General features: G+C 43.3%; 4 protein-coding genes across 10 annotated transcripts in view; 1 reads left to right on the plus strand and 3 right to left on the minus strand.

The window, feature by feature from the left end:
- Positions 1–13,100: 13,100 nt before the first annotated feature.
- ss18 (SS18 subunit of BAF chromatin remodeling complex) lies at positions 13,101–24,999 on the minus strand. Of its 3 annotated transcripts, XM_035633876.2 has the most exons (11): positions 24,817–24,999; positions 24,245–24,321; positions 24,066–24,150; positions 23,005–23,161; positions 22,084–22,314; positions 21,493–21,663; positions 21,096–21,173; positions 18,577–18,699; positions 15,960–16,090; positions 15,465–15,527; positions 14,548–14,686 (listed from the first exon to the last, which is right to left on the minus strand). In XM_035633876.2, the coding sequence occupies exons 1-10, from the start codon at positions 24,883–24,885 to the stop codon at positions 15,510–15,512; spliced, it is 1,140 nt and encodes a 379-aa protein (XP_035489769.1). In that variant the 5' UTR covers positions 24,886–24,999; the 3' UTR covers positions 14,548–14,686; positions 15,465–15,509. The 3 variants fall into 3 exon arrangements, with proteins under 3 accessions (XP_035489768.1, XP_035489770.1, XP_035489769.1); XM_035633875.2 differs by lacking the exon at positions 15,465–15,527 and having other exon boundaries at positions 13,101–14,686; XM_035633877.2 differs by lacking the exons at positions 15,465–15,527; positions 21,096–21,173 and having other exon boundaries at positions 13,101–14,686; positions 24,817–24,998.
- Positions 25,000–25,459: 460 nt separating this feature from the next.
- psma8 (proteasome 20S subunit alpha 8) lies at positions 25,460–28,825 on the plus strand. The gene is made up of 7 exons (XM_035633879.2): positions 25,460–25,675; positions 26,673–26,799; positions 27,036–27,160; positions 27,295–27,417; positions 27,521–27,640; positions 28,187–28,249; positions 28,341–28,825. The coding sequence occupies exons 1-7, from the start codon at positions 25,574–25,576 to the stop codon at positions 28,434–28,436; spliced, it is 756 nt and encodes a 251-aa protein (XP_035489772.1). The 5' UTR covers positions 25,460–25,573; the 3' UTR covers positions 28,437–28,825.
- Positions 28,826–49,474: 20,649 nt separating this feature from the next.
- Positions 49,475–62,025, minus strand: kctd1 (potassium channel tetramerization domain containing 1). 4 transcript variants are annotated; one of them, XM_035635312.2, is made up of 6 exons: positions 61,964–62,025; positions 61,601–61,676; positions 55,744–55,922; positions 54,613–54,757; positions 52,905–53,210; positions 49,475–50,724 (listed from the first exon to the last, which is right to left on the minus strand). In XM_035635312.2, exons 2-6 carry the CDS (start codon positions 61,607–61,609, stop codon positions 50,563–50,565), a joined length of 801 nt encoding a protein of 266 aa, XP_035491205.1. In that variant the 5' UTR covers positions 61,610–61,676; positions 61,964–62,025; the 3' UTR covers positions 49,475–50,562. The 4 variants fall into 4 exon arrangements, with proteins under 4 accessions (XP_035491205.1, XP_035491202.2, XP_035491204.1 ...); XM_035635309.2 differs by lacking the exons at positions 61,601–61,676; positions 61,964–62,025 and adding exons at positions 56,767–57,014; positions 57,132–57,411; XM_035635311.2 differs by lacking the exon at positions 61,964–62,025 and having other exon boundaries at positions 61,601–61,942.
- Positions 62,026–67,658: 5,633 nt separating this feature from the next.
- Positions 67,659–71,135, minus strand: part of aqp4 (aquaporin 4) — a 5,254-nt gene continuing 1,777 nt past the window's right edge. For both annotated transcript variants that reach the window (XM_035635358.2, XM_047332240.1), the window contains exons 4-5: positions 70,642–70,722; positions 67,659–69,732 (exon numbers count right to left, since the gene is read on the minus strand). In XM_035635358.2, the coding sequence (XP_035491251.1) occupies positions 69,481–69,732; positions 70,642–70,722 (333 nt within the window). In that variant the 3' untranslated portion in view covers positions 67,659–69,480. The remainder of the gene's footprint in view (positions 69,733–70,641; positions 70,723–71,135) is intronic.

The following is a 71,135-nucleotide window of genomic DNA, read 5'->3' on the forward strand; positions in this document are numbered from 1 at the left end:
CCTCACGAAAATCATCCTGACACCAAGCGTCAGCTCTTGCACTTCACATCCTGTGGTGCGTATGTGGCTATGAAAATTTTCCATGTCAGGATGGCAGACTACCTCTCTCTCTCTCTCTCTCTCTCTCTGTTGCAGGTGTAAATGGTGCAAGTTTCTGTCTTGTTCAACACCCATGCTTTTTTGATGTGTTGGCAACCCCTTTGCCAGACCAATAACTCCCTCACACCAACACTACTCTTTCATGCTGCCTGCTTTATTCTCATTCTTTGGGGGAATCCTCCCGAGATGCATAGTGTGCCTCTTAATTTCCCCGGGGATGCATGCAGGAAACATACACTAGTGATTTTCCCTGGGATGAAACACAGGCAAAACATTAGAACAGGATACATCATGACATCTCCTGCTGCTGGGTCAGACTACCAGTTGAGTGGGTTCCATAACATGTCAAAAGTCCACGTTTTTGCATTTTCTCCTCTTTGTTAGTCTCCCAGTTTGGTTTGCTCTTTTGTTTCCCGGGCTTCGGTCGGAATTATTCCGAACAAGCGTATGGCAATGAGCAACATGCAGCCAGTCAGGGAGACAGCGGCGGAGTCAGCGAGAGTCCCGGGAGACGGTGTGGCCCGTTGGGTTTGGTTTGTACGCACGTCACACACACACACACACACACACACACACACACACACACACACACACACACACACACACACACACACACACACACACACACACTTCTTAGGGGTGACGTGCATCACCGCTCCACTGAGGGAGAGCCTTTGCCATGTTTACTGTCATGTTGCAAGGTATGCTGCGTGGCTTCAAACACATCAAACGCATCTACAGGAATACTGATATTGGGAATGCCATGGGGAGCCACACGAAAGGTACAGACATACTCCTGAAAAACACACACACACACACATGCCCACGACTGTGCCACATGCACAAACATAAAGAAAAAAGAAAAAAAACATTTGTTTTTTTGAGACAGGCTTTTTCATATGATATGATTCATATATTTACAATGATGAGTGGTTGCAAATGCAGGTCAGATTACTGTACGTGTAAAAAACAAACACAGAAACCACAGCATTGTATTAGATGGTGTCTCATTCATCACAACAACACAGACACAGGTCGGGTGCATGTGTCATGGCGTGAAAACAATGTAAACACAAAATGACGCTCGGCGTCGACATTAAACAATAAACTTTTTTACACGTTGAATAAAATACCTTTTTTGGGGCGGACGCTTGTCGTGGGGGGAGGTTTAAAGTCCTTGGAAAGTTCCGTGAAAGTTCTTTGAAGAGGTCTTAACACAGACTGGTTGAACTTCCGACCTGCACAACGTCAATGGATTTTTTTTTTTTAAAGTTCGCACCTTGTTGCGTTGCGTGCAGTGTCACAGTGATCTCGGCCGCAGGGAACTACGGACAGAAAACATTGGTTCCGCTCAAGAAACTCACAATATACGCAATGCGTATTTGATTACAACATTTTGAATTGATATGTCCTTGTATGCCTGTTACATGTCAGATTTTTAAGATGTCAATTTCAACCTTAGATCGAATTAATGATTTATGTGTTGAGCGAATCGGGACATTGCTTATCAATATATCATCATGAACTAAGAATGTATATAACAGCACTTACACGTGCCTTCATTGGGCCACTGTGTGTGATTCCAGCAATAGAAAGGCCCATGATTCTTAGTTCAGATCGTGAGAGACGATCAGAAACAACAATGATTAAATCAAACAACTGCTTCAAACAACACAACATCAGAAAAATACCACATAATCCCACATGTCTCACAGTAGGTTTCCTGTCAAACGCATGGAGTGGTTTATGATACAGTGGATTCAATCAACATTATGTCAGTGACCTGTTGTCTTTCTGGCACAAATCGCTTTTGGCTTTTGGAGTGTGCCGCCACGTGGGTTGTGCTTGATTTATGAAGAATGGCCAGGACTGATTTGACTATAGCAAAGTGCTCCCGTCCCGGCCCGCTGTGCGTAGTGTTGACGAGGGCTGAGTTGTTTGCTGTGCCTCTAGGCGTGAGGATGAGGGGGAGCAGCCTGGAGTTCCTGCCCGGCTCAGGGGGAGGTTGGACTGGATTAGACGGCTGACAGCTGGGCCACATCTCTGGAGGCGCAGGGCGGCGAGGCCCCCTGTCTGCCTGCCTCTGCACCAAGTGTCAATTTAAGCATGAAGGAAGGATGGAGTGAGCCAAAGAGTAAGTAAGTGAGCGAAGTGGGGCCACTGGTAGTCCTGGGTGGATTGACATCAGCAGTGCATGGGCCGTGCACACCGTTAGGCATCAGGAAACACACTGTTTATTTAGCCGGTTTTGACTTTGGGCGGGGGGGGGGGGGGGGGGGCCAAAAACATGTGCTCACTTGGACAGACAACACCGACCAAAGACAAAGCACTCTTACAAGATTGTAGCTCTTGACCTCTCCAGTTTGGGCAGTGTTGTTTTTTTAGTCAGCACTACACGGTCTCAGGGAAGCATATTAAGCAGGCTTAGCTATTCCACTTCAAAATGTAAGCCCTGCTATTAATTGCATTTGTTTCATAATCAAAGCACAATCTTTTCTTCACAAAAATCAAAGCTTTTTAATAATGCAGAAAAAGGCGGTGGAACTAGCTCGCCTCAGGTGGTATCCTGTACAATTACGTGCAATCAAGATTACAAACTACTTCAGAATCAAACACACTATTTTACTCCTATTTTCAGTGAGAGGATATGTAATTAATTCTGACTTTTCTGAGTGGCTGCATTATTTGATGGGCTGACTTTCAACATTCGCTACAACTTCCAGAGGAGATTCCTTCATAGATTATTTGATTGTAGCATGCACAACAACTGGCATAATTTTCTTTCAGCAGCACGGTGTTAATATGAATAATGTTCCGGTGCCATATGAGAATTTTCTTTAATAGGTTTTCTCTAATCCAGAGGGACTGCTCTGTGTATTTCCTGCACTGAGACTTTGCCATCAGTGGGATGTGGGATGTGGGCCGGAGTCGAGTTTATTAGCTGGTGATATTCTAATGTGATTTATTTTTATAAATGAGAGTGGGGTGGGAATGAAAGTGGGGGTGGAGGCCAGTATGCAAATGTGGACCCTCATTAAACACCACCACCACACAATATTATCCGCTGCTCCTCACATTGTTTGTGCGCATTAACGAGGTGCAGCCAAACTAATGACAATGTAATGATCAGAGCATTCATGATAAAGTCATCAGAAGGCTTGACATTTACACATTCAATGTATTAGAGGGATTTCCACCACCCATACACTCAGGTGACTACCAAGTTCCTCCTCATGAATTCATCCATTTGAGAAACCCACAAGTCATTAAAAGATATAGATTTAGAGTTTATAACGGTAACCCGCAGTGACAACAAACAACTTATGGTAGTTTTACTTCTGAGGTGAAAACTTCTTTAGGTTTACTGAGCCTTATGCTAGGATCACAAGATCCCCTGGAGGTGATAAATAGTTCGATGACGTCTTGCACTGACGAAGCCGTTTGAAGACATACTAAAAAAAAAGGACTAAAAAAACCTCAATTATAAATAGAAAGACTTCTTTTCATAGCTCTATTGTGATATAATGCAAATGCTACTCTGTAAACATCAAACAACAGCGGATTTGCGGTTAATCTTTAATAACATCAGTAGAACCACCCTATAGTTTGACTGCATTCAGAAGACTAATACTGTATGTTTACACACTATAAATATGAATCACTTTACATTTGTATTGTTTGTGATGTAAACGTACAATGTTAAAGAATCTAAGATTCAATTACTTATTTATTTTTGCTTCGGTTGCTCAGATTTGTTCAAGAATTGTGCAAAAATGACCACGTTAGTGTGCACAGCAGTTTTATTTTTGGCCCGACAAACTTTCTTGTGAAGTTGGGATGCAGTTCTCTGGGGAATCTCATGAGCCCATTTCTGTGTATAGATGTTTATCTGTGCGGCCTTTGTGAGAACGAAGAGATTAACCCCCATAACTAGCACACATCTTATAGTTGATCTGAGCATCATTAGTCCACATTAATAACCCATGGAAGTGCAAATGGGTTTTTTTATCATCTTAATTACGTGACATCTGAGCTCTCTATCTAAAGATGACTCTCTTTAGAGATGAGACGGGCGCAGTGACTTCGAGGTACATGTTTTTGTGTGCACATCTGACAAAAAAAGAATCCTGGTGCTAAAGAATGTGCCTACACACACACACACACACACGCACACACACACACACACGTCCGCGCCATCTAAACTAAAAAGGATGCCATTGCCCATTAGAGAGATGGATTGACAGGAGTGCAGAATAAATCTTTGTGGCAGTGAGTCAGAAATATAAATAGAGCACCTAAGATAGATTTGTCTCTGGTGTTGATGAAGTTACCTTTGGGGGTAGAGCTCTACCTTTTTAGTAATGAGGACAACCGCAAACAGTTTGGTCTCCTAATGAGAAATGATAGTTTTGGAGGTGCCATACAAAAATGCCATACGAAACACTTCACTTATGCATTTTCCAGTGCGATCCTCAACAGAAGAACCAAAAGTGGGAGTCATTTGTGAAAGAATCAGCCCCACCTGGTGGCTTTGATGTACACTATACCGTATGCTGCTATATATGAGGAGGAAAAACTGCTCTGCGTTAATGTCAGTAACACGCAGCAGTTATGTATTATTGCTGTGTCTTCAATTACATTTTTAAAGCCGCCTTGGGTGGTTAGAACATGTTACATGAGCTCAGGAGTGGCTGCAGAGGACATTTATTTTCATCATCATCTACACGTTTAACTGATGAAACGGATACAAGTAGTCCTTTGAATCAAATGTCTTCTGAGCGTGTGTTGTCAGTACCTGTAGACACTCACACGCGCCATCTTATGAAGTCATTTTACATCAAAACCTCCTCTCCATGGCAAAAACTGCCACGATTATCTGAATTATTAATGGTGAATAAAGCTAAATTATTTTAATTAGATCAATAAACGGCGTTAAAATCAGGTAGGCAGGCGAGGGAAGGGATGCTCTATTAGACATTTTATCATCAAAGTGAGTGCTGTGCTAATTACGCTAGCAGCACCCAGTCGGAGCAGCCCACCGGAGACTGATAAGAGGACTGCCCAGGGTTACAGTGATTGCACCAACTCCCCCCTACAATCCCCATTGGACAGGTTGCCTTGCTGATTTCCACGTAAAAAAAAACAGGATGCATAGCGATACACAACAGCTCCTCAAAGGTGCGGTATGTTTTTTTCCTCTGTAACCCGAGTTTGAGAGCTGGCATCCCATCCCATTAGAGCTCTATTGCTAATCAATGTGCGGCATTATAGGATGTATAAATCAGACGCTGACACCAGCTCTTTGGGTTGTTAACAGAGAACTCACCAGGGAGGAATAGAACAGAACAAACATGTCGTAACGCAGTGCATAAAATGTCTGAAGCATTGATACCAGTTTGATATTATGGTGATCAGGGAGCTGATCAATGGAACGATCTGGAACAACTTTGCTGGGCGGCGCACGCCGGTAGACGTTTCTCATTTAGCAGAGCAAATGTTAGTTTGGCCTCGCTACAAAGACGCACTCGCAGTCCTCACAGCTTTCTAATAATGCTATATGTAATCTAGGATCAAATGATTATCTGCCATTTGCGGTTACCAAACAACCACAGACCACCGGAGGTGTTTCTCAAATATTCGGGGGCAGGAGGAGAGAAGGTTCCTGTGAATATTTTTTAATTGAGGATGTAGTTATTCTGCCTGAAAAGGCGTGCAGGAAAGTGCACACGCAGGCATTTGTAACCTGAGTGCGGTACAGAGGGGGACCATCTGAAGACTTGCAGGCCCTTTGATGTCTTCTGAATACGGGCATAATGCATGTGTAATTAATAAGTCATTTGCATATGATGAACTAGGGCACTTAGTCAATGTTCTCGGGATACAAATACCTGAGGAAAACAATAACAACAGAGAACATTAAAAATGGGAGTCTACGCAAAAAAAGACAAATCTATGGCCCGCTTCGGATTAGAAATACATTAGCAGCTAATTATGTCCTAATTGCCAATATTTTAGCAGGTGTTTGTACTTAACCAGTGGTAATGCCCTCCTGGAACAAGCTCATCAGGGTTATTCTCAGGTGACTCTCTGCAGTCCTGGGTGATTATGATGCGACAAGATGGAGTCCTGGACAAAATAACACGTGTGATAATGACGCCGCTGAGCAGGACAAAAGAACAGCAACATCGAACAAAATGAACAATAAGAATAAGCTCAGGAAAGGAAGAAAAAAAGAGGAAGGCGTCTATAACGGGATACAAATGTAACTGTGACAATTGTAAACTGTTACCCGTGCTGAGACGTTAGTGCTGAGAACTCAGTTCAAAGAGGAGTATTAATTTTTTCGGCCAAATATTTTCAAAGCAATCACAGACTCCGGGAGGTGGAAGTCTCTCACCTAATCAAACAGCAAATGTAACCCAGCGCCTGATTAAATATTGAGCTTAGGAGTTTCAGATATCTCTTCTCATTGGCCTGCTGGCATTTGGCAGCAAGGGAGCATCAAACTCCCATAAGTCTCTGGAGTTGGTCCACTCTGGAAAAAGTGCTGAGCCAGCAGATGAAACTGCAGAAATGTCATGGAGCGAAAGGGAAGTGGGCCATAAGCGCACATCAGCTCGCACGTCTTCTTCTTCACGTCTGACGTCGTCGTTTTTGATGAGGGCCAGATGAGGGATGCTGTGGAAAGTAAACTTGGCCTGTTGTGTCTTTTGTTGATTTGTTAAGTGTTGCACTGCGAAGTTCTGCCAGTGATGGAAAGATTCGAGACTTTGGGGCTGCGATAGCTATTTTTTCCCTGCCACACTGTCGAGGCCTGATGGGAAAGTTGTAGCCTCATAATAATAAGGGTTTTTTTTCCTGGAGTCAAAGCCAATTTTTTAAAAATGCTTATGTTAGGCATTTTTAGCAACAACATTCTATAATTACCTGTCATTAAACTACTTTTCCTTTTTTTTCAGTGATGCATTCCTGCGCTGGATTCAAATTACCGCACAAGGGATTCACAGCAAACTGTGTCACATGTAATCCCGTGTTACTGTTTGTAATTGTATCATATCAGCTTTACTGTTGCTGCTCACTTTCCTGCAGCTGCATCAGCCTTGTTAAGTTACTGACCATCCAATTAGTACATTTCCTACTGCTGCTCCTTCACAATAAAAGCATTCAGGCAGTGAACATGGGGTGGCTTTTATTGTGAAACAATCCCAGGAAACCCAATGCATTTGTCACTGATATTTATGTTAAAAATGTGACTACAGAGCAAGTCATTTTTTGTAATGTCTCAACAGTTGCCCTCCTGCTGTTGCGTAAAAGTGTACTTCTGAAAAATATCAATTTAAGGACTGATTTCTTTGTTGAAACAATTGGTTGCTCTTTACAAAGTAGCTTCTCATGGGCCGTTTGCTGTGGGATTAGAATCCATTTGCTGTTACCACCAGTAACCATAGATGTCGCCAAATCAACCACTTAAATCATTTGAACATAAATGTTATCGGTTACAATAATGACAAGTCAAAATGTCTGCAGTGAAAATGGCCGGTGTTGTGTTCATACGTGTATATCGGAATCTCCATCTCTACCGCAGCCTCTTGTTGCTATAAGGTCTTTTGGGAAAGTTGTAATTCCACATACCCTTGTGTGTTATTGAAACTACTCCAAACAATCATACAGTTACTTTCATATTTGCCTCTTGCCTTCACAAGTCTGGAAAACTATTTTCCCGGTTCCCAACTCAGTACCCAGAGTTACATCAAATATCTGTTCAAGTTTTTCCTCCATCTTTCTTTTGTTTTGTTCCACTCCCCACACTTACCGTTGTATTGTTCGACCTTGAGTGAGATGCTGTCAGGCGCTTTTTAGAACATAAGCGTTGCAGTTTCCCATAATCCACTGGGAGCGTTGAGGTGAGAGCTGTGGCCCACTAGCACTCTGAGTGGCTGGCAGCGGATCAAAAGCAAACGAGGTTCCTGAGCTCATTCCAATTATAACAGCACACACTATCAACTACAAATACAAACAGCACGTAAGTGATAGCGCTGGTGGCCTGGAGGACTGCTGCCAGAGAGCAGGCAGCATGCTAATCAGGATACCTCTTGCCATGGGCTATTTAGGGAATAGCCTCTCATCCCACCAATTCCCCATGCCCTAGCCAGGGAAACGAAAGAGAAAAGGGGGAGTGAATTCCCTGAGTGCACAAACCAAGGACAAAATATTAGAAAATGGATCTTTATCTTTGCTCTTGGCCAATATCCATATTAATTCCCAAAAAAGGGGGGCAAAAGACAATGCAAATGTACTTAATAAAATATAAGAGATTAGTAAAACACAGACGGCAACAAATGATGACCCTCTTCCTTGATTGCCTTTTTTGTGATGGTCAATTCAGTCAGCTGACGACAGTAAAATAATATTTTGAAAAACAATACAATTTTCTTAGTACTTCATGCAGTACCACATACGCTTTTGTTGACTTCACCGAGTTGGCATCACATAGTCCACCCTATGGTTTAACCTTTGCAAAAGCAGAATGTGAGAAAACACGCTCCTCAGTCATTTGCACACCACTTCACACTGTTTATTGCAATTAGTCTGATTATCCATAACAGCGTCTTCCCAAGCATCCCATTGTCGTCATCCAATCCAGGAAAGTGATTCATACCCCGGATCGACCGTCACAGGGAAAGGAAGTGAGATGTTTGGAGGAGTTCTGTGGTAACATGTACGCTCCCCCACCCTCACGGACAACCCCTCGGAGCTTGGCAACTCTCCAGAGCCATGCAGGGGCAGCGGAGTACAGCGGGAGCCTGAGTGAGAAGCACACATTGTGCTCCGCGGGACCCCACCAGTCCCGGCCCGAAGGCACAACTCTCAAGGACATGGAGAACTGGGGCAAAGAACTTCCAAGCTTCCCACTGTTAGGGCAGGCTGAGAGAGAAAAAGAGGGAATGTTTCCAAAGTGTCTCTGTCTGTGTGAGCGTAGCCCGCGAAACGTGTTGTTGAGAGATATACATGGATTCTCTTGATCCGCACACACAAAATCATGTAAATCTTTCACGCACAACAGCTCTCCTGCGTCCAGGACATACACGTGGTTGAGAGGGGAAATAAAACTGGCAAATTCACACTTACATTTCATTTTCTGCCAAAAGAAAGAGTGAAGGGGTCAGACGGGGTCACACAAACCATGTTTGTGCTTGTAGATGCACATAATCGTGTTTGTGTTTTGGTCCCTGTGTATCCAGACACTGATCTATTTGTCAAACAATATTACTGAATTTCATTACACCCCAGAAAGTGAAATATTGGAATCAGCGGTGGCTCATAAACCCTCGTGTCCATAGAGTGTGTTGAGTGTGATCTTTCTGGGTTTGTCACACAAATAAAAATGTAATCTCCAATGGAAAATTGCATCTTACTGTTGCACAAAAGAGGTTTGCTACATGATATTTCAAATAAGGGAATGAATCAATGAACATTTACCATCTGCATTGTGATTTAGAGTAAATTCAAATGCATGAGAATTTGGAAAGTTCTACTGGATATATACATATATATACATATACATATATACATATATATCTGTGAAATACGATAGAAAATTCAGATTCTTGATATACAAAATTGCACAAAAGCGGCAAAGGAGGCAGCATCTTTGACACTGCTGGAACAAGCAGCCCTTTCCCTCATTGTCCTTCCAGTCAGGAGCTCAGGTTTTCTGTGGGTCAGCCCCCTCTCTCTCCACATCAGGGGGAAGGAACCACACTGATCTGAGATGGAGTACCCCCAACCAAACCTGACCACATCGACCCGTGCCACCATCCTGGGCCTCTAATGGAAGTCCTGGGCATCCAGACACCTCCCCCGCTCCAACACAGGCGTCAAGTAGCGCTCTTCTCATCATTGGAAGCAGCAGGCCTCGCAGCCCTCCTTTTCTCTCCCTGGGACTGGCTTTTTGGGAACATAGCAGGCAGATGTGTCCAGATGAGCACGTTCTAATTTGTGGGCCCAGGTTAATGCTCTGTCAGAGGCCCTGGAGGATCAATAGCTTTATTTCCCTAAAACACCGGCATGGTGAGAACCAGCTCACGGGGTGCTTTTAATACTAGCGCAGTTCCAGCGATGACTGGGCTGTATTGATTGTGCCCCCGTGGAACTACGTGCGCCTTCTGGGGAAGGATCTATTTGTGTCACCCTGGGCCGGGATGGGGGCTCCGCTGGAGGAGTAGAGAGCTCAGCCAATGGAGGATGCCAAAAACATCAAAACAGCCATGTTTACAGATTACCCAAAGGGAAAGCAAATTACAGCAATTATGCAGGCTGTGGGAATACTGATATCAGCATACCTGCTATTTCACCCAGAGACTACTTTTATTAGGCTAGAACACATACAAAACAGCACACTCAATTTGATTTGATGGCTAAACCATCAACAAACGATGGGATTTAAACAAAGCACTGTGCGTCAGAACCATGCCAAACAACAGTCTTTCTAGGGGATCGCCCTGTTCGTGTATTTGTCCCAAAATTATTTTCTGTTGTTTTGAAACTAGATGTAATGGCTTTCACAAATATCTGTGAGGCAAGTATGTATCTGGCATGAACATGTAATGTTGAACATCGGAGCTTTTCCTTCTTCTTTTTCTTCTTCTTTTCTTTCCCAAACACTGGCTGTTAATCATTCTTTGTAAACACTGCAAATTGCTCTACAGAAAACTCATTTGCCCTTATAGCAGTTATCTCATATATCAGCACAGAGACACCACACAGAATCTTATCCAAATCACAGGCCTTTGTTTGCAGCTGTCGTGACATATTCATGACTGGGGCCATAATAGTCAGATTCCTGTTATATCCCCCAGGGAGAGCAGAGAGAATGGTGTCACATCCAATTACTGCAGCACACTGTAGAGGTAAATCAAAACTCACGCCATGAACTGTGGAATCTATGGTTCGTGCACACACACACACACACACACACACACACACACACACACACACACACAAACATACTGAGCAAGTAAAGCGAGACAATAGTTATATCAACATTTATAGAATATTGGAAAACACATTCTCCCAGTAACGTGGAGGTCATGTATGGATTACACAGGAAAATGGGATTGGCTGGAGGCTGTTGGCAGGCAGGCGTCTTCTCAAAACATAAATTGACATACATGAGATGTAGGAGCAAGTGAGGCAGACAGCACTTACTCAAGATTTTTACAATTATGGATTTGTTCGCCGGCGTGCAGCAATTGAAATTGCAGATGAGGCCGGTGATATGCCCCTTCATTGGAGGAGGAACAATCGGGTCACCGAGTTCACAGACACCTTCTCCTCGGCACCAATGAGATGGTTTTCCGTGCAGTGAAATTAATGCCTTTGTCTTTTCCTCCGCAGCAGTCTTTGGAAGGCCTGGTGGTTTGGTGGTTTGAGGGTATCTCAGCAGTGCATAGCCCCGTTTCACCCTGGAGCAGTGCAAAGCTCCTGCCCAATAAAACAGGCTGCATCCCCAGGGCCCCTCCCTCAAGCCTCCAGTCAGCGCTTGTTTTTGCACCATTTATTTAGTGTGACACATCTCCAATTAAACTGTGGAGGCTGCTGCATTCCCCCCATAACTACCTCTTATACCTCCCCATAGACTTTCTGTCACACTAAGAGTGTGGGTATGAGAGAGTGAAAGGGAGAGTTAGTGAGAGAGAGAGCTAGGGCGAGAGAGAGAGAGAGGGAGAGAGAGAGAGAGAGGGAGAGAGATCACATCTTGCCTGCCAGCTATGATCACAATGTCATTTTCCCCTCAGTGCTTAGGAGCCTCCTCTGAAAGGTGCCCTGAATTATAATTATCAAAATATTGAAAAAGATAATCATCCTCTTAAATGATGATGCCACTTTTCCACACTATTTGCTTCACCCTAATACAACATGCATGGAGTAATGCTCTCCTGTAAGCTTGCTTGATAGCTCATTTAAAACTACACAGCCATAGACACCTTTTTTTTTTTGTAAGACCACACTTTGTAATATTGAGTTACTTAAATTACACATTAATTAACCACCACAGATGTATTTACACTCAGCCCAAATTCCTCCACTGCCCCACTCTAAGTTATGAGCTGATGAATTTAGATTCACGTGCGTTTAGAAGAGGTCTTGCATGGGAGGGAAGAAGTCTCCTTGCCACCTCTTCGTCCTCCCCCAACGGCCCCAGACACAGTCACAGGAGGAGTGACTTTGTCCGACCCCAATACCGTCTGCGAGAGCACAGCTGAGGGCAGCAGCTGCCAGGGAGGACTGGTGGGGGAGCGCCCAATACGCTGGCTCTGCCAAGCAGAGGGGCCGGGGGGAGCCCCAGTGGCAGCTGGGAAGGGTGGGGCGGCCAGCTGTGGAGCAGCAGGATGGAGGGGTGACCAGGAGATGCCACTAAACCTGAGCACTATATATATGCACAAATGCACACACACACACACGAGCATGCACAAATTTTACACACAGGCACACTCATAAATTCTTTTCTTTTTAGGTGTCGTGCTGCACTCACCCACATTTACACACGCAAACCCTTTCCGCTGGCATGGAGGCAACCCAAAGCAGACTGTGGCCCTCTTAACACCAGCACCGATCTCCTCATCCCATGCTTCGGCCACACATCTGGCGTACCATCTGTATCACTCCCCCCGACGTGACAGGTAGTCCCTCTCCCTCTCTGGAGGGAGCAGGAAGGGAAAGAGGGACACGGAGGGTAATTTTGGGTGTAAATGTGCTCTGGACCTCTCTGGATGCATCTGGACAAAGCCGTCATGCTGCTGGCGGGGCAGGGTCATTATCAGCTGGAAGCTTGACGATGAGATAGCAGATGAAGACAAAAACAATTATATCATACTGTCAAATTATGACAGCGCCAATGCTGCTCGTCATGTTTGTGTTGTCCTCGTGATTCTGCGCCTCGGTGTCGACCGCGTCTCAGTACAAGGTCAAATACCATAAATGAGACAAGTTGAAATGTATTAAAGATTCTTCCAATTTATTTTAAATGTACAGTTATACATTGCCATGACACAAATGTGACCACCACTTGGATGGAGTGGAAAATGCAAAATATTAAAACAGCCATATATAAACAATACCAGAGGATGTGGAATCCCTCTTCTTTATGCTGCTGTACATGTGGGATCAATAAAGTATGCACCATAATACAAGATATCAAGCCAGTGATATAAAACTGCACAACCAGTCTTTACTGTGAAATTAAGGAATCCATTTCAGAACATTATTTTCACATCTTATGTTACATATTTGACAGTAACAATCTTTATTATTCACACACAACACTATTTGAATGACATCAACTTAGACATTTATTCAAAAGAGGGAGAGGGGATTCCAGCATTGTCAAAACTAACAAAATAAACTACTTGTCAGAAATATTTATTATACCGAGTTTCATCTTCCCCATTCACAAATTTGCAGTCAGTGGACAAGACGGAGGTGCTTGTATAGAAAGAAAATGGCTCCGCAGAGAAGCAGCTTACAATTTGCAGCGGCATCTGCTACATGTCACCTCTTTGAGCACATATGTTGAATGAAGACCAATGGCTGTTATTCTGCCAGGTGATTTGATCCAAATTTCATAGATATTTTTCACTGGCTTAAAAAAAGAAAGAAGAAAAAACAACTGAACACAGAATATAGCAACGGTCACATGTTTTCAGACTAAACCTTCTCTAATTCCAGGTCTGCTGTAGGTATTTGGCCTTCAAGGATTTTCTCTCTGCATGCCGACAAATGTTTCCATTTTTACACAAAGAAGTTTGTACAGTGTCCATGTCACTGATTTTAACACATCCAATTCAATACTAATACAATTCAATACAACAAAGAAATGTGAAACATATTGTGCTGGATGGGATCATCGTTTAAGATCATAAAAAACACCGACACATACACGTGATGAAATTAACAACACAGCTTTAGTACTAGTTTCTGATGTCTTATACAAAGTTAGCTTGGTCTAAAAAGCATAAAATATATTTTACATCATCACATACATCAAGACATGTACCATGGGAAGTTTGTCTGGTGCATCACTTCATATCCAAGCCCCCACACATTTCCCTACTGCTGGCATTATTGCTTCTTATGAACAGGGCGCTGGGTGATAGAGAAACAATACACCACACTAGATTGAAACTGTACGTTTAAATCGTCTCTGATATCCCAAAATTTTCGTTAGCTCATTTCACAATCTGCAATGCTGAAGGATAAGGCAGTTCCATTTCATTTTTTTTTTTTAAGGCATTGCTGCTTCGAGACGTACTGGACCAGATGGTGAGTCGGGGACTTTGACAATATCAATGTACGTGATGAACAGAATACAGTTTACAGGCAAGAATGACAGCCTAATGAGAGGGGGAAAACCAATCTTGTATTTTTGAGTGGTGTATATTCGTGTCTGAGAGAATCTCAGTGAGCTGCAACCATCTTTAAAGTCTGCTGAGAGATTGACCAGAGGTCAAAGCTCAGACAGAGATTAGAGCAGAGCTGTGTGTGTTGCTGTGACCTTCTCTCACTGCTGGTAATTTCCATACTGGCCCTGTGGAGAGAAATGTGACAGACACATGTTACTTAAAAGCACAAAGCAAACGCTTATATTCACAAGTCTCAACAGAGTGCAAAACAAAAACAACAACAAAACATCTGTGACTTCAACCATATCCTACTGCAAACCATGATTCATGGTGCATTTGCTGGTGTTGACCAGCAGGTGGCAGTATGGCCTCAACTTGTGGGCTCTAAATTCTAACTTTATACCTCAGGTTTCAGCTGCAGCATGGCTGAGGACAACATTCCACATTAAATAGAGAAGACTAGCTTCAAGTCAGACAAATTCAGTGTAACAACTGAAGTAACTGATGCATTTCTAAACAGGGGTCGAAGTATGTATTTGGAATTTATGGAAAATACATTGGAAACAACTGGAAACAAGCTTCTCATATACATAACATTTTTATGTAAATATCAGTTATTTGAAGATTTTATCACAAGAAAAAAAAAAAAAGTAATTAAAACCAGTGTAGTAAATTGCAGAGATTAAGGACACAGCCAAAGCAGGTAAACTTTTGTCTGTCTCACTACAGATAAAGCATGCTGTGTTTCTAGACCTCATGACTTACAATTCGACCCCTGGTTAATAACAAAAACAAAAACAAAAAATTGAATTAAAATAAGACAGACGGAATTAAAAAGAAAGAAAGAAAAAGAGAAAGATGGAGAAGGGTAGAGACAAAAATAGACAGAAAAAACAAATGCAAATAAAGGCTAGGTGGTCAAACGTCTAGATCGGACGTTGAGGTCTTCACAGCAACCATTACCTTTGCTTCTTATAGAGCTAGTCAGGGGTTCAAATCCCTGGGTCTTTATTTCCTCATGTGCCCCTGAATATTCAAAGATAAAGATATCAAAGAGTAGCTGTGGTCCCCACATAAGACCACAGGAAATACAGGGCAACAAATAGGTCTCCTCTTAAACACTGGAGCAGTCGGCATCACGTTTAAGGAAGAATCCTCTTAAAGCCCTCATATTTCACTGGTATGGCAGATACCACATTAGCCAGGATACGACTCAGGTTAACAAGCGACACACACACTCTCAAGCAACGCATACACTCTTTTTGGGAAGAACAGGAATTACTCCGCCCCCAATATGATGACAGCATGCATAACATACTCCCATTCAACGTTTACCTTCTAACTACAAACAACAGAAATATACAGCTATGTCTGGCAATAGACACAATAAAAAGGGACAAACTAAGTCCGACGTATAGACGAGTCTCTGTGACCGTCCAGTATTGTGGGTGTACTCACTTGGTCATAACCGTAAGGGCGTTGCTGCTGGCCCGGTTGGGGTCCAGGTTGAGGGGGGCGATAGGCCCCATACTGCTGCCCCTGCCCCTGAGGATAGTTGGGATACTGTCCGGGGGCAGTTTGGGAAGGACCTACGACAGACACCAAGAACTCAGAGTTAATTATGTGTGCTCGACAGCCTTGAGTATACCTAAAAAAAACACATTTGAAAATGGGAACAGACAACATTGTGATTTTTCTTTATCATCTGCTTAGCAAGGGGCCAGAGCAACTTACTCAAGTTCAGGCGACAACCACAAGACTACGTTTTCGTTTTAAAAGTGAAATGATTTCCGTCCACACAAGCTCATATAAGTTTTAATCCCTGTCTATACTAACACAGCTATTAAAGTTTTGGAAGCTCAACAACTCATGAGTAGTGTGGACGGTAGGTGTAAATGTGACGGCAGTGATACGTTTTAAAACGAAAACATAGAAATGTGGACGTAGAGTTAAGAAGCAAGAGAGAGTAAGAGAGACTATTTTCATTTCTTACTTGTTACACTGGTAACTCTGGTGAATCCCAGTTAGTTTACCATCACTAATAGGCTGCAATAAAAAATAAATAAATAAGCAAATCGATGACAAAGAGGATGGTGGACATGTCAGAACCATTTCTTTATGATGCCTCAACAACGCCCGACTCCCTAATGAACGAGAATGAGCGAGTCAGGTCGGAGAGCCAGGCAGCGGTTCCGTAATGCAAGAAGACATCAAGGAGATTCTGTTGGTCTTCATTAGAAAAATTCTCTTCATCCACCTTCACACGCTGACAATGTGCAGGCGCTGTGAAGGAGCGAGCAAAGCTTGACTGGGGCTGGAGTCAAACAAGGCCCACGCTGCATTGTTGTGCGCTCATAATAACGTATACTGTGGCGCATTAGCTTGTGGGGACCAGCAGGAGAAAGCATTTGTGTGTGCCAGATGGAACTCACCTCACAGCCTCTGCCTCTCCACGAGCTCATTACTGACATGAGCTCTGGCTCAGACAGAGGGTGAACGATGGAGGAAAAAAAAGCCTTACGAGCTGTTAAGTACTGTACTGTAAATGTCAAACATTTTCTTTTCATTCAACACTTAATTAATTGTGGTTAAATGGTTGGATCGGAAACCCAAGACCAGGATTGTAATGGGTAGTGGAAAACTGTAGTGAAATAACTGTTAATCATGTAAAATTTGTTGTGTGAAAATGTTGTATCATGATACTAACCTATTAAATTGCAGAACATCTTTAGTCTACCAAGCGTTTATACATTAAACACATACCACTACACAACGGACACCACTGCAGGTGTTTGTAGATTTTATGTTGCAATATTAAGCTACATTAATGAAATTGCCCGCCACTACTCATAATAAACATCGGATAAAGCAGGAGAAAAGGTGGACATGAATAAACGACATGAATAAACAACATCGAATCCACAGCAGCAGCAGCGACAACCACCACACAAGGTGCTACGTTGCTAGGCAACGCAGTAGTTGGCGTTGCTCTCCTTTGTACATTGAGTTACGTATATTTGGATAAATGGATATTTGTTGCACACACACCTTCTGAAAGTTTCTCTGTGAGTTTTGTACAATGTGAAGCACTCCACAAAAGTTAACTATTACCAGCTTCAAAGATGAACAGAAAGGTAGTGCAAACCTCACTTAGGGTAGAAGTAAACGTAGTAGTCGCAGATGAAGGAGCCAGTGACCGTCTGTATTTTATCATTCAGCCTGACCCAGACTATACCTGTGGTCACATGGCGGGTATGTTTGATTTGCACTGTGGTCTCCAGGCTATTCATCAAATCACCAGTTTCCACAATTGCGGCAGCTGCTGATTTGGCTCTTTCTTTGTATTTGTTTCATTCTCACTCTGTTCATCACACCATCACACCATCACGTGACTTTTGTTTTTACTCTGAAACGATTTCGCCTTTATCTGTAGCTAAGTAAAATCCTCAAGATGAAAAATCCTCAGGAGTAAAATTACAGTTTTTTCAATTTTAAATGATCCTCAAAGTATAAGCCAGACCCCCCCCCACATGTAAATGCCTTAAAATTAGAAAATAAAGGTCAATTGAATTTTTTTTTTGTATATTTTCAGTCATTGATTACTAGTATTTTTAGCTTGACATTTCTGTAATAAGATCCAAAATGTGGTGATGACGGTCGTATAATGTTTTTTTTAAGTGCCAAGTCACACACATGCTAAAAATGCTCAATTGCAAGGAGTTTAGCAAATATTTGGCTCATCAGCCAGAGCTCCTCTTCAACTCCCTCAGAAGTGTCACATATCAAACTAAATCACCAAGAGAAATGCTTATGTGGTGCAAGTCACCACTTCTGATTAAATTTCCCTTCCACCAAACTCCAATCCCCTGCCCGTTCATTAAAGAGGTCCTTTAGTTCCTTTCCCTTTTAGATTTTTTGACATGCAATTGGGTTATATTTACATTTACAAGCGGCAGTAACCGCCAACTCACTTAGGAAAAATATTATTATTATTCAGCAGCTAAAAAGATAACCCTGGAGAGGTGCTAATGCCTCCTACAGGACTCCTATGTGCCCGTTTGATTTGGTAACTCACCGTAACCCTGCTGCTGTGGTGGGTAGCCCTGTTGACCTGGGTACTGCTGTTGGCCTGGGTAGCCCTGCTGCTGAGGAGGGCCTTGCTGGTATGCTTCCTGTTGTTGGCCATACTGGGCATTACCTTCAGGGGGCAACAGCAGGCAATGTGAGCAACATGTGGACGACTACAGCACAACAGTAAAACACAGACGCTTTTCTTGGGGTTGGCGATATCTCGATTTTACTCAAATCTATTGTGGCTTGTTCTAGGTGGAATGTAGTAAATTATTATATTGGGAACATCGAGAACCAAATTGCTGACATATTTTTTTTTAAGGCGCCGGCATTAGACTCGCTTTGGTGTTTCTCTCCTCTCACCGCCTCCTATGGCTCTCTCCCTCTCACAGACATAAAAAGAGAAAAGTCACATACATCTCACACACAAACACTCAGACCACCACCCAGGCAAGTGTGTGCAATGTATATAGGTGATACGTGTGTTTTTGTACCTGGAGGGAACAGGGAAAGAGCCTAGAGAGAGTGAAAGACGTGAAGCGCCAAAGCAGGTTTACACATGTTGAGTTCAGAAAGAATAAGCTGCTGCTGCAGAGGGAGGTGGATAAATTTGTTGCAAAAGGAAATAGCACTGGATCCATCATCTGGCCCTGTGTGTGCATCACAAGGAAGATATTTAACAAACAATGCTTGTCTGCAAAATATGCTGCAAAACCACGGCTACGAAAGGTAGCAGTGTCACAAATTTGTTCCACCGCAAATGCCACCCACTGCTACATGAAGAATGGCTGAATCATGTCCATGTCTCCCTTTGATGTATACAATCACACCAGTATGATGATTCCAGCAGTTCCTGCAACAGATCTGCATTAGAACAGTCTTCTTTATATTCAATAGCGGTTTCCATTGGAATTTTTAAAAAATTTGCAAGGGAAAAGGGGAAAATCACAACAAAGTTACATTTAACAATTCACACTGTAGCCTTCAGAGCTCAAGCCAGACAAAGATCCTTAACAAAAACAGAGTTCAGAGAATCCAAAAATGCATTCAACAAGAAACAGAGACATTTCCAAACAAACTAACATCACAAACAGCTGTGGTGATCACGTTTAATTCGAAAAATTTTGTGCAGTTTGTCACAGCAACTGACTGGACCGTCTGTCTCTGGTTCACGCACTATGCTATTTTCATCTTATGCCATTTCATATTTTCAGTCTTTTTTTCCAACAGAAACCACTAATGAATTTAAACAAGGAGTTTTAATGGAGGCACATTTTGTAAAGTGTTTAAACAAGCATTAATGAAGTGCTTTTGGGGAGATGTAAAAAATATCTATTATATTGTGTATCACGATATAGCAATATTTTAAATATGTCATATCACCCAGCCCTGAGTCCTTCTATGCTTTTACTTGGTTCTCTTAAAATATACCTGTAATTGCAACAAAACAAAGGTTGGTATATACAGCCATTAAAAAAGCACAATGCAATATTGTAAAAAAGATGCTAGTAGTTAAAGAATAATAGTATCACATACTATCTAACAATGATAAACAATGGAGCGTAGAAGACATTCAAGTAAAAGCATGGAAAGGAATCTTGATTTGGAATTCTCAGCAACTGCTCTAAATCAGGTAATGGACATAATACGCTGTACAAATATATTAATTGCATCGTTATGAGCACAAACTGAATATATAATTTAAGAACCCAGAGAAGTTTTTGAGACAGCTGTGTTTTTTTCCCCACGAAAGAGTTGAGTTTGTTTTATAAGAAAAAAAGGGGGGGGAAACGTTAATGTTTGAAAGGTCAAAAGGAAAATAGTGTAGTCAGTAGAGGAAAAAAACAAACAACAAAAAAGTTAATGTTAATTGGACAAAGAAAGGAAAGAAGTTGTTTAATATCAATCTTTCACTGGGGCGAATGTGAAATATTATATAATTATAAAACCCTGAAATGATCCAAGATGGGGAAAATTGGCAAAAGTCAACTGTTAAATTTAGAGGATGCTGTCGTGGCATATTTCTGAGAAAAAAAAATTTGAGAATTTATAAGTCACTTCTACAAATGTATTGTGAATTTAAAGACAATGGCAGTCTGGTTCACGTCAGTGGAAACTGGCACATTAAGATGAATAACTCATTAGCAACTTCTCCAAAAATGCACGTAGTATGCTGTGCAGTTATAGTTTTGACCATTAAGACTCACACAAGACCCTGACTATTCTTCACACGCACAGGTAGAGCACCATCCACGACCGGGGGATATCAGTCCAAGACTGGGTTCTAACTTATTCATGAGCCTTTGGATTAATGTGCATTCCTACACGTGGATGCTTCCTCAAAATGAAATACCATATTTCTTTTTTGTTCGAGCCCAAAGTCACTTTGACTCCCCAGAAAATAATGAAGAAACTGAAATTTTGCCTTTCGTCGCAGTCTCTTTGCATCATTTGTGTTTTAACACGACTCCTGGGTTCAGTTTTTGTTGTTTTTTTCTCCAAGTGACCGGAGGGTTCTCCTACCTTCTGAGGCTCCCTGTCCTGCGTGACTGTACTGGTCCCCATAGTAGTCTTCCTGCCCTGGGTACTGCTGAGGGGGTCCTACATACACATACACACAACATACATACAAGTAGATTCAAGGTGTTGTTGGATCGGTTGTGTGGGGGGAAGAGCAGAGAGGATGGAGCCCTTGCCGCTAGTTCTCGCTAGAAAGCTCTCTTTTGGTGACTTGACTACTGTTTTAATTGGAGGCTTTAGATTACATCTTTAGTCATCAAGATGTCTGTGGGCAACAGAAGTGGAAATAAAGGAAGTTGAGAGGAACAATAGTAAGAAATGCAGAAAGGAGGGTTAGGAAGAAGGAAAAAACCAACACTCACAACTTGCACACTTAACAGACACACTCTGAGGCGTATACCTTGCTGGGGAGGTCTGTATGGGGGCATTGGCCTCTGCCCCATGACATGATTGCCTTGGTTGACCTGGCCCATCATGCCCATTGGGGTCTGCTGTCCTTGGTAGTGCTGTCCACCACCACCAGGAGGCATGTTATACTGCTGGGAGGGAGGCTGCTGATGCATCATAGGGCCTGTGGTAGTCAAATTGTACTAGACCGTGTTAATCTCTTTAATGAAAAAACTTTTTCCATGTCAAAAACGAGACTAAAAAGAAACCTTTGAAAACAACAAGTATTACAAAATGTGTTACATTTTCTATCACTGAATAAAAACAATAATTTGAAAGACAAACAAACGAACACCATGTTTATATGCAAAGTCTTACTCAACAACCTGCAAGCATGTGAGAGCAATGCTTATTGTCGATGATTTAACCTTTACCTACTTAACTTGAAGCACTACTTTTAATAAGAAACACCTTGCAGTTATGCATTTGTCAGTAATGTTAAAACAATGCAGGTGAATGAAGTGCAACAAGCACCAGCATGGCAGATGTTAAGGCACAGGAAATCAATACGACCAAGTGGTAACGAATAACGGAGCCATTTTACCTTGATTAGGCTGCATGTTCATGTTTGGCCGTGGACCATAGTTTCCCATGGGTTGGCCCTGGGTCATGTTCATTTGACTCTGAGCTGGAATGCCCTGGGAGGAGGGGACGGTGTGATTGTAACCACCCATCGAGCCATGACTGCTGGGGGGCATATTCATAGAGCCACTGGGCATGTTTGGTGGCTGGTTGGGGCCTGGACCAGGACCTTGCATGGGCATATGATTAGGCCCTGGAAAATAACAGCAGAGATGATTCATAACTGCCTTAAAAAGAAAACCACAAGTTAACTATTTAGTACACATATTTCCATGTTATTGTGATAACTCCAGCACTTGAAATACATGTGAAAAATAAAATCACTTACTTTGATGACATGTCAGAACTTCAGGATTGACCAAACTATAAGTAACTGAAATTACTTACTTGAACCTGTCTAACCAGTTATTTTCATTGATTCCTTCCTTTTAATATTTAAAGTTGAACTACCCCCACCCCTAAAAAAAACACCTTAATCTTTTAGATTAAATTTCAAGTAAGGTAACACTTGTAAAAGTTCCAATAACATTACGTAAAAATAGGGAAAATAACATTGATGAATGGAAACTCTTCTATTGTTCAGAAGGTACAAAAGTACTCCAAACTGTCACAGTATACAAGTAATACCACAAGCTAAGATTAAATCTAAATTTGAGTGGCATTGCATGAATCATCTAAAAGGAATACTACCATGAGGAGAGCATTATCAAATGGAGAGCAAGTATTAGACCACCAGAGCTAGCAAATGGGTGACATCATCCTTTAACAAAGCAACCTCCCTCACATTTCTGTGGTGTTGCTAGGCAACCCAAGTGAGACAGGGACTGAGGGAGAAGAAGGGGGAAGAGAAAAGAAAGACAGACGAGGGAGGGGGGGCTCTTACCAGGCATCTGTCCATTCATCTGGCTCTGCATGTGTGGGGCTGGAGGGCCACCGCTGACCATACCCTCAGAGGGCATGTTGTGACCATGAGGTGGCTGAGGGGGAGGTCCACTTTGGTTCATCCCACCAGGGCCCATGGGCATGTTTTGAGTGGGTGGCTACAAGGGCACAACACAGACACAAAAATACACATCCGCTCATTATAAACACATTAGCTTGTACCACTCAAACGATAAACCCAAGCCCCCCCCAAAAAAACAGATTTAAGTCAATCTCTGTACAATATATCATAATTTAGCATAGATGTGACATTAGCTTAATAAATCAATGACAACTTCAACTCAAAGAAGATACTGCATTTTTCAAGGGGAAATAATAATCATGCAGTACAATGCATAGTCACATTACTACTAAATTCAGTATGCTCAGTATGTATATAAGGACTATATACATTTTAAAAGAAAATGCCTTGAGTGACAAGAAACCCAAAGATTTAACATACTGAACACATAGCATTCAGTAACTGCACTCTGGGGCGTTGTAGTTTAAAGTGTGATATACCATATATGACATGACACATTTCTTATCTTTTTTATGGGTCAAGCTCCAAAAATTCTGGACTGTACATTTTTCATATTACATTTGTCATAATGCTTTCACAAGATCTGACGTTAAAGCTGGTGGAATTCACTGAAATGTCAGGATGAAGCTATAAAAAACAAAACAAGTTAAAATAAAGTAAAGTTGCCATTACATCTTTCACTGCAATATTTAATTAGGGTATTCATACACACATATCAGTCTGCCTATTAAAGTGACCGAGACAGTTTACCATTTGATGGAATATTGTGGCGATCTCTATGCACAACATCCTTATTTATCAAAACGTATTTCCGGAGTACTGACAGGGGTCGTTTATCTAAACTTATACTGATGAGACATGTGTTGGGCATGGACTAGTACAAGAACTCAACATTATTGACTACCTTGTGAAGCAACGAGAGGTCACGCTAATATTTATAATTCACTCACTGAGAACAATCAGCAAGGTGCAATACTCACAGCGGGGAGGAGAGACTGCATGTTCTGATTGGAGTCTGCTATCGTGGCAAGGTACACTAAATTTCTATGCAGCATCTGTTGATACCTGGGGAGGTGGAGAGCCATCAGTTCAGGATTAGTGGTCAACGTGAGCATAGAATTCTGTAATCTTGAGTCAGGAAGGAATTTCCATAACTTACTGTGAACATTCTGCTGTTTTGCCTTTACTCTGGAAGTCCATTATACACTGGATCAGCTGGTTGTTTTCGTCAAGTAACTGCAAAGTGCATGCACAGATATATCACACATTCATGTTTGGCGTGAGAGCACGTGATGGAAAACAAATCACACTGAATAATTCAGTATGGTCAATCCTTTGGTTGGTAATGGTTATCCTGCCGCAATTTGAAAACAAAAGGGAGGACGTGGGGGACGGTTTTTTTTGTTTAAAAAAAAATATGAGTGTGCATTTCTGGCTAACAAAAGACGCGACTTGCTAGCTAGCTGCCACCAGCTAACAAAACCGCAGGCCTCCATTCATTTAAAAATCATTTAAGCGTCTGTGCGGCAGCTCGACATAAGACCTATCGCACACACATGGCATCCTGACACCGGACATGTTCGTATTCACCGCGCTTTGACACCGCAACGTTGCTCCCGATCTATTCAGTTAGACCTGGACACGGGCAATGCTACATGCGTTAGCTCAACGGCTAGCAGCGTCTAGTGCCATAGCCTCCATTCTGCGACGCGCTAAAAAAAGATGAATTACCTTTTGTATTCCAGCGGGAGTTATATCACCTTTCCCACGCTGCCTGTGAGGTGCAAACGCCACCGACATGGTGATATTCAGTGAAATTGAAGTCACCTAGAGCATAAAAGTCTAAAGTAGCTAACACACTTAACAAATCGGGGGAACTCAAAACAGTTCGGAATAGGATGCGATTTTGTAGTGTAGTGGTCCATTTAGGGGGGGATACAGCACAATTCAAAATATAGTATATTGGCATTGTTTAATTTAAACACACAGGACTACGTGTCGTTTGTATTCTTATATTATGAAAATTAAAATATGTCTTTACACATGTGTAGATATATTTGAAAGTATCCATATTTTGATAATAAAATTGTAAGCCCACCCATTTTTTCATATAGTGGAACGATCTTGCTCTAGTCTGAAAGGCCACGGGAAATGGACCGCTCAACAACAAAAGGGGGAAACAGTCAGCCTTTGTATTTCTAAAAACAATCAAATTCATTTAAAGAAAATCCAAATAATATTTCAGACCATTTCTGTCAGTACCAGCTAATATCAACGTTTACTATTCGTAGAGCATTAACCCAAAAGAGAGAACTTCCGTTAAAAAAATTTCGTCTGTTCTTGGTATCGCCCGAGTTCAGAGGTCTTTGCGCATGCGCCCTTGTCAACACACGACAGCTTCTTAGACAGAGCGGCTTGTTGCTAACTAGCTGAATCATTTTGTGTAAGTCTCCCCACTTTCTTTTGATTGTACGTGTCTTGCAGTGAAATGGCGGCAAGATACGACAGAGCCATCACTGTCTTCTCTCCCGATGGTCATCTCTTTCAAGTGGAGTATGCACAGGAAGCTGTAAAGAAAGGATCCACTGCGGTAAGTCTCTAAAATGAAACTAATGCTAAAGCTAGCGTCCGCGAGCGGTAGTCGGCTAACTAGCCGAGCTAGCTAGTGGCAGGCATCGTTACGCATGAATAAAGCCAATTCGCTGTTTCACACAATGTTTTACACAAGAGTTGTTGTCGTTTGAGACACAATAAACTCGTTGGACTGCGGATCCGCAACTTTCACACACAACTTATGAAATATTTAGCCGCTAGTGTAAAATGATAATCGCTAGTTGCCATTGGCGAGCATTTTGTCGCTGTGTCACCCTCACAACAGTTTCAGTTTCAGTGTGATCCTGTCAACCAACACTACGACCCCTCTTTCTTTTTTTACCCTACATTTTCTTTGCCATTTGTGTAAACAACAGAGTACATATTCACACGTCAATGCAAACATGAAACGGGCAGCGACGTCGTTAATGTGGTTGATGTTAGCTTAGGATTCTCTTTTCGTCTGTTAGTGAGTCGTGTACTGTATCACTAAATCCCTGAAGTTGCAGCTCGCTCGGACACAAATGACATCTGTAATAGTAAGTGTACCTTATCAACTTATATGGGAAGCTCAGGAAGAATTACTGGATCTTGAGTTACCAACATCTAAAACGTATGGAACAAGTACACACTTGATGGTGTGGAAGTAGTATCATTACGGGCACGCCAATTCTGTTGAATGAACTCAAACATAATGTGCTGACTTTACAATAATCAGACTGTTAGAATGGCGTGGAAACCATCGCAATACCTTCTGTCAAGACATGAGCACAGCATGTGAATACTGTGGTCACACCGCTCTCACGGTGTAAAGATAAACTAAAGGGACAGACTCACTGGCACTCGGTTTATCCTGTGACCTCCTTATGATCAATTCATTTGAAATCCTTCTGATTTGCGCCTAAGTATTAAATGTCATACTGGCAATTCTCAGCCCTTAGGAGATGTGTAGCTTATGTTCAGAAATTAATCTAGATAATTTCTTCTCTGTGCAGGTGGGGATCAGAGGCAAAGACATTGTCGTCCTTGGCGTTGAGAAGAAATCTGTAGCAAAGTTGCAGGAAGAAAGGACCGTCCGCAAGATATGTGCCCTGGATGAGCATGTCTGCATGGCATTTGCAGGTACCTCCACACAACCTTTTCCAACAGCTGAATAACACATCCATTATGTAACATTACCACGTAGACTACAGTATTTTGTTGTGACAGTTTCCACGAGCACCACATCATTGCAGATGTCAATATCAAATGAATATTTTCTTGTTGTTTTTTTCTTTACTTGACTTTCTTGTTGTATTTGCCGTGGAAGCTATGTTGCTCGCCATGTACAGCCATTTAACCTCTTTCAATGTTTCAAGGTCTGACAGCAGACGCCCGTATTGTGATAAACAGAGCTCGGGTTGAGTGCCAGAGCCACAGGCTAACTGTTGAGGACCCAGTCACAGTGGAATACATCACACGCTACATAGCTACACTGAAACAGGTATTTGACTGTCTTACCAATAATTTCTTATTTACTATTAATTTACTGTTGAGTAGGATTTCACACTCAGTGTGCAGGAACATTGGTTAAAGAATGACTGGTCACATTAGTCTGTATATTGGTTATATTTGTAGCGCTACACTCAAAGCAATGGCCGCAGGCCATTTGGCATCTCTGCGTTAATTGTCGGCTTTGACTACGATGGAACTCCCAGGCTCTATCAGACAGACCCGTCAGGAACCTACCATGCCTGGAAGGTCAGTGAGTTTGCTGTTCATATATATTGCTTTTTCATCTTGTTACACCTATAAAAGTACCCCGTCGTAAATGGCTGATTTTTTTATTCTTGAAAAAAATTAGGCAAATGCGATTGGCCGTAGCGCAAAAACTGTGAGGGAGTTCCTGGAGAAGAATTACACAGATGAAGCCATTGCTGGGGACAATGAGGCAATCAAGTTGGCTATCAAAGCTTTGCTTGAGGTAAGGTCGAATTTAATCTCTGCATTGACATATTTGAATTTGAACACTTGTCATTAACTATATATCCTGAAACAGAATGATTACTAAATTGTTTTACTATATATATTTGCAAATCTCAAATAGACTCGGCATAAATGAGAAAAATTAGCTGGATAAATTGTCACTTCAAATCTATTTACATCTACTACAGTGTAAATTTAATATAGCCCTGACAACCTTTTGTCAGATATGAACCATAAAGTGATCTACTATAATCATTACCATGTGTGACTTTACTTGTGTTAAATAAGTAAATTAAATATTGAATTACTTAATACTGCATTTTACTAGATTGAAATTTGCCTTATATTATTACATTATGTGATACTCTGTAAAATGTGATGCTATTTAATTCTTTCTAACGATTGTAAAGCAGTCTTTTAAAGTCTTGATCAATTCTTAAAACAAATTGTGTCATAGCCTCTTAACTTGAACCCGAGTCAGAGGCAACAGTACTTGATACTGATTCACTGGGATTTGTCTCATTTCATATTTGTTTTGTCATAGGTTGTCCAGTCAGGAGGAAAGAATATTGAACTTGCCGTTATCAGACGGAATCAGCCACTGAAGGTGATTTGCTGCAAATTGTATTTCCCTTTCTTATTTGTTTTTGTACCTTGTTATTTATAGACTAACAAAGTCTTTTCTCTGCTTTTCGTAGCTTTTGGAATCCAAGGAAATTGAGACCCTGGTGGCAGAGATTGAGAAGGAGAAAGAGGAAGAGGCAGAGAAGAAGAAGCAGAAAAAATCCACCTGAAGCTTTCACTAAATTTTTCTTTATTGCACTTGGATGACAATAGCATATTTAGGTTGCAAATATTGGTATGTCTCAGAGGGTTAACCCTCATTTATTTCCCATTAAAGAACTGAATCCTAACTTGAGAGCTGTGAGGTTTTGCTCACAATTTCTGTGAGGTAACCCTGTACCAGTTGCAAAGAATAACTAGTTCCTGTACTTGCAGCGAGTGAGTTGACTTATTTGTAAAAGCACATCTGTAGATCTCAAGTTATGGTTCAGATCTTAATACTGAATGTTTTTATATCATTCTCCAAACAGCTCTGATGGTGACCAATCTCACGCATTGAATTTATAACATTCAGAACCATAATGAAACTTAATACTCAATAAAAGCTGACTTGTTTGTAGCTTGTTTTTCTACTTAATTGTCATTGCATGTGGTGCACTGATTGGTTTCTGGAGTCGAGCCTTATTGATTATCCTACTGCAAAGCAAGTACTGTGATAAAGATAACTACAGTTTAAGACAGCACTAGCGGCAGTGTGGTGTGTGGCTATAAACGGCAATGTTTTTCATTTATCAGCAGTCTGTGGCACAAGCCTATAAATGGGGGGGGGTGGGCAGTGTAGCTCAGGTTGCATTATAAAGTGCTCACCTCTCCCTCAGTCATTTAAAACAAATTAGCAATGAGTGAATGAAGTGTCTAATGGTGGCCCAACGAGACCCCCTTTTTTGCCTCTCCTCTTTTTATTTCACCCTAAATTCGCTTATCAAGCAACCAACCACTGCTCTGAATTCTCAACGACACAATTATGGCCGGCGGTGTGGTAGGGCTGCTTAATGGGATCCTGGCCTCAGACCCCAGTGGGAACTTTCAGTGACTTTAATCTGGAGCCCTTTGAAAAGTTGTGCCGTGCTGTGCTGAAGAGCCCCGGGGTTCCCTCTGACTCTCACCAAAGACATAATGGTGAATGGTAAAGTCCTTCATTTAGAGTCATCTCCCCAAGCCAGGATTTCCTGAGTGGGTGCCCTGGCTGCCTTGACTAGAGCAATTGCACTTTGTCTGCAATTTGTCTTGTTTGTGAGTCGTATAGGTTGGTGTCTGGGCCGATGTCAGAGGATCAATTAAGCCCCTTAAAATTACCTCTCATACATGGTGTCATTGGGTCCTAGGAGTGCAATAGAAAAAAAAAGGGTTGGGGGTAGTTTGCATGACTCACTCTCGGCAGCTCTTTCAATCAGAAACTAATTGCCACCCACGTTATTCAGATCAGAATCTGAGAAGATTACAGTGTTGTCACAGTCTCTTCGTCGGTGCTCAGTTTGCAGACGGAGAGGTGTTGAATCGGCTGGATGACAACAAGCTATAGCTAACCTTTTCTTAAAGTTTTGTCAGCGCAATCCTCCAGCTACAGAGGTTATCTGATCTATCTTGTCAATACGGCGAGAGCAGCTTATTCTGTGTTGCCGCTAAGGCTCCTAGGCTTTTGAACTGCTTGTGGAAAGAGTTTTCTTTTTCTTTCTTTCCCTTTTCAAAAAAAAAATGTTATTTGGCATTGTTGTTGCCCATAATCAGCACTACAGCGCCTCAGGACGAAGTCCATCTCTCTCATCACTGGCTGCTGCTCATCATTAATGCACAAAATAATGGCTTCACCAGAGGTCATCAGCGGAGGAACGACGCCCGAGGGCATGTACTCTCCAAGCAAGAATGCACACTGCTGCGGGCTGTCGACTGAGTGCATTGTTTGTATGCGCACTCACACACATCTCACAGGCCAATTGCACATACGCACAGCAAAGACACTATTAATGTGAACACACAACAGATTTTTTTTTTTAAACAGTGCCCACTCTTTCGTTTGATCTGTCATGCACATACACGAGGCAGAGTGTGTTCTGATGTTGTAGTGAATACAGAACAAACACTGGGCGAAGACAATTCCTCGTTTCCATGTCTGATTTAAGTATTTTTGTTGTATCTAACATCAGCAGTGTGACCCTGCTCTAATGATACCCATTAGTCTCCTCTCTAGCTGCTTTCCAAGTCGCAGGCAGATTTCACTTTGAGGATCTACATTTTTGTCTTTCTGATGTGCCACCCTGTGGCCATATTTCAAAGCATGCCCCTCCTGGGATGTTTAAATTCTTTCAGTGCAGAATGTCCTACGGTCCAAATAAGGCAACTGCTTCAAGGGTAGAAGCACACAGACAGTTGCACCCTTGGGGAACTGAGGTTACATTAGTCCTCCGTTAAGACTGCCTCATTGCTCGGGGTGTTATCACCTTCTCCACCAGCAGAGTGCAGTGTTGCATAAAAGCAGTGTTGCCATCATATCGCTTACACTTTGATCTCACTTTTCGTCCTACAGATTGGCAGCATGAATCCTCTTGCTAACAGCGAGCACAATCTACGGGCTGCTGACATGTTTTTGTCTCTGTGCTTCAGCGCACAGCCACAAAGGCTCTGTGAACAACCGAATCCATCGAGGGAGCGTTGTTTTGCTTAAAATTGTCAGATGAAAAAGCAACATTGGCTTGTGTCCTCCAGCAGTGGCCAAGCTGTCAAAGTGTGTTGGGTCATAAAAGGCTATGTTCTCAACACTGTCCCTTTTCTGCTTGTCACACGGTGACAGTTACGTGTGTGTGTGTGTGTGTGTGTGTGTGTGTGTGTGTGTGTGTGTGTGTGTGTGTGTGTGTGTGTGTGTGTGTGTGTGTGTGTGTGTGTGTGTGTGTGTGTGTGTATAGTCGATTGGCCGCCTGCACTTGTGTCCTTTAGGGCTCTGCAGTGTGAGGTGAAGTTTGAGCATATTGGTGTGCAGGCTTACATATCCATAAGCGATCAAAATATGTTCTCTTTTAATGTTCTCTTTTTACTTCTAGCTCCAGGGATACATTTTGAATATCATTCTATTATCTCATATCACACATCTCATCTTCTCTGTCCTTAAATCACCCCCCCCCCCCCCCCCCCCCCCCTCTTGCACACATGCACAACTCGCAGCAAATCTTGATTTTTAACTGTTTTCTTGAACACACCCTCCACTCTTATCATCATCACACAGAGCAACATACACAGCTGAGTAACAGATACCGCCATCAGCTTTGGTTGCCGTTTACCTTTGTCTCCTCTGGAATAGTTGCTGTTTGTGTGAAGAGACTAAAGGCATGGTTTTGAGTTACCCCTCAAGAGTCACCTGTCAGGGGGGTTTGTCTCACAGAAGAATCCAAGTGCGTCCTCCTCTAATTGAAAGTAGACACCACTGGGCAGGATGGAGAGAAAGAGAAAACGGGACGAACAGGAGAGACGAGGAAGGATAGGGCAAGATGAGATGGAGCGCAAACAGTGCTAAAATAAACAATCCCCAGGACACTGCGGGCCAAAAGCGAATGGCCCCGGGGGCGTCATGGCCTCGCAGGGCCATGGCAGAAGCCAGTCACACACATCACATAGCATTACTTGGGATGGGGTTACAGGAAAATGTCAGCCGACGCATAAGGAGGAACCATCGGCCCATAGGATAATTCGATTGCCTCAGGGAGGTGCAATCTTGCATTCCCACGATTCCTCTCTTTCCACCCACACCCTCTTTTCATTGTATTTTCCAATCCATTTTTCTTTCTCATTTATTTAATGTTTTCAATTCCGATGTTTGCTCTGCTAGCCATGTATATTCACGCATGCTCTGTATTATTGTAAATGGAGGCTACTGTGACCGTGCGATGGGTTGCTACAGTACATCTACCAAGCAGTCTCCTCTTCTATCCCCATGGGAATTTTATGGGCCATTGGTTTGTAGCGTGGCCTCTGATATCTTGATTTACAACCCGATCTTTGTCAAAAACGTCTCTCTACCTGTCCTAATGCGCCCTCACGTATCATTGCTCATGGAGCAGATCATGTCCCTTCCAGTCTTTCTCCTGAGGCAGATGTGGTCAAGATGCCTTAATTTAGAAATATGAAATGACTCACTGCATGTTGTACATGTAAAGTAGATGTTTACGCCTTAAAATCGTATGTTGTGCATCTCTGTTATTTCAATATTACTCTCCGTATGCTTCTTAGAACACAGGATGTGTGGCGTTCGTCGCAGCAGCTGCATATATGCGCCTGCATTAGAGGAAGACAGCGAGAAAGATGGAGAGAGCAAAAGAAAAAAGGGACGGCGAGAGAGTTCAGCGTGGATATCTGAGTGCGTCTGACAGAGAGGACAGCCCTGGAGGCAGGTCCCAGCCCTTCAGCACCGAAAATGACACATGACTGCTTTGACTTTTGTCATCCCCTGTCTCCCTCCGCCCCCAAAACCAAGCCTCCAACAAACACCGAGGCGAGCAAAGATACACACACTCAAAGACACACAGTCACACACTGTATACTGCTTAGATTACATTATCTTTATCCCCGGGACATGAGCCCTCCTTGTTGGATGACATTTGGGCTTGTGCAGCACTAAGGTTACCTTTCTTTGCCCCTGAGTTAAAGATGCCTGTCTGCAGCATGCATTTGAAATGAAGGATGGGGGAAAAATCAGATGAGAAAGATTTCCAAAAGCACTTTGATCAGAGGCATCAACAGTCACGCACAAACTTGTTAAGCAGTATGTAAATTTGGGCTGATACTGAATAAAGTTGCCAGAATGGCATGAATCCATTGTGCTGCGATGATCAAAATAAAAGAGGGCTTCATACGCTGGAGGGCAAGAAAGTCACAGACATGAAGGTTTTTTTCCCCTTCCTCTTTTTTTCTACAAAGGGGCTGATGGGATGCAGAGAGGAGAGAAGGAGGGGAGGGAAATGAAAGATAGGGGAAAGCCTGGAAGGATCTCAATCTAAATTAGCAGAGTAGAATGGAAGACTGTGCTGAATGAGACATATAATTAAAAGCAAAGTGATGAAAACATCAGTACTCATCCAGTCACTTGCCAGATGAATTTCTGAAATTGCTACCAGGGTGATCTGAAGACGTTTCAAAGGTAAAGGTAAACCAAGCCTTTTGTTAAAGCACACCAATCTCCCGCTTTCTCTTTTCCTGGGCTTTCTCTCAGCAGCTCTCTTCAGCCGCCTCCTCCCTGTGTCTTTAGCCGTCCCTCGCTCCCTGCTTCTCTCCATCTGACACCCTGAGATGAATAGATGCTGTCACAGAGACTCTTGTAGCCTGTCAGCTTTTAAACAAACAGTTAGCAAAGGGATCACTTTCACAGGAAATATCCCGGTGTGGGGTGAGTCTGTCGGCCTTGGCTTGTTGTGTCCTGTCTGTACGGTTGGACCCGCCCTGTGACTCAAGTAAGGAGCATGACTTCACCCAGTCGGATGCCGCGTCCTACATCAACATTGAATTCTGAAGATTGAAGTGGTAGCACTGCCCGGGCATTTTGTCCTCCATGCTGGTAATTGTATTTATTTTGGCGATCTGCGTTTTTTGACTGAATGTGTCTGGCAGTTGGAGAGGAAGCAATCGAACTGAGGGCCCTTTCCCTCCCTCCGGTATAGTGTACCTCCAGTAAATCCTAACAGCAAATGTCCCTGAACTAAAGAGGCCCCTCAAAAAAACAAGCCCGACTTGTGTGCAGGGGGGAGAAAGAAAAAAAAAAAAGTCCACCCCCCCTCAGGTGTGTTCCCTCTCGCTCGTCCTCCTGCACCTGCACCGAGTCTCTCAAGTCCTCTGTGTGTCTCTCCACACAATGGAGACGGTGCATAGCCTCTGGCGCCTCTCTCCAGCTGAGAGCCACCCCTCTCCAGAGGACAGTAGGGGAAAACTGCCGGCACTAACAACTGATCCTGGCAGATAGAGGAGCAGATAGGCGAAGAGAGTGGCGCCTTGGACAATGCCACTTGGCCGCGCCCTGGTCTACAGTGCTGCTGCCGCTGCCTGCTCCGAGACAATGACGATCACAAACTGTGTAGACCAAACGCCGCTGATGATTTGGAGGCTAAGCAAACCATTGTCGCACTTGTTTTTTTAACACAATGGCAACATATTTAATACAGTTTGTCGGGAAAACCTCGATCACATTGATTCCATTTGAGACCGAGACTGAATACCTCACCGTCACTGGTGTCAGCTCCGCCACAAACACTGGGCTCCTCCTGGTCTTCTTTTTTTCACTTGCTGTAATGTAGTAGTGCCAGGACAGATGACCCAGCACCAGATCAGTGTACCACTCGCACTCCTGAGGGCAGTTGACTGCAACGGCAGTTAGGCGAGGCGGCCGTCGCAGGTCGCCTAGGCCACAGCTGGGAACCCCCGGGCCAAAGTGTTGACCTGATGGTGATTAAGTGTACATCCAGCTGCACTGAGGGATGTTGCGTGGGAATAGTGATACACCTGGAGATCTGTTTACCAACGCAAACCATGTTTTTTGTATCGGAATCCGAGAAAAAAAGGGATATTTAGCTGTTTTATGAGATCATTTTCTCTCCCAATGTTTCTCCCTGATCCAGGCCAGAGTGTGTGGTCCATAAGAGCCAAGCTCCCGGTATTTGTCCTGAGAAAGACCTTGATAGGAATGGGGTGTGAGTGAGAGTGCTTATTTTATTCTCTTCCATGCCGCTGCAGGCTATGGCTGTGTTAATGCAATGGCAGGGATCTTTGAAGTTGTGACTTTATGAGACAAAAGCTAATTTCCTTTCCTTTGTTCATTATCGAGAGAGACTTCCAGCCGGGCGGAAAGCATGCTGTGCTAATTATTCCATTCATGAGTCGTCTCTAAAGTATGTAATGGATTTCACCGGGCTTTTCACAGGTAAGCAGGGTGATGTGGCATGCACACTTCTGTCAACACACGGGTTTAGAGGGATTATACTTTTTGAATTCTTTTCATTCTCATTGGATAACGGTGAGCAAATTGGCACACCTTCGAACACGAAAAGAACAGAATAGATCTAGAAGTTTACGTTGCAAGTTGGTTGTAAGTAAACTCTAAATTGGAGCTGATGCGTAGCCCCACTCGGTGGTGTTTCAACAAATATATCCTCTGCAGACTCATAAGACCAGAACCACTTTGCAACTCATTAGGATCTGAACCCAATTTCACAAATGAGTTTCAGAGTTTGTGGGGCCAAGTTAGGCGTGATGTGACATAATGGGATTTCCATCTTTCCCTGAAACTCAACTTGGCAGAGCATGAAGGCAAACATTTCACTTTCCATCTTCTCCACATAGCAGGATGCCACCCACAACACCTGAGCACTCCCAAGTGAGCGAGGAGCGTGTGTCCCTCCACGGATGTACGATGTTTATCCTGCTGCTCAGAGACAGATCAGACGACAAGAAGGGGTGTAGAGGTGATACAAGTAATGCCATTTACCTCCTCCTCTGCTGCCTGTCACCCCTCCTCCTCCTCCTCCTCCTCTTCATCCTCCTCCTCCTCCTCTCTCCCCTGCTTTGTTTGTGCTCATTTCATTCCGTGTGCAGCCTCCTGGCAGGCAGGTCAAGGTTTACCCTCGCACCACACACCATTTGCCTCACATGCCGCCTGGGGGAGGAACACTGGAGGCCTGAGGCAAGGGCAAGCCCAAACAGCTCACACAACATTGCCGCCATCACCACCTCTAACCATACAGAATACTGAGCTCAGAATCACACAGTTGGATCTCATTGTTTCTCCTTTTTTTTTCTTCTTCTTCTTCCTTTCACCAATTACATCTTTCGTTCTTCTTTATTTCTTCCTCTCCTGCCCTCTATCTTTTTGTACGTTATTGATTTCTGTCAGTAGTAAGGTATATGTCTATAAACCGACCGATTTAATAGAGTGACAATAGAAAGATACTCATTTGTTCCCCCCGTAGTGTAAGTGTTCATTTTGAGAGCCTGATACTAACCCTGGCTAGAAGCTAGTGCTGGATTTTTTGCTGTAAATGGAAAACGCCTGTGGGCTTTTCATTTTCTGGGCCCAGACGTTCCCTTCATGGTGTCGGAGCCCTTGTGTTCACAGAGTTCATGTTTTGCTGCGGGGCTTTTTTATTTTATTTTGTTTTATCTCATAGCTTAGACTAGCAGGGCTTTAACTCCCAGAGGACTCCTGCGTAGCAACAGCAGAGATCAACAAAGTAAGTTTGTTTATGTTGGCGGTGTCCGCATGTTGTCGACTTATACATTTCTCAGTCTCCATTTCCTGCCTCTCCTTGCCCCAGGGGAAAGGAGCCCTCTAATTGGATCTTGTTCTAATTGAGCCTAATACTGGAGCTAACCGGAGTTGGGCCCTGTGGCTAATGAAGAGCTGAATCAAAACTAAGCGCTAAAACTTTGGCTGTGTGTTTGTGTGTGTGTGTGTGTGTGTGTGTGTGTGTATGTATGTGTGTTTGGTCCACTCTCTGCCATGAATGCACCACTACTGTAATTTTAGTTTGGTCCAAGATTTTTACCTCATAGCCAGTACAACAAATCCTTATTTTTTTAGACATGGAGAACATGTCCGTGAGCAACACTCGTTTTTCGTCTTTACTTTATTTAAAATTGTAAATTAAACAAATCAAATTGCCTCCAACTCGCTCACAAACCGACATTCATATTTAGCATACTTTTGGTTCTCCACAAGAGGGCGCTGCTCGGTCATTGTCCGGCCAGTTTTACACTTATGTCGCCAGCTACAGGCAAAGAAATATATACAGTTAATAAATGTTGTAAATCCCCGTCCCTTTAAAAATTGTTTTACATAGCTGCTTTTGCTTTTCTTTTTCCCACTTATTAGCTAAAATAAATTAAATCATTTTAATAAATGGCTGTCAAATTCTTCAAGTACAATTAAGTAGATATACACTTCAATATGTGGCTATAAAACACCACATGTTAGCTCGAGAAGATTTTGTTAATTAATTTCTAACCATTAAAATTTTCCAGACAGGCGAGCCAAAGTGTTAACCTCAGACACCCACACATTACGTATACTCACACACAAACGCTACACATAAAAAAAAGAAAAGAAAATCAATTGAGTGGTAATTGCCTGTAGGTGACACAAATGTCAAAATTGCAGAAGGTTTTACTCTCTGTGCCTGTAGGTATGCTGTTCTCATTGAGGACATTTTGACATGTTACAATAAGAAAAGTATAAATAATGAAATTAATGGTGCTTAATACCCTTCAGCCACTGTTTCGGGGTCCCTGTAATGTACTGGCCTACTGTCTGAATGTCATGGCTTACTGGGTGGTTCACTTGATTCAAAACAGAGCTGTCAATAATGTTATTAGAAACATTTGTGCTATTACAAGTCAAAACATCATCTATATCTGCAGGTGAAAAAGTACTGTTGTTTTCCTGCTGATAGGTGGCACAGGTTGGGCCACTACTGCAGGTCTGTAACTGTTGTCACTACAGTTTTTTACTGGATGATATTGTCTGGCACTGGATGGTGCATCACTGCCACTGTGTCCCCTTTCTCATTAACTGACCACAACATCAGATATTGTAGTTGATGAAAAAATTCCAGGATACATTTTTTCCCCTTTTATTCCTTTCTCCGCTGTCACAAATGTCAATCCATAGGATAGGAAGTTAAACAAACCAAACACATGCTGCAGCTTCAACAGTGGCGTGTAGACAACAGAGACATGAAACATGAATGACGCCAGGTCTGCTGCTAGAGGGCTGAAAAAGAAATCATTTCTCTTTTGCCTCCAGCATATATACATATATATATGTAAAACTTTCTACAAATCATCTTTCCTGTTTAGATGCTGAACAGATACGTGTCCTCTGTGTGAAAATATACAAATAGCCACCATAAATATGTGTCCACAAGGTTTTATTTAGTCATGAGGTTTGAGGGTCATGGCCCCCAAAGCACCACACATTCCACAGGAGCCTCTGTATCAGTAGTTTTTGTTTTACCAGGGTCAGACAAAGTAAATCACACACATAATGCACATAGCTCAACCTGACAAAAGGGATATATTTCCCCCAATTCAAACATTTTAGTAAGGAAAAATATGTTTTTTAGCAGAAGTAAACTTTAAATTGCTCTGGGTCTGGTACAGCATAATTTTTTTTTTGCCTGTGCAAATAGAATTTGGCACTTACAGGCACCCTAACTACATATGCCTCAACAGAATCTTGCTTTTTAAATTAGGTAGCTACTTAGCTGTCTTAGTTATTATGATTACAAGTTCATTTTACGCCTTCTTTGCATGGATCTTGGCGGTTATTTTAAGGAATCTTAACTGGCAAGATGTGTTAGCTCCAGGTGTAGCTGCAGTGAAGCTGTTAGCCAGTTGGTACCAGAAATAAACATGGAATAAGTACAGTCTGCACTATGAGCGTTCAATTCAACTTTCATTTAACTCGCCATCTTATCTGTGCTTTAAAGACTTGTAAATGGTGATGGGCGCTGCCACAACATAGCTGTGGTCAAGCTTTCAGTTGGCCACATATGCTTCAAATCCATTCTCCCAGCTTTGTACCATACAAAGTGGTGTTTGGAAGCTGGCATTATTCAACCTCGATCTCCAGATTGTGATGTCTTTCCAAGCAGTTGCTGTAGTTGGAGGCCTGCGAGGCACGAACTAATGCTGCACAGTGTTGGTGACTACCACCGGGGGTGGGGGGGGGGGGGGGGGGGGGGGGGGTTAGGTGGAGACACAGCACTCCAGGTGGGCCGAGTTGCACCCCCCTCGGGCGCCCTGCCTTGTCTCGAGAAGGAGGGGGCCACAGTAAATGGTTCCAGAGCAAATATAGCCTTCCAAACCTCCAGCCTCGAGGATTCAGCCCAGAGGCCAATATGAAGATTGGAAACAGATGAAAGAAAGAAACTTAGGTGGGGCTTCTGGTTGGTCTTATTGAAGCCAGCTGGATCAAAGTGTTTTCTTTAGAATGTAAAATATATATTTGTTAAAAGACTCAACAGGCAAAAGCTTCCTTTTTTGTGTGTGTGCATGAACATGTGGACGTGTATGGGCCTGATACATGTGTGTTTCATGTGCTCACGCTCATTCAAGAGTGGGATTGCATTGGCTGAGTAGCCCTCCAGCTCTTGTCTTGTTTGTTGACAGTATTAAACAAATGGTCAGAAAGGACATTACTCAGAGGGGAATGAATTGAAACCCTTTGTGCATGTTTGGTTAAATACTGTGTGTGTGTGTGTGTGTGTGTGTGTGTGTGTGTGTGTGTGTGTGTGCGTGTGTGTGTGTGTGTGTGTGTGTGTGCGTGTGTGTGTGTGTGTGTGTGCTTTTCTGTGCACGGCCCCTCCCCGGCCCTGCAGGTTTCTCTGGGGTTTCTCGTCACCCTATGTCTTGGAGGTGAGAGGGCGGGTGATAATTGAACACTCCCTGGCACTTTTAACAAATGTATTGAAAAGGGGAATCGAAAAACCTGTTAATGAGATTTCCCTCCCCAGGCAGTGCTCAGGGTGATTATTCTTATAATTTTCTTTATCTAATGAGTTCCTCAAAGTTTATTTTCGGATGAATTTTTTTCCACTCAACCTGTAGGGCTCCTGTTTTTAGTAGCCCCTGTTCTTCAGCAGCAAACAAACTTTATTAATAATCAATTTTCGAGGGGGGTCCCTGTTGAGACTCGTGCAGTCAAGATCCCTGAAACCAAACAGATGGTAAGGCAGGCGCTCGTAGAGTCCAGTGTAAATGATGGGACAGGACTGGCCCTGTACCGAGGTGCACATCTTTGTACTTGGGTTTGTTTACCTCACAAGATGGCTCCTGGCTCAGGGAATGGACCATGAAAATGGCTGCTCTCTTGCGCCTGCAGCAGTCTATATAGATTGGAGTTTTTCATGTGGCAGTTAGGCTGCTGGGATATACACCCCAGGGGATGTTCTCTCATTAAGGACAGTAGCTCTGGGCACTTTTGCTCTGGTTCCTGTGGCCACTGACCTCCTTTTCGGCCGTGGGCTTGCAGCTATACCACGGCTCTGATTCTCGGTCTCCCTGTCACTCCCGACAAAGCCCTCGGGTCGTCACATGACTCGAGTGACTCCTGACCTGCCTGGCCTGCTCCAAACCCCTCCCCTCCTGTCGGCGCAGTCAGCGTAAGGGGTCACATGTGCCCCCCCAAAATGGCGCTTATGTCCTTGGGCTTATGAGGAAAGAATTTTCCAAGTTGACAGTGTCAAAACATCATGTCAGAAATGGCCAACCTTATGTGTCATCTTAGAGCAGCGCAGCTGCAATATTATTCATGTGGAAAAAGTTTGAGCACTACAGTGAAACTAAGTAAGCCATCCATCATTTCTACAGTGGTTACTGAGAGCAGATTTAGTGATAGAAGGCACCTGTCTCGTTGGGCCTTTACCTTGAGTTCAAGCAAATGCTTGAGTCTTGCTGCTTGAATGGACACAAGCAGGATAATAACATTGCTTCGTCACTGTCCTCCCTGAGCCATTTCTGCAGCCATTTCCTCCATGTTGTGGTTCATTTTAGCCACAAGACAAACTAGCTTGCGAGGAGCACCTAAAGGTGATCTAAGATCCCGTCTGAGGTACTTAATCATTGATCAAAACACATTACTGTGGACTTGAGGCATTATGGTTCTGTGCCTAAAGTGCAAGAGAGAAATATCAATAAAAATCCCCCTGATCTCTTTTTTAATTAAAGGCGAGAAGCCCGACTCTCCCTGTTGTTGCTGTTGAATGGAAGTCTTAAAACCCCTCTCATGTTCACTGTCCATTCCTTGAATAAGAGAAAAAGAAAATAGAAATACACATAGACACTATTAGTACATGAATGGCATTGCTTTAAGAGGTAGGCTGTGGGATGGCCCTCCTTAGCTGATTGGTGGATTGAGATATCAGACCAGTTCTCATCAGCGCCACCCATACTTATACCTGCAGGCAAAACAATTTTGTCCTCCACTAGTAAGCAATTAGATTGCATTCAAACACACACACACACACACACACACACAAAGCCTCCACAAACTGTATGCCCCCTATGCAGCATTCTCCCTTCCTCAGTATGACACTTGCTTCCTCCATATGTGTGAGTTTGTGTTAACACAAAGATGTGAACAGTCTCACACACACACACACACACACATGCTGCACACGCACGCAAACACACGCACACTCATGCACACACACACCCTGTAGGTATAAGGTTCCAGTTGGTATATCTCTGTCTCTAAGCCCCAGTTTGATGCCCTAGACTCATGGTATCCAACCCCCACTCTTTCTGCATCCCCTCAGGCGTGTGTGTGTGTGTGTGTGTGTGTGTGTGTGTAAGATGGCTCCTGAACCAAGAGGGCATTGTTTCTCTCCAGTGGGGTTTCATAATTGAACGTTCACATTTATGCACTAATTCAAATGGATACTAAAAGTAGAAGTGAAGCACGTAACCATGTTCCACACTTGAATTATCCATGGCAAAAAGAAAACTCGAGATTTAACTCAAGATTATAGTTGAGGTATCATGCACAGCTCCTACATGCAGAACACACTTCGGTGGCTGCACATACAGAAAATAATTACACGTGGAAGATTTCGGAGGTGAAAAATCCATTCAGCCTGCGTCGAGTTGTATGTTTCTTAGGCACATGTGTGAGTGAAGCAGGGAAGAGAAAAGAGAGCGGGCAGCAGGGACAAACCCGTCAGCCACTCAGATCACATCAGGTCTGTCGGGACACATTGGAGCACAGCGAGCCTGATGGGATATGCCCCCCAGGGGTGCGAAGCAGGCCAGATGACATACAGACACAGGGGCGGGCGAAGAAGGAAGAAAGAATAGAGGATGGCACATCCTGCCTTTAATGCGCAATATGTTCCAATAACATGCACACAATTATGAATGTTAACCCTGACTACATTATGTACTAATTATACAGTAACACCATACCATCACAGACATACACTTACATACAAAAACTTATACTGAGGCAGGCAAGCACAAACACACACGGCCCTATACCCCCGACAAACACTCACACACACACGCACACACACGCATGCTCGGTGATATCGCCATAAACATGTTGCCTGGATCTCACACCAGATAACCTACATCTTAAACAACACAGGACATATGCTAATGTGAACGCGAAGGCATGATGTTTATGAGCTGCACATGATGCATATGCTTCTGCGTGTGGGTAAATGCACAGACACGCTTGGGTACATATGTCCGCAGGGGCGAAATGGGAAACAGACACTTCTCTTCATGCCTGTTCTTTAATTGGGGCATTTATTGTTTTTTGGTGGTGTTTACTTCATTAAATTACGGCACATTTCAGAAATGCAGCATGTTTCAAGGTTTATATAAGCAAAATGATGCTTTCAGCCATTAAGTTGCAAATTAACATATCTTTATGACTGTGGGATATGCCAGTTGAAGATGCTTTCACATTTTCACACTAATCAACTTGACTTTAACATGTTGGATTTCAGTTTGATTTGCTTTCATCGCAAATATTGTTTCCCCCCTCGGCTGTGTGCGCCTGCACGTGTATTTGAGTGGCGCTGTGTTGGTGTGTGCATGCTTGTGTTCTTCTGTTATAGCTGTCCATGGCACCTTCATGTCAACCCAAACTGCTCCCTTTCACAGGAAATCAGAAGATGTGTGTGCAAGGAGGGGGTGTTGCAAGGACAAAATGAACTAATGTTGAATATTCCGTATTGGTTTTACTGTAATTCTTTTCTAATTCTTAGTTTATTCAATTTCATCTCCTTGAGGCTGGTAGGTATGGAAATGAGGTCTGTTCTTTTTTCCTTTTCTTTTCTTTTTTTTTTTTGCCTGTGTAAATTGCAGCTATCACCTCAAGCCTTTTGAACAAGATTACCCAGATGGCCTTGCGTGGTTTGCCTGAAGTTTTATTTTCCTCCTCTGCCTGCTTTTCCTTCTTTACTGCAGGGGAAAGGAGAGGGAGCTGGGAAGCCTCCTGACGGCTCTGGGCAAGGCCAGGAGGCAGCAGCTGTGGCAAAGAGAGATCTGGGGGAAGAAGAAGAAGAAGGAGGAGAGTGAGTTGGGGAGGGAGCGCTGGGGGGTGGATGAGACTGGTGCAGGGGGCATTGTTGTGTGCATGTTTGTGTGAAAGGAGGGGGCAACTAAAATCTGAAGCTGAGAACGCCAGCCATTATGAACACTACCCCCTACCTGACTTGGCTGTCAAGGGGACTGGAATAAACCCTTGGAGTACTCAAAGAGGGGGCTGGTGGAGTGGGTACGTTCCGGATGGGAACAAGAACTTTGGTGGGGGTGCGGGTGGGGGTGCGTACGTGAACATGTGTTCTGTGTGAGGTGTTGTTTGCAGATACAGCGACGTAAGTCCCAGTGTAAACTCGGCATTGCCACACCACCAGTCACATTAGCAGTGCATAAAATTCAAACAGCTAGAATCACACCCCTAAATGCCGGGATTTGGTGAAAAGCATGATAAATAGTAACCTCCTGCCCAGGTGATCATTGTTGTGCGAGCGGTGGGATTTGTCATTGGGTTTCCACTCACTGTGCCCTGGACATAATCTGCTGCTGGTTTTCTGCCCCGAGGAAGAATATGATTTTAATACATTATGGTGGCCCAGAGATAGAGAATTATGCAGAGTTAAAGTGTTCACCTGTTTATTATTCTAGCATGCAACAGCCTCCATCCACACTAATCTCCAAAAGAACACACCCAACTCCCAGATTGCTGATCTTGGCTTGGAGGCAACAGTGAAAGGAGATTCTCACCTGAGATAAGGTGAGGACAGGAGCAGCAGGAGGAGGAGGAGCTGCTCATATCACTTCAAATTGACTTCAAAAATCCTTATACTGGAGGGAAAGCTGATGGGAGACTGTGATGTTCAGCTTCTCCCTTCAAAACTTGCACCGATCCAACAGACATGTGTTTCATCTAATGCACACACTTGCAGGCACAGTGTTGCTGGCCGGGATTCTGAACGTAGTCGTTCGTACTGGTGAAGTAGCAAAAAGAATGTCTCAGCGTGTACAACGGACGGTCAGCCTTTTTCTTCACATTGATGTGTGTTGTTGGATCAAAATCCCCTCATGTAATTTCAGCAACAGCTCTTCAGATGCTGCTGCCAAAGAGTCAACAGTGGGCTATCCCTGTTTGTTTTCACTCCCTTCATTTGTTTGTTCTGTTAAGGTTTTGCTCTCCATCATAATGAATCACTTTTTTTTCTTTTTTTTTCATCTTGTTCTTATTTATTCTCATGGCTGGAGGTAGAATGTGGTTGGTTGATGAGGGGCTGAAATGAACTGAGCCTTAGCCTTAGCCCGGGGGCTGGCGCATATCTTAGCATAAGTGATGGCCGACCGGAGGGCTAGAGCCGGGCTGAGAGCGCCCTCAGGACAGCAACTCTGACAGATCATGTATTTATAGGTCTGTTGAAAGACCTCTATTGTGTCCCACATAGCCTCAGAGCACGTCTGTCCTCTGTATTATAATAAAGCCGCTGGCCTTACCACTATGATGGATGGGTGGCCCTCGAATGGCAAGCTCCAGAATCATTAGAGTACTCCGAACATGCAGGTCTGCCCATGTGTAGGGCTGGCGCAGGGAGGGGTGCTACCGGTGAGCAATACAGTACAGTTGAGACCTTTTAATCATTTAATTATTAATCTCCACCAAGAGAAGGAGGGAGAGAAAGGGATTGAGGGAGGGGGCGGGTTTGCTGATGTTTTTGCCAAAGGATACAACTGCAATTATCTCGGCGGCTTGAAAAGCCCTCCAGGCTTTTTCGATGCAGGTTAGAATGTGGAACCTATAGCACTTACAGGTAGCTGCGCTGGTCAGATTTCCCTGCTGCTGAACATTTCACCAAAGCCAGCATTCCATCACACCTCCACTGAGCCATACTGTATAGATTCATTTTAAAACGTGCGAACGTGTAGTTACAACTGCGCACGGCATATATGTGAGGAGATTTTTGGAGAAAAATAGAAACGAAAAAACAGAAGTTGCTTGAATATGCCCCCCCAACACACACACACACACACACACAGACACACGAAAAAGCTTGACTTTTCCCCGCCTTAAGCCTCACAAGCAGAGTGGTGTTTGAGCTGTTTCCCAATCTCATGTTCTTCTGTTACCTCTGGAGTAGAATATAAATGATTCTCTCTCAGTGTACAGTGTATGCCAGGGGGCCTGCAGCGACCATAGTCCGGTCTAAAATTCCTCACTGCAAGCGCACCATAACTCAAGGCCTGACTGATAAATAAACAATGGAAAGTGCAGCATGTTGTGGAGCATTACCGCACATCCTCCACTTGGAGCACTGTCTCATGTTGCAGCCCAATCACCACGAGGAGAGAAGAGGCTATGAAGAAAGTTGTGTGGCCTGTAGGCCTACACCAGGAAACATGTAGTTAACACTATTGGAAATCTACAGAAATCTTATTAATTACTCATTATTTATAGAGTGAAGATTAACATTTAAAAAATGCAGAGTAAACAGAGGGTGTCAGTTATTACAACTGGGCTTGTTTTGTGTTTTATTCACGGGACACCATTTTGCGTGTCTAATTAAACTTAGTATGGAGTTAACTACGCAAACTTACGTATGATGTCTAATTTGGCTCTTGGGGAGCTGTAATATGTCTGATGAACTAATGATGATGATTTATTATTCTTGTGACATCAGTCGAGTAATTGGAGCTTGGACTTGGGGAGTACACATTTTTGGTTATGCCAGCAGTACGGCTCTAACGATGGCAATGTTCTGCTGGTTGGTTCACTTTGGTCCGGACTATTTGAACAACAGCAGGGTCGATTGCCAAAACAAGTGGTACAGACATTCAACGCAAAAAAATGTTGTCTGATTCACACATTCATGGGTTCCATGAGAAATTCAGTGACCATGTGACACATCCTCGAGCGCCACATAAGGTTGTTTTTGTTTGTCTTTTTAAGTAATATTGCTAGAGTTGCTGAATGGAGTGGAATGAAATTTGGTTCTGACATTTACTGTATACCCCCCTCAGGGTGAATCAATCATTCCTTAACTTTTTCTTTACATGGTCATCAGAGTAGAAATGGTACGTTCTTGAGTACTGTGTGTTGCTTCAACACAGCGCTAACACAGTGAACTGAGATGGGGAACACGGCTAATATTAAACCTGCTTATCATTGCTGGCATGTTGCATTTGCTCAAAGCGCTGGTGTGCTAATTACAGCGACTAGAATGACTGTGAAAACTTTAAGATTTATTAACAGAAACTGGGCGTTACAAACTCGGCGTGCGAAGTTTGAAAGTTGCGGCTTGTTACCAGTCACGGAGGGTTCTTTTCTTTTTCAAAAGCCATCCATCTCCATGTTGCTCTACTATCCAAGAGACTGTCCTGCTGACAAAATATCTGGTATGGCTGGGTTGACAAAACCACCGTAGAGGTTATCAAAGCTTAATGGTTTAAAATATGCTGTACATTAAAAGTGGATTATTACAAGTGACCTTGGTCCAGTGAATGCAACATGCTACTCAAAAAGCCATCAGCAGGTGCTGAGCTGCATTTGGTTTGTATTCAGACTGACCCCATTTTAATCCAAGACTTACATTTCTTTAAGCCACCGTGACATATTATTCTACCAGCCAGTGTCCATTTGAGTTATTATCTTATCAGAAATTGTCCATCTGAGATCATTTAAATCTCCAAAGACTGCGGAGGCATTCATCACTCAGATGAACTAATTTTTCAACTCGAAACTATGGCTTGAAATATATGTGGCCATTATATCATAATAAAGGTATTTATGAGACTTCAGTCTCACAGCCTCACTGTGAGATATCTTTGAAAATTTGAAATCGGCTCCCGAGGCTGAGGGTGGGGGAGGAGGTGGGAGGGAGGGAGGGAGGGAGAGAGAGAGAGAGAGAGAGAGAGAGAGAGAGAGAGAGAGAGAGAGAGAGAGAGAGAGAGAGAGAGAGAGAGAGAGAGAGAGAGAGAGAGAGAGAGAGAAATGGCAAGGGAGGTGTGGGAGTTGTGTTTTGCTTTTTTTTGCCACGGGTCACATTTATAATTATCTTGCTGGCATAAAATAGCCAAGAGGCTTTTTCAATAAAGGTAGGAGGCACCTACAGTGCAGAATATTACCCACAGATCAACACACAGAAAGAGAAACAAGACTGCAGATAGAATGAGACTAAATCTGGTCCGAAGTACAAAGTGTATCCTCTAATAAGTGCGTTAAGTCGGGACAGTCATTAGGAACAGCGGCCACTGTTTGCACTGGGCTGCAGAGCTGAGCTCTGTGAGGGCTGGTGATTTGAAGACGAGGTGAATGAGTCCCTCCACTGACCTTCACTATAGTGGTGAGTAAGCAGAGCCTGGGGAGCCAGGGAAAGATGGCCACAGCCACTTTCTCCAGGCCCTACTCTGCCTTTTGATGACTGGAAATAATCACTTGCGAGGAAAGCAAGTGGAAGAGACATGATCACAGACGCAGCAGAGAAAAAAGGAGGATCTCAAATTACTTTATTCTCCACAAAACGCCTGTCCTCTGAAGGACTGGAAGTCAGTTTCTTAATACAATTCATCTTTTTTCTCTCCAACAGGCTGTGTCCTGAGAGAAGGATATCTCTAATTCCTTTTCAAGTTATTCTGAATCCAGGAAGTGAGAGAAAATCGGGCCGGACAGGGTCTCATTATACTCGGGCTGCCCCACAGGTAACAAACTCAAAAATTCACATAGGCTGCACAAAAAAGTACTGATGAATATTAAACTAAACACATGTTCTTTCTTTTTTTGTCCAACACCATTCACGACAGTATTTTTATTTTAAGAAAACGTTGGCTATTTTTTACTGCCATCCAACTAGGCTAAGTAGCTAGATGTGTATCTTCACTATGATAATCATTTTCATTCTAAAATCAGTGCTACTTTGTACTGATAGAATTTGGGGAAATGCGGCTATTCACTGTCTTGCCAGGAGTTCGATGAGAGAGTCGATACCGTTTGTCATAAATGTTTAGCTACAACCAGCAGCCAGTTCATTTGTCTCTGGGCAAAGACTGGAAACAGGGGAAACAAGTTTGGCTGCGTGCGAGCCAGCAAACCACTACGCCCGAGCAAGAAAGAGTCTGTTGTTTAAACCACAACCTGTTGTTTTTACATTCAATTGTTGCATACATTAAGCAAACAAGATATAACATGCTAATACGCAGAGGTGCTCATATTCATTGGTCAAGCATGAGTGCGACACCGACTTCTCATTTAACCTCGAGGCAAGAGAGCAAAAAGTGAATTTCTTAAATTCTTAAACCATTCCTGGAAAATTCTTGGACAATGTTGAAAGAAGCATTCTCTAAATACTCATCAGGTTGTATTTTTGCTTATTTGAAATATCAGACGGAACATTTGTGGAGATTAAAAAGAAATGGCTAGTGATTGTGGGTTTAGTTGTGATAGGATTCAATTAGAAAATATTCCTCATCATTGCCGTGAACACTTGAATGTTGCTCTTGACTTAATTCTTCCAACTCAAATGGTTTAAGCTGAGAGTCGATGTGTTTGACACCCGCTCCACAAATACTCCTTAATTGCACAGGCGCGGGGAATTTTGATTGTATGATTGACAGCAAAGCATCGGCGTGTGCCACTCGCATCACACACCTCTTGGATCTGCACCTCTAGCCTATGAGAATAACAGTCAGTCAAAGGGGGAATCTAGGGCAGAGAGGCCTGAAAGGGAGACGTATAGCATAAACCGTGGATAGCCAAAGTAAGTGGAGATTCCGCCAAAAGCGATGAAGACGTCAGGGCTCCGTGTGGGATTTCACTTTGGATTTTGGCCCTGCAGGGATGTGAGGAAGCACAACTGACAGGACTTGCGTGGAGAAGTCGTCTCTATTCAATATAACTAAGTAAAGAGTGCCCCAAGTCGTCACTGATGCACCAGCATAAATCCTCCAAGGTGCAATATTGCTGTGGTGAAGTTGGCTTTACCTCTGGTTGTGGAGGGCTGAAACACTACATGATGTAAAAGATTTCTCAAGACTTCTTGCCACTGAACACATTGAGGATGCTGGAGAGAATCTTCAGAAGTAGGGTGGATGCAGTAAATTCAAGTTTAAGGAATGCTATCTAACCACCGTGCTTCAAATGTAGCACGGGGCAGGCATAGCAAATGTGAAAGCAGTCCCTAAAGCAATGTAAAAACAGCGAACAGACACCATGACAACTGAGATTGAGATTTATTTCACTTATTTTTTGCTACATTCCTCTTTACTCAAATCTAGGGAGCGTAGGTGGGTCAGTCATCTTAGAAATACTTTTTTATCCAACTTCATATCAATATGTGCTATAAGTAAAAGTGATCATGGAGTGGGTAGTACAATAAGCTTTTAATCCGTTCAGTCATGTCTGAGGCAACACATTTGCTTTAAAAAGAGTCAATGTAAAAAAACACAAACACATGTACAATGAAAAAAATTACAGGTCATCACTCAGAGGAATATTATGATCCAATTAAATAATTCCCAAGCGGTTAGTTGTTCACACTCCCCAATGAGGCAAATGCTGTGACATAGTAATGTACTAAATCATTTTCTTTACTGCGTATGAATGGTCTTTGATGCTAAATTTTGATGATACTAATGTAAACAATGTTTAATGACATAGTCTGATAAAATCACTTCTATTAAAGTTTAAAAAAAAACAACCCCACTTCATTTGTATCACAATATTCAACATCATGTTAATTGTTGAAAATAGATGCTTTGTTGAAACTGTTTTTGACAACTGAGACATTCTGTACTGTAACACATTAATGACCTTTATACAGCGAGGGATAAGAACACTCTCAAACAGCCAAATTGCCAGTGAGACAACAAAACCAAGTCACTGGTGATAAGCTATGCAACATACTACGTAAGCGATAAAAGCCTTTTTAATTTATATGGGTATAATAGAAATCATATTCAACCTAATGTAGGTTGCAAGTTTTAAAACAAACTTTATTTGGGGGGTCCAGCGTATATAAATCCTTTTTAAATTGTTCTATGGGGCCTAGACAATCACAAATGTCCTTGCAATCTCAAACTTATCAAATGTCTTGTATCTTCTTATGGCAAAAAAAATCTCCTGTTGCATCTCTCTCTTTTTTTTTTTCTTTTTTCTTTTTTTAATTCTCTAGATGGTTCTTAGTTTAAGAAAACAAAAACATCAACAAGGAAACAAAGAAAAACAGAGTCCACAGAGCTCTGCAGCATCGAGCATTTGGCTGCCACAGAAAAGTCTAGCATCCCCTACTGCTTTGGAGGATTCTAGTCCAGCTGCTCCTGCTTTATCCTGTTTGAATTGGGTCCTCGGTGACCTGTCCTCCTCAGTTCCCTCCTCAGGACGTACTCGCTGAATTGGGATGAGTCCACGCCCCCACCGCAGGAGCCAGCGATCTCGAAGCCGCGTTGCTGGAGGCGCTCTAGAACCTAAAAGAAGGCGGGAAGGTAAAGAGGGATGTAGATGTCAGCGGCAAAAACAATTATAGAGGGGGAAGAATCACCATCGAGTGATGGATGATTCTTACTCGTTTATCCTTCGATGGTCAGTGTCAACCTGGTCATCCAGATGCCAGTCTGCATAACAACATAGCCGTGGTGGTGCAAAAACATCACTCTATCCTCTGTCCTTAAGTTGATTACTACAAAACTGGAAAGCACAGAATAACCTGAATCTCCTCCACTTACATGCTGCTGACTTAGTGCTAAGCCGAGCACTGGAAGCAGCTTCGGGAGTGAGCTGCAGCGACATACGGCCTTGTGAGGGGCATTTGGATGAGACTTCCACAAAAGCAAGAGCCTCTTATTTCATTGTTTTCTGGTGTATATGTGTTTCTCTCCCTCTCCCTCTGTGTATGTGTGTGTGATTGTGTGTGTGTGTGTGTGTGTGTGTGTGTGTGTGTGTGTGTGTGTGTGTTTCTATATAGCTGTTCCTGATCTTGCAGCCTTGCAGACATCTACAGACGTGTCCAGGGGGGCTGTAGGATCACATTCCATCGAAGAGGCCCCAGGGAGCAGTGAGGCTTTCTCTCTGCCACTTGGCTCAGTGTGGGCTGCTCAGCAAAACCCCCTCTCCCCATTTCTCCCGCAGCCCCCAGGCCCAAGCCTCCGCCAAAACTACAAAGGTCCCCCTACTGCTGGCAGCTTTCTATGCACCCCTTCCTTCTCTCGAAACCCCCGCCCTGCCTCCATTAGCCGCAGATACAGCATCCACCGCCGGCGTGCTTTAATAACCAAACAGGATTATGGGCCCTGCCTGGGGACAACCTGCCAGGGAGCATGCTCACTCTCTTGCTCGCTCTCCACGACTCACACTCTTCAGAGGCGGGCTTGTTTGTGTGTTTTTGGGAAGAAGATGGAAATTTGATTTCCTCATATGGAGACACCGTCCAAATCATTGTGAAATCTTTTTAAATATGCCCCTCGTCCCTCATTTATTGATGCATATCAGAGGACTTTACCATCAATGAATTAGGGGAGTGTCAATATATAATTACAGAAATACAATATTGCCAAATACATACTGAATATATAAAGTTTACTGATATAAGTTTTCTTTTTACAGTCCTGTTGTAGGTTTACAAGTATGGTTTGGCCTAGAATTTTGGATAATATTTAATCCTTTATATCCAGTATAAATGTGGCCGTCTTTGGCCTTAAGTCCTTAAAATTAACCTATTTAAAGATCCAAATTTTGAATCGTGAAATACTTCAACATCAGTTATAGTTTTAGAAATAACTTCCCTAGAAAAACTTTTAATCAAGACAACAATAAAGAATGTCTCCTCATACAGCAGGGCTACTTATATAACTTTTTAAAACTTTTCTAACATATTGCCTGGGGGCATCACCTCACATTAACTTCATCCTGAATTCCTTATTTCCACTTGCTGTCAAAATGTTTTACCCCAGTTTGCACATTCATGTGACTGAATAATTAATTGTAATATTATCAGACTCACAATATTGGCCGGGTGCAATGTCTAAATGGCGGGATATGCATTTTCTTTAAAAAAGGTAAAATGGATGAAGTCTACAATTCACCACTTTATGGTCCATTTTTAGCAGGTTGCCACTGATGCCCACTTAACTTTGACAGTTTCAAACACTCCAAATGACATAAAGGTTTAATTGTAAATGTTTTTCCTGGAAAAACAGAAGGCAATTGGGAAAGATGTGAGGGTCGTTTTATGTAGCTAACAACTGTAGCTGACTATTCACCAGCTCCAGAGCCAAAATCATCATTCCAGTCACAGAGAAGTAAAGATGGTGGCAGACTTGTGTAATTATGGTTTCTAAACTGATGCTTTGATGAACTCATCAAAGAGCTTATTTTTCTGCAAGGCTGTTCTTGTGATTTGATTAGATTTAAAAAAGATACGATTTTGCAATCAGACATACGGAACATTTGAAAAGTCTACAGTATAACAGCAGATGAAAAGAAGCTGAATGAAGAGATCAGGACTTGAGTCGATTCCTTGGGCATACGATCGAATGGAAAAACCTATAGAAACATCTTGACTATCTTTACTATTTCATATAACCTATGGGTGTTTATACATATTAAGAAACAGTATAAATGACCTCACACAGCCCAAATGTCCCATTACCTGGACAGAGTTGAGGTGGCAGTACCCATTGAGTGGGAAGCGGATGACGTGCGTGGAGTCATGGTTCCAGCCGGCATTGACAGAGTTGCACATGACGTCACCGATCTCCGGGAACACGTCTTCAATCAGGGCCTTGTCACCGCTGAGCGTGATTCTCTCGCCCAGGTCGGGTGCAACGCGCACCACCAAACACTCGCAGGGGCGTGACACCCGACTCAGATCCTGGTCCTGGCGCCAGCGCTCCAGCTCCGCAAGCATGGGCTGCAGCTGGAAGTACCGTGCCTCCTCGTACAGCAGACTGTAGTCCTGAAGAGAAAGGAAGTGTGTGAGTATCTGCTCTTACCAAGAATGTGATTAGAATTCTAAAACATGTAGCTTGATATTATGGTTCTGTTTACACAAATTTTTACCATTTATACCAAGTCAACTTGAACAGGTTTGGGCTTCTTGGTGGTTTCAAGGTTATTTCTCTCCCCTTTCCTGGCAGCTCTATACCGTCTCTAGTTAACTAAGTCTAATAAGACAAAAAATTACTAAATAATAATGTCCTGGGTCTTGAGATAAACACTGAAACGATACGTCCAAAGAAAATATTTTTCAACATAATATAAGGACGTATCAATTAAAATTGAATCAATATGTCATAATAAATATTCAGACTGATTTTTTTTGGCGGAAAAGCTCAGGGACTCCTTTAAACTTTCCAGTAATAACATTTTCAAATTTACATAATATTGTTCAAAGATACATCCCCTGGATTGCAAGTTACAATACACTGAATTGCAGTTGAAAGCATCTTGTTGCCACATAAAAAAAATAACCCCAAAACAGAATGACTCAATAGGTTTTTACGGTTGGGACTTCCTTTCTATCCGTGCATCCGAACCAAAAAGGGAACAACAAAGGAGTTTGAAACCACTGTTCTACATGAACGAGAAATGAACCCTAGCCAAGACACCTTTCACAGAAAATTACAAAATATACTGAGTAGAGGAGATGTAGTGCGACATGTAACACAGGGCTGCGTGGGGTAGAGGAGGGGATCCTTTACCCGCAGGACTGCAGGGCCTAACATCGCACATTCAAATTTTCTCTTGCTCCGCTCCAAAATCTACCCGATGTGAACGTGGCCTTAGCGTGAACTTGAGCCTGTCTTTTGTCTTTGCTTATTTTAGCTGACATACTTTCCAGTGATTGAGTCACACTGTGGGCAGTCCATCAGATAATGTGGTTATTTGTTTTCTCCCAGGGCAAGCGAAGTAATTACTGAGTAAATGTAAGAGTAAAAAAGAGGGAATGCTAATGTGTCACATACAGTGAGACTCAACCCTGGATGGACAATTGGCACGAGGACATAGAGCGAGGGAGAAATGTAACACATGCAATGTGGTCACTGGTGCCACGGCATTTATTCACTTGTCTTAGTTCAAGCTTCTTTCTTTCCTTACATATCTCAAAGAATCTTTGGCTGCTGATAGCCGGAGGGGAGCAAGCTGCATCCCGTGATGAGTGAATGTGTCATGATTGAGCTTTGTTTGGAAGAGACCTCATATTTTGTCTCCAGCATGGGAACTGTTTTCAGCAATTCAAGGGGGACCAGTGACCAAAGGCAATCCACAGCCTTAGCATTCATTTTGTGTGCTTGAAGTTGTAGGAGTGCTGACTGGCTGATGGGAATTTACAGGTTCTAGGATGGACATCCACTCACTTTGAAGTCATCTGGGATGAGGAGCTTGGACGTCCTGAGGAAGTTGAGGATGTAGCGGAACATGTGTCCATCCCTGTCAATGAAGTAGTGCTGCTTCAGGCTGTCCAGGACTATAGGCTCTGTGCCATCAAAGAGGCGACCGATTCTACCCACAGAGACGGGAAGGGTGGCAGGTGAGACAGAAAGGAGAGGGAGGGAGGGAAGAGGGACAAACATTAACAAAAAAGTTAATTACATTATTTAAAAGACGATCTCTAGAGTGCTACTCTGGAGCTTGTGTGTGAGTGTGTGTGTGTGTGTGTTTGTGTGTGTCATGCACCCTGTGTAAAGAGAGAACAGGAAAAGAGGGTACAAAAAGATACAGTGGAAGAAGAAATGTGTATTTGCAAAGGGGAGTGACTCTTCTCGCCCTCTGAAATGTTTTTTTACACCTTTGTACAGACGTGCACACACTTATGAAGCTCAATACATGAATCAAACAGGAAGGAAGAGGGATAGAAAGAAAGACAGAAGGAGGGGGGGTACAGAGAGAAGGAAAGACAGACAAAGAAAGGAAAAGATTAAGAGCAGAGGTGGTCTGGAGAGGTCAGGGCCAGCTGGTAGTTAGTTTGCCCTGGGCAGTGTGCCAGTCACCCTCGGGCCTGAGCTCGGAGCGACAGTGCAGCCTCGCAGCCTCCAGATGGCCCCATGCCCTTTGGCCCTTTACTGCTGCTGTGACATCTGTCAGAATAACCAATTTGCTTTTGTCTGAGCGCTGCGTTCTGCACTTGAAGCTCCTTACAAATTGTTTACCGTTCAAAGTAACTGTGGGTTCATCTACTTGACAAGGAGACATTTTGTGATACTGCCTGACAGATCTTAAAAGCAACTGATGGGAGCTATGTGGAGATTTTATTAAAAAAAATATTGCAAAATGCAACCATGAGATGTTTTTGTCATTTGAAGAGATGACATTAAACACCAAACATGACACAGTGACACAATTCTGACTTGAACTCCCTACAATCTTTCACAATTTCAGTTCTGGATAGAAGCATGCCACGAGACTTAAACATCCGCTAGTGGCCAAAACACAAACTCTATCTCCGCAACACTCTTGGGATGCACTCAGGCATGGTAGTAGATACTCACCGGGATTCTGGGAATTTTGTTAAGGTGGCCAGACTGCTGGTGTACATGTGTCCACCGACATCGATGTGCACAGGGGCATTGGACTTGGTGAGTTGTGCAGGTGCGGGGATGCCCTGGTTACTCAAAGGAGACACTGGCGACCGTGTGATCATCGGCCTGGACATGCTGGAGCGATGATCCTGTTTCAAACAACACAAGGGAGAAAATGTTATTATGACGTGTAGGTTTGACTGATGGAAGGATGCATCGAACTCCGTCCGTCTGCGGCGAATCAAAGACACTTTAACAACAACCACCTGGGAGTTTATCATCAGCATTGAAAATGTATAAATGTACTTTTTTTTTTTCGTGCTGTATATAACGCTCCACATTCAAGGTTGTAAAAGGAAGTTTTTTTGTTTTTTTTTTTACTCTGCAAGTTGGAGCAGCCTGACCTTGACCTGGATGTTGCCTTGGGAGCACATGCATCCACTCCTGTGGGCCACAATCTCCAAAAACCAAATTAGTTCGGATCATCAATCTCACAGTCTTGGAAAATTAGCAATAATGACTCTTGATTTGAATACTGTAATAGGATTTGGAGAAACAGTCTCCTGTTAACCTACAAACACCATTAGCGGGCAATTTCTGTTAAGCTCTCAGAAGAATATTACTTTAACCCCCCCCCTTTCGAACAGAAAAAAAAAAGTTTCAGACCCCGGGTGAAGATGGGAGGAAAAATGAAAAGTGCTTGTAACATCTCATTTACTGAGGATTACTAGGTTAAGTCGTCACAAACATGTGCCGAAAACGACTTGGAGAGGGCAGAGGACTGTTCGTGCGTGATACTGAAATAACGTGACGATGAAGTGCGCACACACACATACACACACACACATTCGTGAGGACAGCAGGAAGACGGATCGTACTCTCACTCGCACTGACTTCGACACGGCCCTATTATCACTCCGATCCTCCAAACAAAACCAAAAAACCAAAAAAAAAACCTCTTTTACGCGTTTTTACGCGTTTTTACGCGTTTACCTGCGCCGGCATCACTGCGGTCGGAGACGAAGTCAGCGAGTGGTCATTCTGCTTGAGGGACGCGGCGGGCACGGGCTCTCCCCGCACGGCGTACATCAGGGCGGGCTCCCTGCACTCCGCCGCTCGGATCGGGAGCCGCTTGAGGGACGCGTGCACGGACTCGTCCGCGGAGCTGATTGGACGCGGTCGCTTTCTCGCTTTCTGATGCGTCAGGTCCATGATGTCCGTTTCGTCCATTTGCGCGCAGACTTAAAAAGGTGAACAAAATGTGACGCGGTAAGCTCGTTTGTCTCTCCCCCACCTCTCGGTCTCTCTGTCTGCGTGTCTGTCTGCGTGTCTGTCTGCCTGTCTGCCCGTGAACACACCTGCCAGATGTGGAGCGGGACAGTTGCGAGCGGTTGCCGGCTCGGAGCGCGGGAGACCGTGGCTGTCGCGCGGAGCTGCGTCTTCGCAATGGCTGGGAGAAGTCAAAGCCCCCGACGACATTAGCATTGTGGCGCCCGCGGCTCTTCTGGGCTGTCGCTGTTTCAGCGGCAGGTATGAGTGTCGCATTTTTTTTTTTTTCTCGGAATAAACCAAATGCTGCCTCGACTGGATGCGACCCGTCTGGCTGAGGGAGTCGGGTCAGCGCGCACATCTGGACCTTTGCCCTTTTTTTTTTTTTTGGAGCAGTGTTCAAGCAGCACTTTTCGCTCCCCCCCCCCTCAACACAACATGTCCCACAAAAGTACAACACTCAGACACTGGTAAAAACCAAAGCTGTGGCTGACCTCTCTCAAGCACCTGGACCAAAAAAGAAAAGAAAATGCCCCTTATACCTTCCATCCACAAACATGCACATGTCATTCCCACGCCACCTGACTGATCATGATCCTTCCCATCACACAAAAAGCCCCCTGTGATGGTGCTGTCAGTGACTCGGCCGCACTTTAAATGTGTACTTGAAAGCCAAAAACAATCTTTTCATCATTTACACAGAATATTTATAACCAAAGAGCACAAAGAAACATCACATCTCCAGCACCAGATCACATGCGTCCGAAAAAACATCTGCCCCTCAGAGGAGACAGAGGGATCAGTCTCCCGTTTGCTCGACAAACTTTAGTGACTGTGTAATAACCGATGACCACATCGGCACAGCAAACCCACCACACCAATGACATCATGGAGTAACAAACCAGACCACAACATGTCCAATTGCTGTCAAAAGTAATGCCACTGCACTCTCCTGGGCTGTTTTCACAGAAAATGCAGGGAATCCACAATTTTTAATAACATTCAGATTAAAATTAATTAGTTCAACCACTGGCCTTAAAACATCCACACTCCTGCTTCTCATTGGCAGTGTGAGTTTCACACCTAGATACCCAATTAGCAATTAAGCTTGCCTTTGAGTGTAGGCCTCCAATGCGGTGTGTGATCCTGGTCTGATTTGCATGCCGCTTGTGCACGCGCTGATAAGCGCAGGCAGCAGCCATACATAGTTTTAAAATTCAACTCCAGAATCCCTCGCAGAAGGCAAAGGGGCCTGCAGGGCAAAAGAGAGAGAAATCACATGGCTGCTCTTCAAAAGGGGACCTGTGTAAGGCAGCCGGCAAAGTGCGTGGGATCACACTCAGAATGCAGGTAATTTGTTCCCTGACTAATTTGTGGAGATGTGGTGGTGTGTGTGTGTCTGTGTGTCTGTGTGTGTGTGAGGGAGAGTGAGTTTGAGTGTGAGAAGCGAGTGTGTGCCTGTGGAGAGTAAGTTCTGAAAACAGCTTGGTGGAATTGGATTTCCTCAAAGCCTTGTCATCGCAAAGGTGGATTGAGTGTAAAATCTGTAAGGCATTATGGAAAATTGCAGGGGAGAAGGAGAAGAAGGAGTGAAAGGGAACGGGCGGCGGGGCGGCCGTGAGGTGGTGCGGGGTAGCGTGTTGTGGGAATGTGCTCTTGTATCACAAAATCATCCCGAGTTGGTGGAAGTAAAGATTACACGTGTCGTGGACCTTTCTTTTTCTCGGACGCATGTGCACATCACTGCCTTTTTACACTTTCCTCCCAAGGACAGTTCAGAGGTCACTGCAGCACAGGCGTCATCGTTGATGCCCATGTATCAGCCATCAGATGTTCACAGCAGATCCTCCGCACCAAATCTTTTCCTACCTGTTGCCATTTTGCATTTGGCACAGAAAGTCTCCCCTGTGACCAGGTTGTGTTCGGGGCATTTGCCCGTTTATTCAGCTTGTGTAATTGTGTTGCACGAACAAATCTACATCAGACAGTGCGAGTATACTCAGGACATACTCCTATTGTTTTCCACCAGTGGTCTTTCAGTGGCATGCTGATTTCTTCCTGCATGTTTTGAGAAACAAACGCTGCGTTTCTTGTCCGATCGCTAGTACAACACAGGCTTTTAATGCTGTCTGTCATTGCGATAATGGAAAGGGCCTGTTGGGAGGGATCAGCCTATACAACAAACTGGCTAGCAAATATTCCGTCCCACAATGCAGCTCTTCAGTGTTTCCACACATCGCACAAGACACAATTAGCATTTCAGATCAGAGCATTAACATTCAGTTTGAGGCAGGCAGACTGGTATTTACATAATCTGGATGGGTTGTCTCTGCTTTGGTGCCCTCGGCCATTTGTTTCAAATGTCCACACACAGACAACTACAGACTTCGGGTTAACTTCAGTCACTGTCGACTGGATTGTAAAAGAAAAAAGAAAGAGAGAGACTCATAACAAAGAGGCCTGTGCAAATATTGTAGGCTGGTGGTCGTATCAGGGGTGTGCGACTTTTTAGAAATGAACATTAGTCATTATCTGGTGAATTATCAAAGCTGCAAACCAATGCTACGACTTTGCACATTTGTGCCACGTTTCCTCTTCCCACTCTGCCACGTGGACAAACATTAAATCCCGATCTTGTTTATGTTTAAAAAGGCCTGCATTTTATGAATGAACTTATAGTACAAAACTTTGTTGACTATGGAGATATGTATAACGTTGCCTGTGGCTTGAAAACATGTGAAACTTACAAGTCACAGTTTAAAGCTGGTTGTATTTCTCAAAAGCAGCAGGGGCTCTATAAGTATATGGGAGTTGCCCAGAAAGAAAGAAAAAAAGGTAACCAGTGTAAATAGACTTTGCTGACCTGCCTGCAAAAGTGAAAATATAATATCCAGCTAAGCCATTGCCTCTGGATCAAGGTGATCCATTCTGTTTGTTTGACAATCCACATTCACCCATGTGATTGGACTTGAGCCTGACTCTGTCAGGAATGTATGATTATCTCATAGGAAGTTTTTAAGGTTTTGCATCCAAGCAAGTTACGTATCACAGCGGCACTTGATGTCTTAAACACAAGCACATAATCACCCCCTGAGTTTTATCACAAGTAGGTCCACTCGCTCTTTGTGGCGCTACTGTAGCAGTGACCTCACAGATGAGGGAAGTGTGACGCCGCAGGCCGTTGGGAGACGACGGTGCATGTTCACTGGCACAGGCCGAGCTGTCCCAGGGCACAGGAGTGGCCATTACATAGGAAACGCTATATGAAACGTAATAAGAGCAGCATTTCTCTCCAATGAGCTCCGAACTTAGTCGGGCACCTCTAATTCAGAACGGATGGCGTGTGGTGCTGATGCAACGTAGACTAACTGATTTGCCTTATTAATTTTTTGTCTCCTACCAGATCAGTCTGTTTGTTGGATGTAGTTTTTAATGGGAAACAGATGTCCAGATGCTGTACATACAGTACAGCAGTATGGCTTTGTCGTTACAGCGCCATCAAGTGACCGGTCCTGAAAACCAGAAATCTCAGTCTCACCGTTCAATCATGCGCATTTCGAAACCGGTGAAACCGACCATGGATTTCATCACAGGTGACACAAACTTAGAGGATTTGATTAAGTATATGTACTATCATATTAAAAAAAAGAAGCCATTTGAAGTCTCATCCTCCCCGCAGTGCAGTGAGGAACGTTAGTAACCAGAACATACTCATTGTAGCTTTGTTTAGGATGAAATGTACATTTCAAGTTTAAACTTACGGAGAGAAGTTTGTATTCATCCACACAAATATTCGACTCGCATAGGAAATGGCTCTAGATTGTTACTTGGTAAACTCTATTTGCCGATTCGCATCCGGGGCTGGGAGCAGATTACGCACAGAGCCGAGCGAGCGAAGGAGAGGACGGGGTTTTGCTCCTATTTCGCTCGTTTACGCAAATAAGATTATCCTCACACGGCCACGGCCTGCATTAGAGGATGATTCGCACATTCTGCATTGGCGTGTGTAAAGGCTACATCGTGGTTTTACAGGATAAGGAGAAGAAGGAAGAAGGAAGAAGAAAAAAAAAAAAAAAACGCCTGCGGCAAAATTACTCCACAATGGCGTCTTTCATTAGAAGATCTGGGGCAGCTCCGATCGGGAAGCGGAGCTGCTCCATGACAAAAGTGACTTCGAAGACGATCACGGGGACGACGTGCGCAGGTTCGAGTAAGTTAGCGGCAAGTTGCACGGCGACACGGAGCCGGAGACGTGTCCGGAGCCGAGCGGCGCCAGGAGCGCATTCACACGCTGGATAAGTAGAGTGTTTTCCAGACAAGATCGTAGCCCTGTAATCCTCCGTCCGTTCAGACGAGATGGTTCGCAGCCCCCGTGGGTTGTAGACACGCGCACACATGTGTGCAGCAACTAAGGAACAATAGCCAGGAAGTGGTTAAATATATTATAAGAACTGTACCGCTCGAATCGCTTTGGCACATGCGTAAAAGCGGCTGCGCCTCTGTGTCCCAGTCCATCCAGCCTCGGAAATAATAGCAAAGCAAATAAATGTCCGCTTACCTGAAACATAGAGGGGCATAAAGTATCTTTTTATGCACCTTTTCCCTCCGATTTGGCCAACGATCTGCTTCTCTTCCTACACCAGTGAGAAATGCAATAGCTTGGCTAAGGTAGACAGAACAAAATACAGAGAATACTTGCTCCAGGGCTCCGAAACCCCTCAAGGCAGAGATCAGGATACAATTAGCTCATGTCTCTGCCCCAGTCTAAACGCATCTTCAGAATAAAACTGCGAGCAAAGACATCACAGCAGCAGCGCCTCAGTCTTTGTTGAGTTTATGTTTTTATAAAATCAAATAAAGATTTTTTTTTTCTCCTTCTTCTGCATTTACAACACCCTCACTCCTCCTGCCTCCAACTTGCCTCATGCCTCCCTCTCGCAGAGAAGCTGATTTTAATCGTTATGATTAGTTTTGATGTAACGTTCCCCCGGGCGGTTTCTACAAATGGATGGAGTGTTTCTTTCCCAGGGAGGAAAAGCAGCAGATGATGATAATTATATAGATTGTTGGTGGAGCCTTTTTTTTTTTTATATCCCCCCCCCCCCCTTCTTCCCTTAACCTCTTAAACCTCTAACCTCTTAAACACATGCCATACACCCTGCATGTGCATTAGACAACTTGTTGATTAGCCTGGAATTAACTTTTTTTTTTTAAAATTAATGGAATGTGCTTAATGGAATTCTCACTCTGTAGTTTCTCCTTTGTAATGTTTTCAGTCTCTTTCCTCCCGTTGGACCACCTCCAAGTGACGTAGCTGTATAAATAAGCACTTCAGCTCGCCTTGCCCCAATCAAGTCTGAATCAGTGCCCGAGGCTGATGTGCGAGCTCATTTCAAATGTTCAACCATGCATGATTTCAGGAAGATTGAGGCACTTCTGAGGGTTTTAGAATTACTTAGGGGATGCGGACAGTGAAGGGATCACTTGTTTAAAGACATTCCTTTTAGTGAAATCCCTTCGTGTGAACATGCATAATTATTCTGAGTCAGAGGTGTTGTGTTGTGCCCATAAGATTGACACGATCATATCTTTACATCCTCAACAGTTATCCTTACTCCATAGATGAGAGAACACAGCGGAAATGCCTGCTCTTGCGCCCCCTACTGTTGAGAGCATCAACTTTTCCCTCCCTTTTGCTATATGAAAGAAAACCAGTTTAGACATGTTATTGTAACACTACCCAACATTGAAACAGAAAAAAGAACACAAGGAAAGAACAGAGAACGCAGTCATTTGGAAACAAATATTTACAAATTCACGGAATATTTAAATGTTCATGCGAGGAGAGAGCTGAATCCAAGTCTGTTTTGGTGTTGAAAAGAAATAAATAGTGAACGCCGTGCCAAGGGACCGGTGACTGATGAATGCAAGCGTTCAAACAAAAGCATTTTCCAGTTCTCCCCATCAAAAGAGTTTCCTCCTCAGAGCATCTGTTATAGGTGATAGACAGAATTGCTCTTGAAGAAGGGCCAGCTATCCTTTGCCCCTCCGATCCAGGATCATTAAACTTTCCGCATTTTGATCAGCATGTCCCACGGGAAAACAAACACAGGGTTAAAGTGTTAACACGGCGCTATTTGCCTCCCAAGGTTACTGAGGATACGACATACTCTTAAGCCCCAACTACCAAAGAACGACACACTCGTGGACACATTTCCATGTCTGTAATCTGACAGACTACAGTGAACGGAGAACACTTCAGGCCTGGAAATCCCATATGCTATCCATATTCCACACGAACGGAGGCCGTTCCTGGACGGATCCTCTCACTTCGGTATCTAAAATGGGCATCAGATGTTGTTGAAACTAAACAGCGGAGAGTTCTGAATGCGTGTGATACTCGCTGCCAAAAAAGACATTGTTCTAATGCTGCTGTGGAAGGGGTTAACATTTTTACTTGGATCCAACTGCCACAGCAGCAACAGCAGACGAACACTGGCTGGCTGCGCCACATTTTGGTGGACAAATTATCCAGATTGGTTGCAGATGTGCATATGCCCCGAACAGAAACTGCCTAGCGTGAATGACATCATAGGGTTAGAAGTTAGAAAGGAGAGAGGAGCCCTGGAAAAAACTTATTTGACTTGCTTGAATGTCATGGAAACTGACTTCGGTTGGTTTGTGGAAAATAACAAACATAAAAACAAGGAGCGACCATTCAAACCTTTAGATTACCAATCCTTTCTGCCATAACTTAAACACAGAAATGAAGGCTGCCTTTGTTTTGAAGGAAGACATGACACATTCCCCCTTTTACAAATGAAAAGGTTAATTCACTTCTCCAGTCAAGCTCATGTTGACTCATGTTAGCAAACTTGAAACAGGTCTTATGGATATCGCTGAGTCAGTTTGCTGGCTTTGTGTCTCATACTGTTTTTCAGCATTTGCCCTTATCCAGTAGTCTTCTCTGGCCAAAGTGGCCACTGTTCATCAAAAGTTGCATAATATCCCTTTAAAGCTGGTCTTGACACCCCCATTTTGACACTGAAAGAACCTAAATTATTTTTCTACCACTATTAATGCAGCGAAAACATAGAAAAAAACGTGTCAACAACCATTACAACCACTCGGTGTTTTAAGGGACCTTGGGGGCGCCACGCAAAAGGGAACTTGTCAATAAAAAATAAAGTTGTAAAGTTGTAAAAAAAAGCCAAACCCCCACCATCCCAGGCACATCACACACACACACGTTAACATTGTAGTTTTCAACCAAACCTCCAAATTTATGAAGCTTTTGGCAGAAAGCTAGTGGCATGGGGTCTCGTTAGGGGGTTCCCAACCATGCTGTCATTGCAGTGTCCTGTACATAGCCGACCTTAGAATTTAAGGGAGTTCCTACAAAATTGCTGTGGACTAACGTAATTCACCGTTCTCTGGGCCCCCTCTCAGCTCGGGGGCCCCAGGCCATCGCCTGCGTTGCCGATCATGCCGTGACGGCCCTGCACCCACCGAATGACATTGGGGTACCCAGTCCCTGCAAGTCAATATGGACTGAGAAACATGTCGGTTTAGCCGCAGGACCATATTAATAACTGTTATACGCGCCACACCCCTCTAATGGCCTGTGGTTATGTAAGGGAGTGGGATGGATAAGGCAAAGTGCTGAAGCTGCTCCAGAGCCTGACTCAATCTGCCCTGCAGGGTTGCACTGTTTTAGCCAGAACTGCTCATCAAATATTATCTTTGGCACAATGAATTCTAGCTTTGGAGAATGTCTCTTTTGCTACAGTGTAGTCCAAGTCATACCATCAGGCATGGCCCTGGAAGGTTCAACTTTAACAATGGCAATTATGTGAAACAGGAGCTGTGCTGTGCAGTTAGCAGCAGCAACAGGCCTGTGCCCTATCGTTATAGTTTTCCATATTGGATGTTCTTGCCCTGCTGCAACAATGGAGTTCTTACACTACAAAGCAACCAAGGCACACAGTCTGTTCTGCTCATGAAAACAGTTTCAGTTTGCTGTTTAACAGGAATAATCGGAGAGATTAAGAGTCACTAAGAAAACATCAGGATTTCCAGTTGTATGGTATCACCTGCAGCCTCACTCGCTGGCTTCACTTCCAGCCCCCGAATGTACCCGTCCCACCGTCAGTGGACAGTGGAGTGACACTACTGTGAGGGGAAGAGATTGAGACAAGAGGAGGGGGCTGCCTGGGTAATGCTGTGAGGCTCTAATAAAATGTAATCCTATTATATGGTTCCCACTAGAGGGCAACAATAATAAAGGTTTCCCTAATAACACGAGCAGACCAAAACAGCTCCTCCGGTCAAGTCCCACACTTGCACATATATCCTCTCATTAACCCAATTGCTTTTGGGCCACATTACACCGACAGGCCTTGGAGATGTAGCTGTGATGGCGCGGCAAGAGTTAAGAAAAACAAATGTGTTTCATCAAACTGCAGTTTGGGCTGCTCTGCATAAAGGAATTGAGGTGGGGTGGGGGGGTGTTGGGGGGGGGGGGGGGGGGGGGGGGTGGAGGAGTGAGGGAATGTGTGCGAGTGGGAAGTTGGAAGCGGAACCCTGAGGAAACCAATCAGAGCTTCCCCACCCTCCCTTCCTGTGTCAAAGCCACCGGGGTCTCAGGTGTGTGTTACATGAGCTAATACCTCCCAAACATTGTTTGTGTTAGAGTAATCAAAATTGAGTAAATTACCATTTTGGAAATGATAGTCCTCATTGGCAAACAAAATCACAATATAGTCGAGGAACAACACAACGTAGAAATCAAATGATAAGACTTGATAGCTCAGCAAACCTCCAAATGATTATGAACTTTAATGCCTCCTCATGGGCCAAATCAACAGAAACGTTTCTTAGTGGTAAAGTCACAAAAAAGCCAGGATTTCATCAAATCAGATACTTCGTCGACAAACTCTTTGCACAGAAACAGTGAAAGTGACTTTCTTTGACTGAAGCCGAAGGGAAATGGCAACCTCTCTACTGGAAAGAGACGTAAACACAAACTCTCATATTTATATTATTTGATAATGTAATGAATGAGTTATTCCGTTTCTTAGCTTTCTCACATAAACGTAGTAAAATATTCATCATAAGTGACAAGGTGAGTGAAAATATCAATCATATTCCCAAGACAGGTTGAGTTATTAAGTGAGCCAATGTAACAGTATTACAAAACCCAGAATAATAAAGTTATTTATCTCTCTCTCTCTCTGTCGTGTGTCTGTGTGTGTGTGTGTGTGTGTGTGTGTGTGTGTTTATATGTGTCTGACAGCATCAGACACAGAGAGAGAGAGTGTCGCATGCCTTCCTGTTCCTGTACCACCCTCCAACCCCTGAGCCGCAGACTCAAGGCAGTTTCCAGAATCAAACAATTTCACGCAGCTACTGGAGGAGGAAATGAACTGAGCCCAGAGCAATAATAAAATTATACAAATGTTATTACAGACTCGCCTGCTACTGTCCTACTTTAATTCAAATTTGGGCACTCCAGGCAATGCTGGTGGCAGAGACCTTCCTGAATAAATCAACATTAGCTTACGTCTAAATTATTAAGGAAGTGGGAGACTTTCTTGTTTATAGTATGAATTATTAAACAAGTGTTTAACGCTGTTTTTCTTCACGAATCCCCAAATATTAATTGCTAATGATCTTTAAGGTGTGTGTTTTATCTTTCGCCCCTTCTGTTGTGTGCTGGGAATTGAGAATCTGAATTTTCAAGTCACAAGAAATCTGTTCTCGGTTAGATAAGCATGAGATGCACTTTGAGATATACATTGCTGGCATCTGCATGATGTGCAAATGAAGCTCTGGCAATGACAACAGTCCCGTCGTATAGCCATTGTCGGTATTTGCAACGTATGTGAATGTAAATTAATGAATTATGGAGTAAAGGCTACCCATGCATTAATAGGTCTCTGCTCAACATCTTGCTGATGGCCATTCAAGATGTTTTGAAGCAAACAGCTGAAAATGTGTTGGTTTATTATTTGCTGTCACTTTATATTTGCCTTTTGCTAATTGAAGTGTCCGCAGCAACCGTTGGGAAGTTAGTCAGCCAAGGAGAAGAGAGAGGACATTTTTCTAATGAAATCTCAGGTTTTGATTGACACTTTACAGCATCTGCTCATACGTAGTCTGAATTTGTATTGCTAGGAATGTCTTGCTCGGTATTTGCAACAGAAACCACATACTTTTAATATGTTCCTCTCCAGCACCGATATGACATTCTTTAAAAAACATTTCAATTCAATTGGGACTGCTATCCTCACCTGTCTTTCTCTATTTATTCTCAAGATGAGCAAGGGCCAATGAATCAAATCTGAGTGAGCCCATTTCCCGACCGCTGTCCCAACAGGAAATAGTCAATGCATGAAACATCAGATTTATGTAATCATTTATATGGGTTATAAAGATGATTAAGGGGAACTGAGATGGTGCTGGCAGCTGGCCACTGAAGCCTTAAGGGATACAGGCAGAATTCCTGCAGGTAAAGGATAGTGCTGCTGAGAAATTCAGTGCCGTCCATTTTCAATTCCAGTTGGCCTTGACGACCAGCCTTCGTTTTACATGACAACAATCTCACAATGCAAGTGTTCAGAAGTTCAATCTTTATTACAGAAAAAGTATGGGGCATGCAACTCAAACAAGGCAGCTCAAGTTAAAATAAGCATTTCTCATACTGTCACAAAAATGTGTAAAAATGCTATGAATACAAAGTTTGACCCAAAATCCCCAAACAAATACAAAAAAACCCACCTCCTGAGTAGTTCTGAATTAATGGCCTGGACCAATTTCAAATCAAATGTGGCTCAGACTTGTGAATAAAACTGACTTGTGTCTGCCAATGTCTGCAGTGTGCTGTACATCCAAGGCTCGTGGCTGCCCTCCCCTGGAGAAATACAAATGGGAGCGCAATTTCTCACTGTGTAATGCACACTGTGGCCAGTAGATGCTGCTGTGGTAACACACAAAAAATGAAATAAACCGCACCATGTTTGGGAACAAGATGAGATGGGGGAGTTAGACCATGTAGGAGTAAAAACAAGTTTGGTTTAGTGTCTGAATTACACTGGCGTGCAAGCCCTTGCAAATGAAATATAGTTGCAGCAGGTAGAAAACCTACCACTTCCTCTACGTCACAGAAAAATACTTTCTCTCTGAGAGAAAAAAAATGAAGTGGAAACACATCAGATTGTCTCTTTTTCGCATTGCAAAGATAAATTATTTTCTGTGCTCTCCGCTGATCGAATGAGATACAAAGCCATTCCCAGAGACTTAACTCACAAGGAACACACATTACGGACATTTATCTGGCCACAGGGAGACATCATCTCAGGGTGGATGAGCCAACCCATCATCGATCTAGACTGCTCCTCTCCCCAGCGCTCAGCTCCTAGTAACAGAAACAAGTGGCTCAATTGATGGACCTTGTAGGTATGGTCACTAGATCAGAATCAGAATCAGAATCGGCTTCATTGGCCAAGCATGTGTAAACAGTTTCCAGATTTCTTATAAATATGTGGACGTTGCAATGGATTTGTGTAGCTATTCTGTTTGCGTTGGAAAAGAAGATATCTTATAGTACTTCCAGTTTGTGAGCATGAAATAGAAATACTGTGTTTGAGCACAGAGTGACAAAGACAGATCAGCCAAATGCCTTATCAATAAATGAAATGCTTGTATGAAGTATGAAATACAGCGAATCATACAGAAAAACAAATGTGCTGCAAGAGCCAAATCTGGATGTAAAAAAAAAAAAAAAAAGGTAAATGAGAACATCTAATTTAATGAAAACCGAAAATAATTAAATCATTGTAAAGTTATGAACATCAAAAGTAGAGATAAACAGAAACTTACATGAAGATGAACTTTTGTTGCTTCCCTGACTAATGCACTGAAAATAGAGAGCACTGTAATATATGTCTGACTGTCAGAGATGGCTTGTGTTGCCTGGAACCTGTAATGTGCTTAATGATCACAAGGAAAACGGCACCTGTTATTGCAGATACAGTCCACGGACCAAATGTGACACTAATCCAAAAATAACAAGGCTGCATTTTCTTCTCCACTTCCCTGGTACACCATGATGACCCCAACTAATTGGTCGGCCCCACGAATATTCCCTCTAATGCAATGTATTGTTGTGGGTTGTCATTTTGCGGTGTGCGCCGCATGCCAACACTGGCACACAACCATTCGGGGGCCTCGGGAGTGGTATTGAACAGGCTGTAGTTGTTTGCGGGATTGAGCTATAACGTCATATTAGCTTCATGACGATGAGCGTAATTCAGCGCTGCTGTAAAGTCTCATGGATACGAATCATATTCTGCTATAATGAGGACAACGTTTTTTTTCGAGGGGGCTGTTTGTCAATCTGGTCTACAGATTGGTCTCCATTTCCAGTGCACGTGATAGTCATACAGAGGACAACACATCTCCCGCCGACTCCTGGAAAGGATCTTTCTTCTCACTTTTCTCCAGGTCGATGGTGTGCATGGAGCCCGGCTTGATTGAAATGTCCTCTGCCTCCACCTCCCTGTATTTCCCTGACGGGTCCTTCTGGAAAAGCTGTTTCAGCCTCTTCTTTAACTCGGGGTCCGGGCAGTACAGGTACTCGTACAAGCCAGCAGCCAGTATGGCTCCCAGAAGAGGACCAACCCAGTACACCTGCCATAAACAGTAAGACAGAAACCTCACTTAGTCAGTTTGGTAAAGAGTTTTCTTTTTTTACTTCTGTCCCTCGACTTTGCTGCAATGACTGTCAAACTGTCTTGCTCTGCTGGGCTTCGTGTTAGGAGGGTCAACCGTTATAAGAGGCAGGTAGCACGATGTGTGCAGTATCAAGTATGTGCTACAGAGTGTAGACACTTTTAAAATATGATACCAGCTACAGTGACAGTTACTAAGTATAACCCAGTACACACACACACACACACACACACACACACACACACACACACACACACACACACACACAAACACCCACTACACACACACCAGGGTGCTCTGGTGTCTGCAAATTGCAGTCGAAATAATTGCCTAGATACATAAATTCAGAACTAATGCTTTTTTACACCGTGCTCAGTAACATCCAATTATGGAGGTAGAGGTGAAAAGCTGTGAATCTGTGATTTGTCATCTCATTTGTTGGAGGAAGATGTGAATTCAAGGGTGTGAGGATCCAAGGGAGCATTTGAACCCTCCCAACCTCTGTGGTTGTCACTTTGTATTGACTGATAAAAGTGAGCGTCTACTTTTTGGCTTTGTCTTGAGGTCACACCTGTTTGAACGGTTTTGGAAATGGCACTGGGCTTTTGACCTTACTAGGTTTCAACATGCCATTCGGGCCCACTGTTGTACGAGCTCGCCATCTTCAGGACAGTAAAATACGACCATCAGCGTTTTGTCACGACACCATGACGTAACAGCTGCAACAGTAAGCTGATTTACTATGTGCAAAATCTCATAAGCATTATCGTCTATACAGAAGTGGGACACGCTCACTCACTGCAGTCCGGGTTTTGGCCGTGCAAACTCCTGAAAGAAAGATTATCCTCCTAAGACAGTATCTCTTACCCAGTGGTTCTCGAAGTCAAGTGTGACCATTGCAGGCCCAAAGGAACGAGCAGGGTTCATGCTGGCTCCTGTATAAGGAATCTAGAAGGATAAACAGTAGCATTAGCTTTAAATTGAGGAAATAACACAGATGTGTTCAGGGTATAATGCTGTCTTTTTGTGACTGACAGTAAATGCCTCATCCTGGAGAATACATCTTATACAAGACAAAATACAGAGTATGTAGATGTGCATTCTTTAAGCAAGGCGAGGGAGAAATCAGTTGAGCAGCGCAAATGATAACATCTCTTTCCCTGTGCATTCATTTGCTCTGCAAGGTTCAGGGAGCCCCCGGAGATTGGTTGCCATGCGATGGCAGCCTCCAATAAAGATGTGCACGTGGGTGTGATTCACTAAGAGGTGAACAATATCACACATTGAAAAATAGATGCTTCAGTGCACCTGCTGTTTTTCAAGAAGCCTCACTGCTCCTGCTCGCAGTACATGCTAAAGAG

The sequence above is a fragment of the Scophthalmus maximus genome, chromosome 5 (assembly GCF_022379125.1).
Source record: "Scophthalmus maximus strain ysfricsl-2021 chromosome 5, ASM2237912v1, whole genome shotgun sequence".
NCBI lineage: Eukaryota > Metazoa > Chordata > Actinopteri > Pleuronectiformes > Scophthalmidae > Scophthalmus > Scophthalmus maximus.

Excerpts from the sequence above, each read along its gene's own strand:
- ss18 (XM_035633875.2), bottom strand. The coding sequence starts at position 24,885 with ATGTCGGTGGCGTTTGCACCTCACAGGCAGCGTGGGAAAGGTGATATA. Across the intron at positions 24,322-24,816 it reads CTCCCGCTGGAATACAAAAG|TTACTTGACGAAAACAACCA; the intron begins GTAATTCATCTT and ends TGCACTTTGCAG. Across the intron at positions 18,700-21,095 it reads AGGACAGGGAGCCTCAGAAG|GTAATGCCCAGTATGGCCAA; the intron begins GTAGGAGAACCC and ends TGCCCCCTGAAG.
- psma8 (XM_035633879.2), top strand. The coding sequence starts at position 25,574 with ATGGCGGCAAGATACGACAGAGCCATCACTGTCTTCTCTCCCGATGGT. Across the intron at positions 27,161-27,294 it reads ACATAGCTACACTGAAACAG|CGCTACACTCAAAGCAATGG; the intron begins GTATTTGACTGT and ends TTATATTTGTAG. Across the intron at positions 27,418-27,520 it reads GAACCTACCATGCCTGGAAG|GCAAATGCGATTGGCCGTAG; the intron begins GTCAGTGAGTTT and ends GAAAAAAATTAG.
- kctd1 (XM_035635309.2), bottom strand. The coding sequence starts at position 57,318 with ATGCGACACTCATACCTGCCGCTGAAACAGCGACAGCCCAGAAGAGCC. Across the intron at positions 55,923-56,766 it reads CCGCAGTGATGCCGGCGCAG|GATCATCGCTCCAGCATGTC; the intron begins GTAAACGCGTAA and ends TGTTTGAAACAG. Across the intron at positions 50,725-52,904 it reads GCCACCTCAACTCTGTCCAG|GTTCTAGAGCGCCTCCAGCA; the intron begins GTAATGGGACAT and ends GCCTTCTTTTAG.